We start from the raw sequence: 72,089 nt of genomic DNA, 5'->3' as shown, positions 1-72,089 counted from the left end.
GCTAATACCAAGTTTTTCCAAGCCTATGTGAAAGCCAGATAGGCTACCAACACAATTGATCAAATCGTGGACAAGGATGGAAAGGAATATAATGATAAAGATCGTATCAGTGCTATTGTAGCAAACTATTTTCAAAATAATATGGGGAGTGGTGAGCAGACAGACATGGATTCTAATGAACTTCTCCACCATGTTCCTAAGATTATCATAGAGGAATACAACCACCTAATGTTAGAACCCTTGATGGACTAAGAAGTTAAAGTAGTCATGTTCCAACTGTATCCAAAGAAAACTCCCAGGCCTGATGGAAATCTAGCCAAGTTCTATCGGGACTACTGGAATTTTATGGGGCAAGATATCCACAATATTGTTGAAGATGTTAAAATACATAAAACATTTGTTAGAGAAATAAAAAATTCAACATTGGTATTGATCCCAAAGAATAATTTATGTAAGGAAATGAATGATTACAAGTCAATTTCATTATGCAAAAATATTTACAACATTATCTCCAAAGTCATGTAAAACCACTTGAAGAAAATATTGGGAAATTTAATTTCCTGTGGGAAAAAGGGTTTTAGTCTAGGTAGGTAAATTGCAAACAGTATCATCCTTATATCAAAAACCTTACATTCCATCAAATTAAAGAAGATTAAAGGTATGACAATAAAAATAGACCTCAACAATGCATATGAAAAGGTACGATGGACATTTTGTTCTCTATTTTAGGAAGATTCGGTATTAAAAAAAATGGATTAAGATGATTCAAGTCTTCATATATTCAATTATTTTTTCAATTCTTGTAAATGGCTCTCTATTTAGATTCTTTAAATATTCCAATGGGCTTAGACAAGGAGATCCAATATCTCCATTCTTGTTTATTTTCATGGTCGAGGCCTTGGGGCACCTACTCCAAAAACAAAGATCTCTAATGGTTTGGAAAGGAATTACATAGATGCAAAATTGGACCACTTACACATTTACAATTTGTGAATGATACAATGTTGTTTGGTGGAGTGAAGGTCAGTGAAGCAAAATTGATTGTCAAAACTTTGAATACATATGCAAGTGCTTCGAGTCAAGAAGTTAATAAAGAGAAATGACTAGTTAATTTCTCCAATACTAAAAAAGCTCAGCAAAAGAGAATTGCGAGGATCTTAGGATTCACAATTGCTTCCCTTCCAGTAAAATATTTGGATGTACCTCTTTTTGTTAGTCAATCTATATTTGCATATTGGGAGGTGATCATTACTAAATGCAACAATAAATTAGGAGCTTGGTGGCTCTAGAAAGCTTTATAAAGAAGTTTCTTTGGGAAGGTGTGAAGGAGGTCAAGCACATTTCACTTATCAGTTAATTGTAGATCGCTTTCCCTTCATACCAACTACAAATATAGTATTGTCAATAAAGTCTTGAATCTTATTACTCAATTGGTAACATTTCTCAATGTCATGGTGTGGTTGACAATGATATTAACAAAAAGATTTACAATCATGGGATGATAGCAATGGTTTAGAATGGTCAATTGGTTTGATGGGAGGAAGTTGCAACACATTAACATTCATAAAACTCAATATTACACTATGTAAAGATTCAGAAAGAGGAGTTAATTATTTTCTAATATATTTGGATAATAGGATAACATCTAGTGCCATGGCTACCACTTGAGTGTTGATGTTGTCATTTATCTTGATGAAACTATTGTTGTGTTTTAACATTATAAATGATTGTTGAGAACTCATTCTTATCAACTGGAGCCATTGAAGAAGATGATTCTAATTGACTCACTTGAAGCTGACAATTATGAAACATTGCACACTTTTTTGTGAAAGAAATAAACTATGAAAAGAGAAGCTTAACTCTAATATACTTTTCTAAATTAGAATTAAAAAATCTTTAAAGATAATGATCAAGCACATGATAAGAAATTTGTGAATGCAAATTTCTATGTCTACCAATAAAATTAGTCACATTTTCTTTAACTCTTTGCTTACAATAAATTAAATCATTCAAAGTAATCTTAGGAACAATGTTATTTTGAAATTGTTGAATGAAACCATTAGCCAATTTTTGAAAAGAAGTAATAGAATAAGGATATAGAGTACAATAGCATTGCAAGGATTTCTCTCCAAGGGTTTGAGTAAATAATTTTGCCATGAGTCTTGATCAAAAGAGAAATCACTACACAAAGTTTGAAATGTCTTCAAATTAGTCAAGGGATCATATTTTCCATTGTATAACTCTAATTGAGGAGTTTACACATGCTTAGGAGGAACCACACTTACAATATCATCAGATGGTGGGCTTGCTACATCAAATGCGGTAACATAGAATTTGGATTTTGTTAAAGAAGCCAATTGGTGTTGTAAGGATGAAATAGTTTGAGCTAGGTTATTGATAGTTACTTTAGTGGATGAATTAGAATTGGACATATTGGATTGTGATGGAGGAGTAATATTTTTGTAAGTGGAAAATGAGAATAAGGAGGGGAAACATTATGGTATGTTAGTATGGGAGATGGTTGTGAAACAAATCGAAGACTCACAAAAGGAGACATGTAAGAATATTGATTAATAGGATTGCACCCATGATCAAAATCTGTAGGATTAACATTTTGTGTGGAAGTAGTCACATAGAAGATGCAAATATAGGCACACTAGGCAAGGATGTAGGCATAAGCATGTCATGGTTAACTTGGCTAGTGGGTTCAAAGTAACCACGAACTTTGGCACAACTTTTGATTAACATAAAAATTTTATCAATGATATGAGAAAGGCCACACAAGACATTCACATCTATCTTATCACTTTGGACCATTTTTTCAATCCTTCAATCCAGGGGATTGCCTCACTATCCGCATATTATTGATGCATCCATTGTTGAATATTTTCAAATTCATTATCAATCTTTTCCAATTTGTCAATAGTAACCCTAGTTAATGAGTCATCCTACTCATGAGAAGTATGAGGGAAATGAGTCTTCATGATTAGAGGTATGTCATGTGTGAAATTGGAGGAAGCACCAACATTCACAAGGAATAGGTTAGTCAACTAGGGCTCCATATCCTTAATATGTTAACCTTGGGAAGACTAAGTCTATAACTTCTTCTCACTAGAATACTGGATGTAGGATTAAGAGTAAAAAAAGTCATACACAAAGAGGGAAATATTATATGCAAATAGTTGGAATGTAAACTATGTTTAAACAATGTAATTTCTTTGTAAAATGATTGATTAACTAGTGAATTAAAAAATGTGAATTATGATATTTAATAGAAGATGCATTTAAATCTAAACATAACATGTCATAAGATAGATATGAGAATACAACTAAAAAATTATGCAACCCATAAGTCAATTTTAGAAGAATAAATTAGGGTTTTTTTATGAATTTAACCTCGAAATTCATGTTATTCAATTGCATATATGATATATGAGTGCAAATATGAATTTTTAAGTTCATACAAATCAAATTTGAGAATGAAAGTAAGAAATAAGGATAAGGCATTTCAGGCTCACCAAAATATTTGGTAGGGGAAATTAGAGATTCGGGAATCAGGATAATAAAACTACTTATCTCACCAAATAAACCAAACATCAAAAATAGGGGGTAAATCCAATGGATCTACCCACATTTCAATAAGAAAAAGGATTGAGATACTAATTACATTTACCTATTTGTTTTCTTCCCCTTTTTAAAGTCAAAATTAGATTATAATTGTAAAGTTCTAAGGTAAAATGATAGAGAATTGGAGAAAAATAGTAATAAGAGTGTTCTAGATTTCAGACAGAGCCACAAACAAAGATTTGAGAATGGAAAGTGAAAGAGAACATGTAGTTGAAAATTTGGGTCAAATTATTGAGAGCAGGGTGGTAGGTCCTCTTAGTCTTGCAACTTCTAGATAGGAAATTGAGATTTTTTTGGATCAAGGAGACGCACAGGATCCACTGTCAAAAGATCAAGCAAAATTCTCGAGACTAGGGTGGTAGGTTGCTCTCGTCCTCCACTTTTCACTCTTGTAAAAGTTGAACCTATTCATTGTCATTTGATCTATCAAAATCTTCAATCACAACACCTAAATCAATTTCCAACATACATAGAGAAAGAAAACAGGTTGTGGATAGGGGTTTGCCTTGGGTCAAACATTGGTTTTCTAAAACTTCCTATTTTTTATAATAAATTTCATGTTGTCGTCCTTGTTTTCTATTATCATCTACTAAAATTGTTATTTCAATATTTTGGCCTCTTGGGAAATTTATAGTCAATGTGTTCAAGTCAACTATAACACATTTGTGACAACTTTAAATATACTCAATATAATTGTCATAATCATATTTTGTGATAAGGTCTCTCCTCATTTAGTGATTTTGGGTGGTGCTATCATGATTTTTGGTATTAAAATTCCACCATTTTGTTGGAATCCAAGAAGACTGAGAGGGGGGGGGGGTGAATCAGTGTTCTACCAAAATGGATAAATTTAACCTTATTAATACAACAACTCTAAAACTGGTAAACATAAAAGCATATAACAATAAGAAACCACAAAGATAAACACCATAACACCATAAATTTATAAGTTACATTACAACATTCATTTGTAAACATATGTGTGTGATAGGGTTTTTTCATGTTACATGCCATTTCATGCAGCACTTGTGATCTCATTCAAGAAGCAAAGCAATCATCATCAACAAATTGTAGATCTACAAGGTATACACTTCCATTGTTACATTAAAGCATTTGCAATTATGTTCTTTCAAGGTTGATTCCTCAACCAGGTTTTGACTGAGGCAAACCCCTAATGACAACCCTTATTCCCTTCTTTTCTATGTGTAGGTTCTAGTTGCGAAACTTTATTTTTAGATTTGGACTCCATTTACAAAAGTGGAAAAACCCTATGTGTGTGTTTAGGAATTAACCTTGAAATTGAAATGATAATTGAATTGAAGCAATATCCTTGTATTTTGTGGGAAAGGCTTGATATGATATTGAATGCTTGTAATTGAAGTTGATACCTTGATGAATCTTTCTTGAATCCACACAGGAGGGCTTAAGATGTCATGTAGAATGTCTTCGTGGATGTTTGATCATGGATGTCATCTTGAATGTTTGAACTTGACTTGACCTCTCCTTTAATGCTTGACAAATCCTTGATTGCTTGCTCACTTCAATTGAATTTGTTGGAGTGTAATTGAGAGAAAGATCCAAATTAGGCTTCAAAGACTTCAAATGATAGGGTTAGGCCTCCTTTTATACTTAATAGTCCAATAATTATTTGATTTTTTGGAGTAGGCCGACATGAGACGTAAATTCCCACCCACTTGAAGTGACTGTTCATGTTGGCAATTGACACTCATCCGGGCTCATGGTGTTGTCATTTATGGCAATGCACACCATTTTGTGTTGGATACTTATCTAATATCCACTGGTATTCAAGGATTGACATTCGACATTGAAGGAAACCAACAGGAAAGGGTAACCGACAAACTAGGTACCAGTATTTGGAGACTGACATAAGAGATAGATCTAGCAAAGGTTAAAGAAGAAACCGGCATGAAGATTAATGTTTATATTTTGTTTTGGGCTGACATGTATTTATCTTTTGTAATATGATTGTAAGCTGGTTCATAAGGCATTCATGTATGTAAGGGTATATAAGTCAGTATATTAGGTCATTTTTGGGACATAGGACATATGCAATTGTGTAAGCGAGATTTTGATAGACAGTATGTGAATGTAATGATCTATAGTCGATCTAGGTTGTTTATCAAGAGGATTGGAAAGCAAATTAGGTTACTGGTTTCAATGTTAACCAATATAGTTTGTGCTTAAACCGAAACTCATCCAACATATCAGATGCACAGTCAGAGTTCATAATTTTTATTGTAGTTCAGTATTTTATATTTGTAGTCACTGAGGCTCCTTTGTGGTGAGAAGTGTGCCTTCTTTCATGTGTTGGCCCCTTATATATAATATTTATTCATTTGGCCAATGGATAGATATTGTGGGTCACTAATCTCACTGTGGGTTTTCCTCTTTGAGGTTTTCCACGTATAAATATGTGGTGTTATGGTGTTATCTCTTGTGGTTTCTTTGCTTTTCATAATATATTATTTATATGCTTACTAATTGTTAATTGGAAAAGTATCTAAAGGACTTAAATTCTTACTCAATGGTAGAAGGTTGATTCACCCCCCAACCCCCCCCCCCCCCCCCTCAGTGTTCTTGGATTCCAATAGTTGATGGTACCAAATTTGGGTCCTAATTAGGAGGAGTAAGGAAGTGGGGTGTCCTACTCCTATTAATCAAGACTCAAATTTGAATAGGGGACAAAAAGGTATTTGAAAATGTAGGTTTCAAGAAGGTGTGAGAAAAATCAAAGTAGACATCAAGCACTGAGAGACATAATGCCAAGGTGAGGTTTAGGTGAGGATGAAATTGTATGTGGATACAATTTACGAAGCTACATTTGTGTTGGAGAGAAATGGATTGGTATAATATATCTAAGTACCTATTTGGAGATGCTACCAAAGGATTCACATAATCATTGACATAGATTATGTTGCTATCTATGAGATCTTATACTTTTGTCTATACAAGTCACAAAATTGTTTCTCCATATAACATGTTGGGTGGTTTATATGTATCCAATGGATGCATATAAGGAAAAGTAATCAAATTTCCATTTAAGAGAATCAAAGGAAAAGTAGAGTAGTAGCAATTCAATTAGCATTTCCTTTTAATCTTCATCCTTGAAAAAAAATTACTACAAGTATTTAGATAGATAATATTAGTTGTTGACATGTCGATAGTGAAAGGAGTTACAATCAATTAAAAGTCTCAAACCTAATTGTATAATTGTCAATCTAGAATAATGCGGAAAATATTATAGTTAACAATAACCAATGATAAATATGATCTCTCTAGAAAGTGTTTAAGACTCTCCAAGCCACTAGTATGCTGTGAAAAATACTAATAAGAGAAATTAGGTCCATATGAGGGCTTGAGACATATATGCTCTCAAGCTAAGAGATTTAAACCAATGAGGACCCGATACTTTTGCAAAAAAATTCATTGGTGATTATGATTGAGTTGCATCAACGAAATTAGAAACTAGATAGTATTCTGTCATGAAATTAGAAATAAGTGGAGATAGAACATAAGCTAAAGAAGGTGGCATAACATCGATCGATGAATTTATTGTAGTGAATCACTACAAACCCTCAAAGAAGTGAATCTTTTCAATTCTATAAAAGAAATAGATGATGGTGGTGGAATCTCAATGCATTGCATTAAATTAGATGACTTATTCACCAATGTTGTATATTTACAATAGATGCATGAATATCAACAACTATATGGAACATCAAAAGGAGGAATATTAATGCTAGTCTTAATATCATCCACATGGATAGGGTTTTCTAAGGAAACATCACTTTCAAACAGCAATTAAAGATCTTTGTACATTTGTTGGATTATGATACAAGTAATGGAAGAGCACTCTATGTGCTTTATTCGATGTGTAATCCTAAAAAATAGCGAGACATTTTATTTGTAGATTGGGCCATTGTTTATTAACCATATAATATTATTTATAGTCATTTATCTTAAAAATGATTCTATGGATGTAGGTAAAGTTCTCTTTTTCAAGCAAATGATTTTTAATATCTTTTATCCAAAATAAACATTTCTCTAAATTTTATCCTAGTGACAAAATGTGTTGGCAATTTGGAGGAATTGATTATGTGTTGCATTGATGTTTGTCATGGATGACAACACTAGTTGCTTTGCCTATTTATCAGTATTTGGTTGGTCTCGGTAGGATGATTGGTTTCTGGTTGGTAAGATCATGTTGATCTGGTATGCTCTAGTATGCTTTGGTCTATGGAATTGGTTTGGATTGGTTATTCATGTGTTCCCAATGTGTGTCACATTCAGGTGGTTCATGATTTGATGATCTGGAAGCTATCACTTGTTCTAATGTGCCTTTTGGTTACCGGTGAGGTTTTTAGCGACAAAGCTTTATTGAAGATCTTTTGATACTATGCATAAGTGGTTTTGGTGCAGCTTCTAGAAGGGATTCCAAATGCTGATGGTTATCATGTTCGTGTTCCAATTGTTCGTGGTGTTTCATTTGGCTTATGGAGATCTATTAAAGGTCCGATGGTTATTCTGCTAGTTTATGGACCGGTTTATGTAACATGTGGGTTGACATGTTACCGGTTGGATTCATTGATTGGATTATGTTGTTTCGGTCTTTGGCCGACTTGGTTGATCACTAGATTGCGGGTTTAAGTTATGAATTTATTGTATTATCTTTTAGGTGGACGACCTAACTATTTAGGTCTTAGGTTGGTATAAATATGATGTAAGATCTCTTTGTATATTATATGAGATCATGGTATGCAAGCGAATAATATTTTAATCATTCATGCAAAAGACTTGGTCAATCATAGGTGATCGATTTGAGTTTGTGGAAGAGGTTTAAGGCCTCCGATATTGATCTTAACCGAAACTGTACTCAAGCATGGAAGATGCTATACTTGTAGTTCAATCTTCATTTTGGATTGTTGTCTGATGCTTTATGTAATCAGTGAGACTCCTTTTGTGATGAGCAGTGTGCTCTAGAATGTTGGCCTTCCTGCATGTGCAAGCCCCTTTATTGTAATATTTATTCATTTGATCAGTGGATAGATATTGTGGGTCTCCAATCCCACCTTTGTTTTTCCTCTTTGGGGTTTTCCATGTATAAATTTATGGTGTTATGGTGTTTATCTTTGTGGTTGCATTGTTTCTTATTGTTATATGCTTTTATGTTTACCGGTTGTTGAGTTTTTGTATTAATAAGGTTAAATTTATCTATTCTGGTAGAACACTGATTCACCCCCCCCCCCCCCCCCCCCCCCTTAGTGTTCTTGGATTCCAACAAAATGGAGGAATTTTAATACCAAAAATCATGATGGCACCACCCAAAATCACTAACTGAGGAGAGAGCTTATCACAAAATATGATTATGGCAATTATGTTGAGTACATTTAAAGTTGTCACTTATCAAACGTGTTATAGTTGACTTGAACACATTGACTATAAATTTCTCAAGAGGCCAAAATATTGAATTAACAATTTTAGTAGATGATAATAGAAAACAAGGATGACAACATGAAATTTATTACAAAAATAAGGAAATTTTTAAAATACTATGAAAAAAGCCTAGATGAACCAAAATAGAGGCTTGAAAATTTTCAAAATAAGAATGAACCACCTATAACTTTGAGAGACTATATTTCCTAGAAAAACAATACACCCAAATCATAAACTATCCACACCATTGTGAAGTACTAAAAAAATTACCCCAAATTTTAAACAAGACTAAAAATAGAGTTAGAATGACAAAGAACAAATCATAAATAGTTTTGAGTGTAAAGCTTAAATTACCAATAGCATAGCCTCCTCCAAAAGACAAATTAATAGTGTCATTTAATTTAGAACTTTGTCAGATGTAGAGAATTCTATCAAGTTTAGCATATTTTGCTAAAACTATCATCAAAGTTAGAGGTCAACTAGATAATTTTAGAGAAGGTTAAGCTTTAGGAAAATTACCAAATTTAGTGGCCTATTAGCTTTCTCAGTTATCCATCATTGAGATAAAGGAAGAACTAATGATCCCACCATCAAGTTGAATAAAACATTTTCATCATCCTACTGATAAATCATTGTGTGATTCAAAATGTTGATACAAAACACATACTTGATTCCAAAAATTGGTATCTTTATAAATTGCTAAAAACATGACAATCACAACATAATAACAACAAAATCAAATAATCATCATCAAATAATTTTAAAAAATTGACACGGTGTAGAATAAGCATCCACATGAATTGTGTTGCACTTTCCAGCAAGTCAGGATAATCATCCATAGAAAAATGCCATGACAGTGGACTGGCTAAACAAAACATTTGGGCCCCATCTAGTATAATAACCTGAACGAAAAATATGTATATTTCAATTTTTTGGAAGTTCAAAAATAACTCCACACTCAATGAAAGAAATTCGATGGTCATTATAGTAATCTAGCAATTTACAAGCACACCTTGATTACCAGTGAAATTACAATCCGAAATCATGGACAGTAGTTTGTGCATCGGAGCAACAAGTGAAGTAAGTTGCATTCCACAATTTCTCTGAAATTGGTTCTCTCAAGGAGAACAGATTTAGGATCGCCACCATTTCACATACCCATAGCCGTAGCCCAACACCATGTATGATAAGGGATTTCATGAGTATTGATGTGGTTTTTCAACTCTACCTTGATGGGCTTAACAAATCCAAAAACTGATCAAATACTAAGAAATTGAATACTTCTTTATCTTTGAGATTTTAGAGACATCAACAATGATATTTTTATAAACAGTACACAAGGAAACAGATTCAGGGTGCAACAAAATTGGCCCCAGTCATCATGAACATAGTACAAAGTCTTGTCGAATTAACCTCCCCCACTCCATTCATTGTTGTCATACTTTGCAAAACCAAAAACTTGGGCCTCTTTACCTTGTCCAAGCTCATTATAAACATGTGTGGATGCTTTCTCCCAAAGTCTACAAATATTCCCATGCCATTGAGCATAAATCCCTATTTTTCTTAACTCTTTCCTTCAATTTGTTGAGGACTAAAGGGACAACCCTAATTAATTCCCAGGCTTCTTCAGGTGAGAGGCCACAAAGATGAAGATTGTCTATCTTAGCCTCTAACACTTCTATACGTCTCCTGGCCACGATTCTCACAATGCATTTGTACATAATTCTTTCCTTATCAATGTTAATCTTGCGAATGAGATCAAGTTTCTCGGGCGTCAGAGAACTGTGCATCAAAATCCAAGGATCTATCAACAAAAACTTGATGAACTCTATTCCATGAAAACCAAAACCCTCCCAAAAGGAAACCGAGGGTTTCAAGACCTTTTGCAAGTCTAGTCCAGTAATATAAGGGCTTCTCATAATTGTTTTGACTAGAAAATCATTGGTCGGGAATACAGTCTTGAGAACCTCGAGCTTGGACCGGAGATTTTCCAGCTTATAGCCCAAAATCCTCGGGCACCTGGTTACAATATTGGGTATATTTTCCCTCTCCACACCCAAATATTTTAGCAATTGAATCTTGGGCTGCAACACTCTTTCCACTCTTATCATCATTATCTTGGGTTGCACTCTAATTATGTTTTGATGCAGGTCATCCTCCACGTAGGGAAAGAATCTCTGCACAAATTTTAAATTTCTTTTCCTCCAAAGAATATTAATTTTTGGCTGGGTTGTGGATTCCTCCCATGAGGACCTAATATTAGCAAAGTTCTTAAAAATGGTCAGTAATGTAGGAGTTACTATTTGGGCAGGTTTTGAATTAATGGTTATTTTTTCAGTTTTGGGGAAAACTTCTAGAGAGGTTGTGATAGCTTATTCATCAATAAATTTTGGTGTTAAAAAGGATAGGGGGTTGGTTTTGGAGTTTTTATTTAGTTGTGGGGGAGGGTCTTTGGTAGTAGTGTTCTTTGAGATAGAGTTTCTAGATTTTGTTTAGAATAGAATAGAGAGGTGAGAGTTTGTTTGTTATTAAGAATCCAAGAGTGGAATATGGTATTGTTTGTTACAGGTTTAGACTTAAGTTTTTGTAGGTGTGAAGGTGAAGTTTGGAGATTATGAAGGAGGCTTTTGGAAGGCATTATTATTGTTAATAATACTTCATTGTTATAGGCCTATGATCAGGTCAAATCAGATTGAGATGTTGTAACGTGAAGCCAATAGGCTCACCATTGTGTGTTGTAAATCTACTTGAAGTTTCAATAATAATCTTTAAAGTTTGTAGATCAATTTGTTGTTCAGTTTCATCTATTTTGTTAACACACACACACACACACACACACACATACCAGATTTGTATGTGTTTGGAGTGTTGGTTGTGGCAGGTAAGTGCAGGTTTTCAATTTCACTATGCAGCAGTGGCATCAGAGCCATAAGATCTTAAGTATGCAGGAAGATTCATCGGAGGGAGGCAGGTTGCACCTTGATCGACTTTGTGGGTGTTGAGAAAATGCATGGAAGAGGATTCCCATGTGGTTGGGGTAGATTTGGAGTTAGAAATAGGGTAAGAGGTGATAATTTTGTTTGTGATGATGATTTTAGAGCCTTGAGAAGGCAAGTTGAAACCTTACAAGATGCGATAAGAAGAGGGTTTGCATGGATAAGAGACCCAGGTAGTGATGAAGATGAAAGCACTGAAAATGCAAGTCAAACTAGGAGTCAAGGAAGTGATGGAGCAGCAACAATAGCCTATGATCCTTTGGTAATTGCATTATCAAAGATTGGGAAAAGGCCAAAAATTTATGTACCTACCTTCAATGTGTAAAGTGGAAAATAAACCCTAGTGACTCCCCACCTAGGAGAGAGAAAGGAAGTCACTAGGATGATTTTCGCTTGGAGGAACTTTACATTCAAAAGAGGGACTTGAATCCACTAGATCGAAATTCAAGGGAAACAAGGATGTGAATTCCAAGTGGATTGCAAGGGTTGAAGTATGATTTTCCCTCTTTTGTAAATGGGAAAGTTGACTTGTTGATTATGTAGGAAAGAGAGATAAAATTATTGAAACGAGGAGCTATCGATTCTGGATATTCAAACTAATACAGATGTTCCCTGCAAATTTAGAAAAAAGTCATCGGGACCGTGTTGAAAGTGCACATAGTCCTTCGAAAAATATGCGAAATGAAAAAGGGTTTTTTCGCCTCTATAAATGGAGTCCAAATATGAAAATACAACTGCGCACATGCAACCTACACAAAAACAAAGAAGGGAAGAAGTATTGTGGATAGGAGTTTGCCTCAGTCAAACCCCAGTTGAGGAATCAACCTTGAAAGAAATTAATTGCAAATGCTTGAATGTAAACAATGGAAGTGTATACCTTATAGATCTACAATTTGTTGATGATGATTGCTTTGCTTCTTGAATTAAATCACAAGTGCTACATGAAATGCCATGTAACATGACAAAACCCTAACACACACATATTCTTGCAAATGAATGTTGTAATGTTTCTCCAAGGGATGAATGAAGAAGACTTGAATGCTTGATGATAATAATGAAGACCTTCTACTTGAATTCCAGTATTGTGATCCAATATCCCCCTATTGTTGTCAAATGAGGGAGTTGAATCTCCCTTTATACATGCTTAGAGGATTACTTTTTATCCACTAAAGGTCGACAAAGAAGAATGTAAACCTGAAAGAACAAATTATGCAAAAGGGACTGGGCAGACCCACCTTAGGGCCACCCTAAGAGGTGGGGATAGGGGCACCATGCCCCTGTCCTAGCCTATCTTGGGGCCTGGAAAGGGTCCTGAGACTATCTCAGAGCTCAAACAAGAAGGGTTCATAGGGCAAGATGCAGAGAGGGATCTCAGTTTGGGAAAGAAGATGTTGTCGCCAAGGTGAGGGCCTCAAATGTGGTTAAAATTACTAGGGTTGCAATTTTATGACACTATATTTAGCCCCCACTTTAGTGGGAGTATGGCTTACGCCAATACTATCGGTAAAGTAGAAGAGAGAGATGAAGATGAGAGATATGGAGAAATACCACAAGGAGTATAAGATGTCACTAATCTTGAGGAACAAAAAGCCCCCAATCTTAGGATCTTAACTCACTCAAACATATGCAAGAGCACACAAAACAAAAAGGAACAAGACACACAAAAAAAACAAAGCGCAAAAGGCACACGAAAAAAACAAGACACAAGATGACAAACCAACTAGTCAAAGAGACCTCAACACCCAAATGTCTCAACAACTAATTGAAACACAAGGACCAAAGCCACTACATAAACACAAGTGATCACATAAAAGAGAAAAGATAACATCATCCACGAGCCACCAATAGTAAAACTATGGGTTCATGAGAAGAAGAAGAGAGAGGACATGAATACACACCTTAGTGATCCATGAGAAGAAAGGCAAACAAGAGAGAAACCATGGACATATCACCCCTAAAACTAGGCAATCCATGGAGAGAAGGACATGGAAATCTAGCCCCTAGAGTTTGTCTAGGTGATCCATGTAAGGAAGGAGAGTGAGAACACTGTTAGTTCCACCCAACCTCATGTGTGTGTGTGCAAGTGAGGTTCGAAGTGCCTCATAGGATTATATGTTTGAGTATGCTACAACATGTATAGAATGTATAGTACAAGTGTCAAGAAAGGCATGATATCTCACTCTAAGAGTTTGTGCTCTAGTTCCGAGAATAATCACCCTGCATAAGAGAAAAGTGACGCCATCTCACTCTAAGAGTTTGTCCTCTAGTTTCAAGAATACCCCAATGTACAAGGAAAAAGAAGCGTCATCTTACTCTAAGAGTTTGTGCTTTGGTTCTGAGAATGACCCATTGTACGAGAGAGAAGTGATGACATCTTTCTCTAAGAGGCTGCCCTCTGGTTCCAAGAATGTCCCACTGTACAAGAAAAAAGTGATGACATCTTGCTCTATAAGGCTGCCCTATGGTTCCAAGAATGTCCCACTGTACAATGTAGAAGAGAAGTATAGTACAAAGGAGCGATGTGGGTGCCCCCCACCTTAAGATGTCAACATAGGTTGATATTGATATCTTAAGGAAAGTAGAACAAGAATGCCTACCTTCATCACAAAGAAGATATCCATAATGCAACAATGTCATAAATCCAAGCAAGAGAGGGAATACTCTTCAAGCAAGGATAGGATAGTTGAAAATAGATATCTTGTTGTAAGTGTAAAGGGGATCCCTGGAGGAGAAGAGATCTTTTTTCAGAAGACATCTCCCTCCAAGGGGAGTTGTCTTAGACAAATATAACATCTTCTAGAAAAAATCAAAGGAGAGAACAAGAATGCAATCCTTCCTCCTATTCCTATGTAAAAAGGATTCTTGATGAGTGATGACTCACTTTTATCCCTAAGAATGATGGGTGAATTCATCATAAATGTACATTACTAAGTGTGAAAGAGGTTGTAGTCAAGGACTTACACCTCTTATATGAGAGAGAACCCTTGAGAAAACCACCATCAATTTCACACAAGGAATGACATCAAGTAATATAACTCACACCATTCACAAAATAGAGAAAAGTGGATCTCTAGAAAAAGAGTTTGTTGGTGTAAATAAATGTTCATCATGGATATTATTACACTTTACTTAAGTTAAATTAGGATAATTCATCTCTTCTTAGTTTGGATTTGAGACACTTAGGGATATAGCTTGTAGGAGAAATTCCACTTTTTGTGGTCACTCCACATTTGGTGGGTCATCCACCTCTTGTGGAATATTATATTATTTCTCCTACCTACCCCTAGTATTTCTTACCTACCCTTGTTTCTCATTGAGCCACATGTCATGATTGTGTGCTCATATATCCATATGGTCTTGCCTATATAAGCAGGCCCATATTCATTGTATTGGTTAATCCAGTTGATCATTTGCATATTGATGAGAATATAGTTTGTTCTTGTCATTATTTTATCTCTCTTTTATACTTTTCATTGTACCCTTGATCTTGGCAAAATCTCACAGAGTTAATTTCCTCAAAATGAAAAATTAGGGTTTTTATGCAATTAACCTCTAAATTTTGTAAAAAGATCAAACTTGGAAATGAAAATTTTGAAATTCAAATTGTACTTAATTAGATCTAATAATGCGAATTCAAAATTAAAGTGTAAGACGTCGGGTTCACCAAAATGTAAAGTGGAAAACTGAACCCTAGTGACTCCCCACCTAGGAGAGAGAAAGGAAGTCACTAGGATTCTTTTCACTTGGAGGAAGTCACTAGGATGATTTGAATGTAAAGTGTGATTTGCCCTCTTTTGTAAATGGGAAAGTTGACTTGTTGACTATGTAGGAAAGAGAGATAAAATGAATGAAATGAAGAGCTACCGGTTCTGGATTGCGCTCTAAATTCAGATCTGAGATATTCAAACTGATACAGATGTGCCCTACACACGGTCCTCCAAAAAATCTGCAAAATGAAAAGAGTTTTTCCGCCTTTGTAAATGGAGTCCAGATCTGAAAATATAGCTGCGCACTTGGAACCTACACATAGAAAAGAAGGGAAGAAGGGTTGTCGATAGGGGTTTTCCTCAGTAAAACCCTAGTTGAGGAATCAACCTTGAAAGAAAGTAATTGCAAATGCTTGAATGTAAATAATGGAAGTGTATACCTAGTAGATATATAATTTGTTGATGATGATTGCTTTGCTTCTTGAATGAAATCACAAGTGCTACATGAAATGACATGTAACATGACAAAACCCTAACACACACATATGCTTGCAAATGAATATTGTAATGTTATTCCAAGGGATGAATGAAGAATACTTGAATGCTTGAATGCTTGATGATAATAATGAAGACCTTCTACTTGAATTCTTGTATTGTGTTTCAATATCCCCCTATTGTTGTCAAATGAGGGAATTTAATCTCCTTTTATACATGCCTAGAGGATTAATTTTCATCCACTGAAGGCCGACAAAGAAGAATGCAAACCCCGAAGAACAAATTATGAAAAAGGGACTGGGCATACCCAAATTAGGGCCACCCTAAGAAGTGGGGACAAGGGTGCCATGCCCCTTTCATGCCCTATATTGGGGCTCGACAGGATCCTAAGACTATCTCAAGGCTCAAATAGGAAGGGTTCATGGGGAAAGATACAGAGAGGGATCTCAGTTTGGGAAAGAAGATGTTGTCGCCAAGGTGAGGGCCTCAAATGTGGTTAAAATCACTAGGGTCGCAATTTTTTTGACACTACACAATGGAAGCTTAAACCCAGAAGAAATGATTGATTAGTTGAATGAAATGGATGAGTATTTTGAATTTGAGGAGATAGAAGACCCATATAAACTGTAGTTTTCTAAGACAAGATTGAAAGGTCATGCTTCAATATGGTGGAAGGAGGTGCAATTGGAAAGAGGATGAAGAGGAAAAGATAAAATCATTAAATGGGATAAAATGGTGGAGAAATTAATAAGAAAAATTATTCGTGTAGATTATGAACTAGACTTTCTAAAAAATATGCAAGGATTGAAACAAGGGAGTAGGAGTGTGAAAGAGTACACTAAGGAATTCCAAAAAAATCTTATAAGGATTGGACATTCATAAGTGACAAAAGAGAAGATTGCAAGGTACATTAATGGACTAATGTCAAGTATTCAATAGGAAATGACAATGGTTAGAGTTGTGACAATGGAGGATGCCTATCAAACAACATTAAAGGTTGAAGAATGATTAAACAAGAGGTTTGAAAATAAGCAAAAAGGAAGAGGACATGGAAGTAAGGTAGGAGGAAGAACCTAAAAGAATGAAGAGAATCAGAAAAAATGATTAAAAAGTGAAGAGGGAAACAATAAGACAACAAGGAATGATGAGGGACAAAGTTCAAGAGATCAAAATTTCATAGGTAGAGGTAGAGGTCATGGTTATGGATGAGGTCCATTCAAAGGAACTTTTTTTCAAATGTGGAGAAGAAGGGCACCGATGCTATGATTGTCCTCAAGTAGAAGAGAAACCAAGGAGGAAACAAGAGTATCAAGGAAGGGAAGCAAATGTTAATAAAGAGGAAGAGGCACCTTCCTCACAATTTGAAGATGCGGAAGAAGGGGAAACCTTGATGACAAGAAGAACACTTCTTAATGATAAGAGTGATCCTATGCAAAGGAAAAAGTTGTTCAAAACCAGGTGTAAGTGTGAAGGGAAGGTATGTAACATCATTATGGACAATGGAAGCACAAACAATCTTGTGTTTGAGAAGATGGTAAATGAGTTAAAACTTGAAAGGATAAAACATCCTAACCCATACTGGATAGCTTGGGTTCAAGACACTCAGAAGTTGCTTGTGAATGAGCAGTGTAATGTGAAGTTCAATATTGGAAACTATAGTGATTAAATACTACGTGATATTGTCCCCATGGATGCTTGTCACATTTTTCTTGGAAGACCATGTCAATATGATAGAAAAGCCATACATGATGGGTGTGCCAACACCTATACAATTGTGAAAGATGGAATGAAGCATAAACTAAAACCTTTGAAGGAGGAAAATGTTCAAGTTTGCAGTAATGCTAGAGTTTGTTTAGTTTATGCTAGAAAATTTATTGATGGTATGAATCGTGACAAGTTTTGTTTTTCTATTATTCCTAAAACTAACAAAGATGTGGGTGAAAAAATTCCTACAAAAGTTGCAAAATTGTTGCATGAGTTCCAGGACATAGTGTCTGATACTGCACCAGAGGGACTCCCACCACTGAGAAAAATTAGCCATCAAATAGATTTGGTTTCAAGAGCTAGTTTGCCAAACAAGGCAGTTCACAGAATGACTCCTACCAAGACAGAGGAGCTCAATAGGCAAGTGACAGAGTTATTGGAGAAGGGCTTGATTCGAGAGAGATTGAGTTCAGTCATGTTCAATTATGTTGATTATCTTAATAGGATTATTTGGAAGTTGAGTAAATTAGAGTTTATAATATAACTTACCACATATATATATATATAGAATGATTGATTTTTAATTAATCGTTTTGTTATATTGATGCAAGTTAAATATATTTGGTAGTAAATAACTGTGAAATCGATCGTGTATATATATATATATATATATATATATATATATATATATATATATATATATATATATATATATATATATATATATATATATATATATATATATATATACACGATCGATTCATATATATATATATATATATATATGAATCGACCATATACTTTTATGAATCGATCATATACAAATATATAAATATGTCATTATGATATATAAAAACATTTTTTTTTTTAAATTATAAATTTTACTTTAATGAAAAAAAAATTGAAATATATATTTGCATATATATTAATTTATTAAATAATGATTAATGTTTAAAAATATATATTAGTGAATGGGTTATTAATTGTTTATATATTAAAAATATATAATAAAAATAAAAAATAAAAAAAAATTGGAAATTAAAATAAATTAAAAAAAAAAACATAATATAATAATAATAGTGATTAATGAGGGTGGCGGTTTAGTTTTAATAATTTTTTTAAAAACTAATAGGGTGGCCGATAGTAATATCGACCACCCCCTTAATAAAAGGGAGGGGTCGGTATTACTACCGACCACCCTCCTCCCTTTGTATTATGCATAGCTCACGTTAAAAATGCAAATTCGGTGGAGGCACCGATTAAAATGCAACCTTGCTCATTAAGGTATGTGGTGGAAGGAGTTAATGAAGGGTTAGGAGGTAATGTAGGGAGTAACTTGGAGAATAATGTGGTTTACCAACCCACGTAAACCCACCCATATCCACCATTATCAACGTGTATTAGATAGTTATTTAATTTGCTTATTTTTAGGAAGTTATTTTTAGTAAAGTCAATTTAGTATTGAAGTCAAAAGCCACATGTATTATCTATAAATAAGGATTTAACCACTTTAGTGGTGTAGTGTCGTGGAATTGTTAATGAAGAACTTTACATGATGAACACATAGGTGTTCAATTACGATTAGGACTGTTATGTTGTAATTAGATCTTGAGTGGTGTCACTTGGAATCAATCCACCTCTAGTAGAGATAGCCCGAAAGTAGGAAAGTGGGTAGACGGTTACACTATATATAACCATTGAGTGGGAAGAGAATGGGGATGGAGATGGAACAAAGGAATAGAGAATGAAATAGGAGAATAGCAAGTTTGAGATTGACAAGCAAGGCATAGAGCTAATTGGTGGAAGATCGTCAGAAGTTTCACAAATCAGATTCAAGCTTGCAAAGAGGTCAGGGTTTCATTTGATTTTGTTTATTATTTAAGGAAGGGTGGAATTTGTATTTTTAGACATAGGTTATGATTATTTATATGATTATGCTTATATCATTGTTAATTGAAAATATAATTATTAGTCGTTTAAAATAGAGGATTGGAAATCATAGTGAAATAGATATTAACTAATTTAATTGCTCTAGTAGTGAATAGGGATATTTAGTCTCTTAGTTAAATTATAAGGTTAGTTGATAGAGAGCATGATAAAAGTTATGAGAGATATTATGTCTTTTCGCTAAGAAATATCGACACCTCTTAAGTTTTTAAATTCTAAGTTTATATCGCCTAAGCTCTCTATATTTCCACGTGTCCTGATTTATTTACCTCTTTTCTCAACAAATGTCAACGTTGATTTATTTGTATTAAAATAGTTGTAATTCTTATTTTCTGAAAATCTTAAATTTGCAAGCTATTATGCATTTGGCTATTTTATGAAAAGATTGTCTATATTAGGTCTTGTGTAAAAGGTGTAAACAGTCAAGTTTAAAATCTGTTGTAATTTTGGTTGAGTTGTCATTGTGCCCTATGATATTATGTTTCTTGGTCAGGTGTAGATGTCTAACCTTATTGATGTGAGCCATTGTGTGTTTTGTCCAAATGGTCAATCTTTGGTTAGTGAATTGTGTTTCCTTCACTTGTGGTATGTCAGGATTAGGTATGGTTGTCTGTTTTGCCATAGAGTTCTCATAGAGAGACCTGTTCTTGTAGTGTCCTATGAGAGAGAGTGGCTTTCGAGCGGGGGTCGTACCCAAAGTGGATGATAGGATAACCCGTCGGAAGTTAGTTAAAAAGTGATAACCTAAAAATTGATATGGGTGAAATAAACATTAATTAAGATAATGTGCCTCGTGCATGGGTGTAGTGCTTGTACAGGGCTCATAATGCTACGAGAAGGACTAGAATGGCAAACTAACCACCTTGTCTTCATGAAAGGATTGGTAGGGTCTGCATGAGACTTAGTTGGAGTCGAAAGTCGAGAGAGGTTACCAAGATAGAGAGCCGAGACCTAGGAGGTTGTACCATGGTACCCATCGTAAGCTATGCGATGACACTCTCTCCTTAGAGTCACTAGTGTTTGTGAGTTGAGTCACATAAATGTTTGTGGAGTTTTGTAGTCCTTTCATACTTGTATTAGTTTGCTTGCTTGAGGGTTATCTACTATCTCCAGCACGGTGGGGTGGTTCCTTTTCGGAATCACATGGTTGGGTGGTAGTGTCACTTCCCATCGGATGTACTGGAATGTATCTTCAGGCGAGGAAAGGCTTCGCTGGTGTTCTTGGTTCGTGGTTCATGTACCAGCTCTTGTCCATGATCATTGTTCAGTTGAAATCTTGAGGTCATTGTATCAAACCTTTATGTAACCTTGATTTCTTTGTAACGTTGTAATTGATGGTATTTTTGTAAACATGTCTTTATGGATATTGTAAAAAAAAAAGAAATTATTGGAATGCATGTTATTTTAGTTACTTAATTCTTTTGTATATATTAAATGATTGCTTTGGAGTACTTTTAATTTCTTTCATTGTGGAATTTTTATCTTAAACATTTAATTTTCCTATAAAGCTGAACAATAGGTTTTTCCGTGGTGTTAATATAATTTATGAAGTAATCTCCATTGGTGACCCTTAGGGAATCTTGATTTAGACTTCCATTGTGTTATTAGGCGTGCAATGGTTATAATTACGCACTTGTTTTTTAAAAGAAAAAAAAATTATTTCATCCTTAGTTGCATAGATTGTGATGTTCTTCCTTTAGGGTTTCTGGCGGGGCATTACAGGGACTCCCACCATTGAGAAAAATTAGCCATCAAATAGATTTGGTTTCAGGAGATACTTTGCCAAACAAGGAAGCTCATAGAATGATTCCTACCAAGACAGAGGAGCTCAATAGGCAAGTGACAGAGTTATTGGAGAAGGGCTTGATTCGAGAGAGATTGAGTTCATGTGCATTGTCTGTGGTGTTATCACTGAAAGAGAATGGATAATAGAGGATGTACATTGACTCCAAAGATATCAACAAGATCACAATAATGTATAGATTTCTATTACCCTGGATAGATGACATCATGGATTGCTTGAGTGGGGCTGAATGCTTTACCAAAATTGATTTGAAGAGCGAGTATCACTAGATAAGAATATAGGAAGGGGATGAGTGGAAGACTGCATTCAAGTCAAAAGAAGGTTTGTATGAGTGGTTGGTCATGCCATTTGGGCTAACCAATGCACCCAACACGTTTTTGAGGCTTATGAATGAATTTTTGAGAGAGTTTCTTGGAAGGTTTGTGATTGTCTACTTAGATGATATTCTTATTTTCAGTAAGACACTAGAGGAGTATTTGATGCATATTAGGTGTGTGTTTGAAAAGATTAGTAAAGAGGAATTGCTGATCAACTTCAAGAAATGTAGCTTTGTGAAGAAGGAGTTGGTATACTTGGGTTTTGTGGTATCAAGTGAAGGCATGAAGATGGACCCAAAGAAGGTGAGAGCAATCTTGGAGTGGCCAACACCAAAAATAGTGACCAAGGTGAGATCATTTCATGGTTTAGCTAGTTGCTATAGAAAGTTCATAAGAGGATTTAGTAAAATATGTGCCTCACTAACAAAGACTATAAGAGGTGATAAACAATATTTCAGGTGGACTTTTAGGGGCAGCAAAGAGTTTCAATGTGTTGAAGGCAAAAATCACAGAGTAACCTGTCTTAGCACTTCTGGATTTCAACAAGGTTTTTCAAGTGGATTGTGATGCAAGTGGCAGTGCCATTGGAGTTGTTTTGAGCCAAGAAGGTAAACCCATTGCTTAATTTAGTGAGAATTTAAATGATGATAAGAAGAAGTATTCTTTGTATGATCATGAATTATATGTTATGGTGCAAGCATTGAAAAAGTGGAGACACTACCTTTAATTTGTCATGTACCCTGATCATCAAGCATTACAGTATTTGGGTATCCAAGGTAAGCTAAGTCAAAGCATATGAAGTGGGTTGAATTCTTACAGAGTTATACCTTTTTTTTGAGACATAGAAGTGGGAAGTCTAATAGGGTTGCAGATGCTTTAAGTAGGAGGCAATTTTTTTCTATTGAAATGCAGGTTGACGTTGTTGGTTTTGATGAGCTCAAGGAGTTGTATGAAGAAGATCCTAATTTTCGAGAGGCATGGAAGGCTTGTAACGAGCCTATTGAAACATATAGAACAAGGTGGTTGGATTATTTGATCCAAGATGGTATGTTGTTCCGAGGTAATCAATTATGCATTCCTAGGAGTTCTATGAGATTTAATTTGATTGAGGAAAAACATAGTGGAGGTCTTGCAAGACATTTTGGTTTTGATAAGACAATAGCACTTGTTGGAGAAAATTATTATTGGCCTCAAATGTAGAAAGATGTAAAGAAATATGTTCAAAGTTGTAGGATTTGTTAAGTAGAAAAGGGTGTTAGTCAAAACACTGGATTGTATCACCCACTACCTGTACATGATAGGCCATGTGAGGAACTTAGCATGGATTTTGTTCTTGGATTACCAAGAAGACAGAGGGTTTATGATTCCATCTTTGTGGTTGTTGGTAGTTTTTCCAAAATGGCACATTTTATCCCATGTAAAAAGACTAATGATGCTGTGCATATTGCAAATTATTTTTTTAGAGAAATAGTGAAACTACATGGACTTCCTAAGAGCATTGTTTCCGATAGAGATACCAAGTTTGTGGGGTACTTTTGGAGAACCTTGTGGAAGAAGCTAAAGAATGATTTGAAGTTCTCTTTAGCTTACCATCCCTAAACAGATGGCCAAATAGAGATGGTGAATATAAGCTTGGGAAATTTGTTGAGATGTCTAGTTGGAGACAAGCCAAAGGTGTGGGACTTGATTCTACCTCAAGAAAAAATTTCCTACAACAACTCGATGAATAGAAGTACAGGTAAATCTCCATTTCAAATATTTTATGGCAAAAATCCAAGAGTTGTTTCAGATTTAGACAAGATTCCTAGTGTTGAAAAGAAAAGTACAAAGGTAGAGGATTTTGCGGATCATCTGAAGAGGCTACATGAAGAGGTAAGAAATCACATCAACAAAATAAATTTTTAGTATAAATATAAGGCTGATTTGAAAAGGAAACACAAGGAGTTTCAGGTTGGAGATGAAGCAATGGTGCACTTAAGAAAAGAATGATTTCCAATAGGTACTTACAATAAGCTCAAGATGAAGAAATTTGGTCCATGTAAGATTGTAAGTAAACATGATTCAGGTAATGCATATGAAGTAGAGTTTCCTAAAGAGTTAAACATATATCCTATTTTTAATGTTTAAGATCTTACAAAGTATTATGAAGCTGAATTTTTAGGTGGCATCATAGAGGCGCAATTGAGCATTCCAAAATCTAGTTCAAATAGGTGTGATATAGAGACAATTTTGGACATCAGAATGAGTAAGAGCACAAGGAACCAACAATACTATAAATATTTGGTAAAATGGCTTGGAAGACCTATTTAAGACTCATCTTGGCTATCAAAAGTAAAATTAAAAGGGCTTGGTTTTCCTCTTGACAGGTGATGAGGTCACTTTTCTTTCTACCATGGGTGTTTGATGTAAGGCATCCTCCATGCAGGGAAAGAATCTCTGCATAAATTTTAAATTTCTTTCCCTGCAGAGAATATTAATTGTTGGTTGGGTTGTGGAGTCCTCCCGTGAGGACCTAATATTAGAAAAGTTCTTAAAAATGGTCAGTAACATAGGAGTTACTATTTGGGCAGGTTTTGAATTAATTGTCTTTTTTCAATTTTGGGGCAAACTTCTAGAGAGGCTACAATAACTTATTCAGCCACAGATTTTGGTGTTAAAAAGGATAGGAGGTTGCTTTTGGAGCTTTTTTTAGTTCTGGGGGAAGGGTATTTGGTAGTAGTGTTATCTGAGATAGAGTTTCCAGATTTTGTTTAGATTAGAATAGAGAGGTGAGAGTTTGTCTATTATTAAGAATCCAAGAGTGGAATATGGTACTGTTTGTTGCAGGTTTAGAGTTAAGTTTTTGTAGATGTGAAGGTGAAGTTTGGAGATTATGAAGGGGGCTTTTGGAAGCCATTATTGTTGTTAATAATACTTCATTTTTACAGACCTATGATCATGTCAAATCAGATTGAGATGTTGTAAAGTGAAGCCAATAGGCTCACCATTCTGTGTTGAAAATCTACTTGAAGTTTCAATAATAATCTTTAAAGTTTGTGATCAGTTTGTTGTTTAGGTCATCTATTTTGTTAACATATATATGTACCAAATTTGTATGTGTTTGGAGTGCTGGTTGTGGCAAGTCACTACGGGTTTTCAATTTCATTGTGCATCATGTTTGCAATTTGATCTTGGGTGCAACCATGTCTGTTGATCATGTCCGCGAGTTGTTCAACATTTTTTTTGTGTTGACTGACTATATGTTAAATATCATGGTAACGAATTGCGGGAAGATATTCTTTGAAGGGGCATTTTTGTTGCTAACATCATTCTCTGCAACATTAGAGAAATTAAAGTGAAAATGGGATGGCATATTGAGAAATAGATTGTGGCACAAGGAGATGGAGCAAAATAGTTTGGTGGTCATGTTTAAACTAGTGAAGCATGTCCAACGAAGGAAGGACAACACAAACATAGAGTTGTCTAGGGTTTCCATGCTACACAGAGCTAGGGTTTCCATTCTACATAGGTAAACAAAGGGTGATCTAGGGTTTCCACACCACACATATATAATTGTAAATCAAAACCATTTAAAAATATATATATATTTTTAAATAACTAGCATATTAATATTTATAAAAATCTATGGAACACAAGCAGAGAGATATCTAGAGATGGTGTATAGGTAGTTAATTGATACCACATATATGAAATCAAAAATAAAATTATAGTTTTACAACGAGTCTCCTCCTTCAATGATGAAATTATCAATAGAGAGAAAAAATCATGTACAATAACATATTTGAAGACAAAAAATACCACACGATTCTATTCTATCTAAGAAATAATGTACAACAAAGTGAAGTTTAAAATTGAGGATTCCACTTCTATAAGAAAGTAGAGATGCTCTACTACCTTTTTTTTAAAGTTTTTATTCAAAAGATGTGATTCAATGGAGAAGTGGTCAGTATTGTTATACAAATATTTTTAGTCAACTATGAATTTTTTAATTTTAGTGAATGAAATTGTATATTAGATTATAGTAACAATATTTATGTGCACTTATTTATCAACAACAATATGATAAACAGTTCACATGAATTTGTGCTTTGACACATAATTGCAATAATAGACATGACACTTGTTAATGGGCTCGATCGAGTTAATCCGGTAGACCAAGGGAAGAGAGAGGTAGAGTGGGTCCCCCCCCTGATTGTGGATGGACAAAGATTAACTTCGATAGTGCATTCAGGGTTAACCCAGGGCCATCAAGTGCAAGGTGTGTGGCAAAGGATTCCCTAGGGGTTAGAATGGGAGCATGTTGGCAAAGATTGCTAGATGGACCGAACAATGAAGCTGAGGCCAAAGTGGTTGTACTTGCCATTCATCTTGCATGAAGGTTAGGGGTGACTAAGCTCCACTTGCAAGGGGATTCCCAAGTGATAGTCAATGCTATCATCTAGGGCATCTCGCTTAGTTGGAGAATCAATCGTGACATTGAAACAATCACGTCGATTATGGTGTAGTTTGAAGATTTCATGATATCTCATGTTTTTCGAAGTGGCAATGCAAAGGCTAATAGATGTGTGAATGAGGCATTGGAATTGGGGGTAGGTTCTATGAGAATAGCAGTGTATGAATAATAGTGGTATCCTTGAGATTTTTGTTGGTATTTTGGATGTGTTGCATTGGTTTTGTCATTGATGTCAACACTTGTTAACACTTATCAGCACTTGGAGATTCTTGATTATGTTCACCGGCATGTTCAGTGATTTATGCACAGTCACCGGTATCTGGTTTACCGATAGGTTATATTGTTCACTGGTACTTGGAATGACTTGGAGACTACTTGGTTATGTTGAAGTCATCATTTGATCACTTGGTTTTGGCGATTTGGTTATTGATTTATTCGGGTTTGCATATTTGTTGTTACCGACAAATAGGTCCAGGTTATGCATCGACAAGCATATCTATTCCAGATCAGCATGACACATTATGAAGATGATTTATTATTATTGTAAATGCATTGAACCGACATGATGCATCACATAATGATTTATTTATAAATGATTTTATTGTAATATCTATAGTGATCCGACCTATTCAATTGGTCTTAGGTTATGGTATAAATGTAAGATCTCATTTGTGAGATTGATATGCGATTGGAAAAGGGATTGTAATAAGGTATATGCGAAAGTAAGCAGAGCTATACACACAAACATCATTTGAAGATTGAAGGAACGTATTTGAAGAAGGCATATCAAAGCTAAACTGGTACTAAATCCAACATATGAATATGCTATTTTGTGCAGTACATTATCATTGGATTTAACCATCCAATTGTAGTCAGTGTGACTCCCATTTTTGTGATTGAGCAATGAGATCTAGGCAGATGGCCTTTCTGCATGTGCAGAATCCATATTGTACACACATACTATCTGCAGTAGTATCATTTGATTGTGGGTAAGGCTTCCCACCGTGGTTTTTCCCCTTACAGGGTTTCCATGTACAAACATCTATGTTATGTGTTGCGGATGTTATTGGCTTTCTGTTTCATGCATTAATCTTTACTGGTACTGTAATTAACTGTTAAAACTGTGAACTGACATAAAGTTTGGTTTACCAACATTAAGCATTAGGTTTTGGTTAAGTTAATTTTGGTTTGAATTTATTAGACAACTGATTCACCCCCCCCTCCTCTCAGTTGTCTCTAGGACCTAACACTTTTTTTTGCCGAAGATATCTGTTATCCTTGAGGTGACGAGCATATAATAAAGGTGGTCGTATGAACCTAGCAGTGGTACGGAGTGACAGTCAGTGCATCTCTTCATTCCTCTACGCAGCTATTAGCTTTCTTGGACAAGGTGGTCGAGTTTGATCTTAGGATAAATGTGGAGATGGTAAGAAAGGTGGTACATGAATTTTAGCCGTGTTGCAGGTGCATGCTTTAAAGATTATCAGTTGAAGATATGCATTTATAGTAATTGATATTGTGTCTAGGAAGTTAAGATTGCTCTTGGTTATCAAACAGTGCTTAGTGAGTTTTTTGAAAGGCACTCCATGGAGTGTAAGGTGGTTGTTTTTGTGCAGTCATGGAGCCAAAATTTTCCCTCAAGGCGTCGCATCCTATGGTGGCATTTTGGGGTGCCATTTCTGATGAGCACCTCTCTAACGTCTTCAAGTCTGAAGACCAAGACTTTCTTAATAGAGTCAAAATTATTCTTGGAGATGAGTATATGCGGGGAGAGTTCAAATATCATACAAATGTGAATATTTCTTCTATGTTTGCTGCATGGGCTTTTGAGCTAGTTGGGGTAGATAGAGTTCACTGGGTGGTTTCCAATAATGTGAAGGAGGACTAGATGGGTGGTTTGGAGGGTTTTATCTGAATGGTGCCAGATGGAGAAGGCTTTGTGTGCTCGAGTGGAGTGTGGTTTCATTCCAGTGAGTTTCTTCCCCCTTTGTGCCCTTTTTTTTCTTGGAAAATGAATTGCAACAAGGAATTATGCAGAGCTTCGACTCAAATTGGAATGCATGGAGTGCAGGAGTATATCCGAATGTGGGAAAGGTCATAAATTTGGAAGGAATTGGAGAAATGGAATCCCTCTACAGTAAGGAGAGTGGGAGAGGATTCTAGCTTTGGCTCTTCATTGAAAAATAAGAGAGGGTGGCTTCAAGGATCCAAGAAAAATCTGGGTGGAAAGCCATTGTGGATTGGCTTCCCCCCGGAAGCTCATGATGACCATGTTGATGAAGAGGACCAATGAGCGCATGACTTGGATGGCAGCGTTAAGGGCAAGGAGCTCGTGGTGGTCAATGCACCACAATAGTTTCCTTTTAGTGCAATTTTTTCTTTCTTCATCAAACTCTGTATTTTTTTAATAGACTTATGATGTTCTGAGTTTGTATGGTGGTCGGTGGGATGTCTAGTTTCTTTTGATCTGAACCATAAGTGAATTTTGAAGTTTGTAACTTTTTAATAAATCTATATAAAGTATCATTTACCGATCAAAAAATAAATAAATAGATATGATATTTCCGTAAACCACAACCCATTATCCATAATCATCAATAAAAAACAAGTACAAAAGTTATACACATGGCATATAGGAAGGAGGAACATAAAACAAGGCATTGCTTAAATTTCCAATAATATTTTAGAATTTTATTTTTGTTTGGGTTTCATGTCAAAAGTAAAAGCTAAACATAGTTTTTGATATTTAAATTGTATAAGTTTAAATGTTTAATATTTGAAGTAAAAGTTAAGCCCCTCACCATCAAACAAGACAAATAACAAAATCCATGCTGGGAGGCCCTAAATTTGTTGTGTTATGCAAACAACAACAATAAATTGGAAGACAATATTATTCTCTTGTTTTATTCAAGAATTGAAAAACAATATACAAATAAAAAAAGGTTAAAACCAAATCTCGACTACTTATAAGGAACTATAATTAGCAAATTATTTGTTTAGCAACCAATTCTAAAAATAGAATAGTGATCAACATTAATAAACATGAAAATTGTTGGTAATATAACAAGGATATTGAGAAGGTTGTTGATGATTATGGACATAACTGATTAAAGATGTTTTACTGTCTTGATATTATTATTTTGTCATTGATGTCAAGAAATTGATTTTCTAATTTAGTATGATGTTGCCATATCTTAAGAAATATGATATGAAGATTATAAAGAAGTTGGTAAAGACACAGGAAAGAATATGATGAATAAAGGGATAAGTTATTCAATGGGCAACTCTACCAAGTCAGACAATGATGAGATCTTGATGTTTTAGATTGTTTTAACATCATACATATGCTGTAAAATGTAAAGGTTAATACTACACTATGTTATCAGGCAAAGAACCTAGTTGGTAAGCCCTAAGGAACCTAGTCGATAAATCCTAAGGTTATCGCAATCGATTAATGAAGACAAAATGTCTACCGAGTAAAGTTTAGTATTCACCGAGTTGTAACTGAGCTATAACAGAATGCATTAAATGTTTACATGTGATATTTAATGAAAGAAGCTGATGAGCTGGAGCGGATCAATGATTGGCAAGCTATGGAAGAAGTTTGTTAACAAATCTAAGGCAATAGAAAGTCGGCAAGAAGATCTATAGCTCAGATTGAACCGCATTACCCTAACACAAGTTCCAAGATGATTGTGCAAGTTCCAAGGCAGGGTAAAACATTTTTCAAATCATAAGATGCAATGAACCTGGACAAGATTGAAGATCTAATGGCTATGATTGACCATGGGAAATGTGATCAAGGAGATTAAACGGTTAGATGATTGTTTATAAATAAGGAACTGTTGATAAACAGTGTATGTGGGCAAGTGTATGCATAGGGATGCTACATAGTGATCACCGAGCACAAAAGCTTGAAGACCTATTGGAATAACAGAGTATTGATGCCCAACAGATAGACAAGAATAGTTCTATGCCTAGATTGTGTTGAACAAATAAGAATCTGCTTTAGCATTTTAGATGTAAAGTTGCAGATAGATTGTATTACTGTTAGCTTGTGAAAGTAACAGGAAATCTCTTAACCGAGTGGACTTAACAGTCTTATAAGTAAATCCTCTAACAAGGTGACATTCTAAATGAGTGTTTGAAATCCTTTGACAAGGTCACTTCTAACAAAGTGAAGATCCTAACAGATCTGAGGGAAATCCCTTAACTGGGTCACATCTAGCAATGTGTTTTGTAATCTTTAACAGGATTGGCTTTTAACCGAGCATACTCTAGAAGAGTATATTTCTTAGTGGGTCCAAAATTCCATAGTGGTTTTTCCCTATTTGGGTTTCCACGTTAAATTTGGTGTTATGAGGTCTATATGGTTCATATGCTTTTGAGTTTGCATGTTTGACAGTTTTTATTCTATGACTGATATATGTTACCGAGGTTGAATCTGATGTTTTCTTTAATGATTAAGTTTGTATGATTCACCCCCCCCTCTCATCTTGTTGGCTATTGGATCTATACTTATATTAAGTATCAGAACTATTAATTGGTATCAGAGCTTTGGACTTCGAAAGGAAAGTTTAAAGGCACTTGAGTTAAAGATCCAAAGATGTATAAGAGGGATGCACCTAAGCTGAATAAGTCAAGTTTCTCTACATGGTAGAAAAGGATGAAGCTACATCTATCAGGAGTTGGAGAATATGCTATATACTATCTAGAGAATGATTTTGTTACACTGAGCACCTATCCATTGACTATGGAAGAGATAAAGGCAAAGCAAGAACACATTCAAGCAATGATTGAAATAACATCTGCATTGACCGATTCTGAGTTTAATGATCTAGAAGGCTGCAATGATGCGAAGGCTATGTGGACTAAGCTCATATCTGTATATGGAGGAGATGAACATGTTCAAAGAGAAAAAGTTGATAGTCTAAGAGGACAACTTGAATCTATGAGGATGAATGAAGGTGAGAACATAACCCAGTAGAGTAGAAGACTAAAGGAGATTGTAAATCAAATCAAGGGAGCGGGAAGAACTATTGAAGAAAAGGATGTGACAAGTAAGTTGTTAAGAACCCTTCTACCTGCCTTTGAAATCTGAGTCTCTGCAATCAATGAATTGAGGTCTATACCTAATATGCCAATTTCCTTGGATGCTACTATTGGTAAGCTACATGCATTTGAGTTAAGTAATTTTGATAACAATGGGTCATTGGTAAATAAAGTTGAATCTGCATTTAGTTCTTTTCATCTGAATGAATCTAATGATTATAATGAAAGAAAGTATAAGTACTCTAGAGGAGATCATAGTGGAGCAAGTGAAAGATTTCAGAAGAACATGGAGGAGGTACACAAACTATATGAAGAAATCAGAAAGCAAGAAGAGTTTGAAGCACTATTGGCCAAAAGGTTACCAAGAGGCAAAGGTAAGTCTAAGGGAAAACTACCCTTAAAATGTTTCAATTGTGATAAGATTGGACATATGGCTTCTAACTATCCTGACAAAGATTTCACTGAAAAGAGAGATTACCGAGATGACAGACAAAAAGATAATCATTACAGAGGTCACCGAGACATCAGAAGAAGAGATAGAAAGACCTACTTAATTGCTGATGAGGAATCTGAAGATGATAAATCAGATGAATCTAATACAGAGGAAGTTGTTTATGTGGCTATCAAGGATGGACAGATGAAGAAAGGTATGAAGAAAAATCCCTAATATCTCACATAAACACTAATGATTCTTGGATTATAGATAGTGGATGCTCACATCATATGACAGGAGATAAACACAAGTTTGTTATGTTAGAAGATTATGATGGAGGCTATGTTAGATTTGGTAATGATGCACCATGTCTGGTAAGAGGTAAAGGATCCATAACACTTCTTGATAAAGCAAGATACAATGATGTTTATTGGGTTGAAGCTTTGAAATATAATTTGTTGAGTGTAGCACAGCTAAACAACACAGGTTACCAAATAGAATTTCAGAAAGGAATTGTCAAAGTTCATGACAAAAATGGAAAGTTAGTTGCTACCATGACACAAACAAAAGGTAATACATTTCACCTTGACTCTACTCACAATAAGTGCTTGCATGCAAAGATTGATAACTCTTGGTTATGGCATAAAAGGTTTTGTCATGTTAATTTTGATAATCTGATCAAGATAAGTAAGAAGCACAAAGTAAGAGGTCTACCGAGTCTTGAAAAACTTGAGAATGCTATGTGCCGAGGATGCCAAATGGGCAAGATGACAAGATCCAACTTTACAAGTAAATCCTACACTTCTAAGGGAATTTTAGATCTTGTGCACACTGATCTTTGTGGTCCTATGAAATTTCAAAGTTATTATGGTGATAAGTATTTCATATTATTTGTGGATGATTATTCAAGGATGATGTCAGTAATGTTTTTAAAAGGAAAATTTGAAGCTTTTCAAATGTTTAAGTGGTACAAGGCTAGAGTTGAAAATGAAACAGGAAGACAATTGAAATGTCTTAGATCAGACAGAGGAGGAGAGTTCACATCTGATGAGTTCAACCTATTTTGCAATGATCATGGTATTAAAAGACAAGTCTCTGCACCGAGGACTCCACAACAGAATGGAATAGCTGAAAGAAGAAACAGATCTATTGTGGATTGTGCTAGAACACTGATGATTGAGAAGAAGGTTCCACAAAATTTTTGGAGAGAAGCAATAAGCACAGCTGTTTACACCTTGAACTGAGTTCAATTGAAGAAAGGTACTTTGAAGACACCTTATGAAATCTGGTATGGCAAGAAACCTAATGTAAGTTATTTTAAGATCTTTGGAAGCAAATGCTATGTTCATAAAGATGATAGAAATGGCAAGTTTGATTAGAAAAGTGAAGAAGGAACATTTCTAGGATATTCTTCTAGAAGCAAAGCATTTAAATGTCTGATCAAATCATCTAACAAAATAGTAGAAAGTGCAAATGTGAAAATTGATGAATTTGCAGAAAGAACTGATGATAGGAATTCCAAAGAACCAGAAGACTATGATGAATTTGTCTATGTGCAACCGAAAAGTCCTACCAAGATAATTGTTGAAGGAAATGACGAAGATATCCAATTATTGAGTGATGAAGAGGATCATACAGAGCCTACCGAGCCTGTATTAGCCAAATATGTCAGAAGACATCATGCGCCAAGTCAGATTATAGGAGATAAGGATGATCCAGTGATGACAAGAAACAAACTGAGACAGAACACATGTTTGATATTTGAATTTGAACTAAGAATAGTAAAAGAGGCATTCAATAGTGAAGATTGGATAAATGCTATGACTGAAGAGATTGATCAAATCAAGAATAATGACACATGGACACTAGTCCCAAGACCTAAGGATAAAAATGTAATCGGTACAAAGTGGATCTTCAAAAACAAGCTAAATGAGAAAGGAGAGGTCATTCAGAACAAAGCAAGATTGGTTTGCAAAGGTTATGCCCAAGAAGAAGGAATTGATTATGGTGAGACTTTTGCACCTGTTGCCAGACTTGAAGGAGTTAGAATATTGTTGGCATATGCTGATTTCAAAAACTTCAAGGTATATCAAATGGATGTCAAATCTGCATTTCTGAATGGAATATTAGAAGAAGAAGTTTTCATTGAACAAACTGAAGGATTTGTTGAAGACAATAATAAAGATCAGGTATGTAAATTGAACAAAGCTTTATATGGTCTGAAACAAGCACCTAGAGCATGGTATGAAAGATTCCACTCTTATTTGATTAAGATTGGTTTTATAAGGACAAGTGAGAACAACAACATGTACATGAAGAATGGTGAAAATGGAATACTAATCTCAACCATATTTGTTGATGATATTATATTATGTGGAAATGACTCTTTATGCAAGAACTTTGGTAATGAAATGAGCAAAGAATTTGAGATGTCATTAATCGGTGAGATAAAGTATTTTATAGGTTTACAGATACTGCAAATGAAAAATGAAATTTTCATTACTCAATCCAAATACATAAAGGAAATCTTGAAGAAATTTGGAATGGAGGATTCAAAGCCAGTAAGTACTCCTATGACTACAAATTGCAAACTATCAAAGAATGATGAATCTGCATCTGTTGATGAGACACTCTACCGATCCATGATTGGAAAACTACAATATGTTGTTCACAATAGGCTTGATATAGCACATGTAGTAGGTATTGTTGCAAGATTCTCTGCAGATCCTAAGGAAATACACATGACAACAATCAAAAGAATTTTCAGATACTTGAAAGGCACTGAAGATTATGGCTTAGTATATCAGAAAGGAAATGATTTTGATTTGAAAGTCTATACTGATGCTGATTGGGCAAGCAACATTGATGACAAGAAAAGCACAAGTGGAGGAGCTTTCTTCTTAGGAGAAAGACTAGTGAGTTGGCTTAGCAAGAAACAAGGATGTGTTTCTCAATCAATAGCTGAAGCTGAATATGTTGCTGCAGCACTGAATTGTACCAACATTGCATGGATCAAACAATTGTTGGAAGGTATAAATGAGAAAGTTACTGAGCTAGTAACTATATTCTGTGACAATACTAGTACCATTAATATTTCAAAGAACCTTGTTATGCACTCTAAGACAAAGAACATATCTATCAAATATCATTATCTTAGAGAAGAAGCTCATGAAAAGAAAGTGGTGTTGGAATATGTTAACATAAAGGAACAAATAGTTGATATCTTCACCAAGCCACTACCAAAGGACACTTTTGAATATCTTAGAAGTAAGTTAGGGGTCCTACCCCTATCTCTTACTCACTGACCGAGTTCAATGAAAGCATCACTTCGATGAATCTATTGAATATCTTTTAGGGAGCTGATTGTGGAGTGATACACTTTAAGAATGCTTTTCTGAAAGTGTACTAGAACAATATTGGGATAATACAAAAAATGATACAGGGAACAGGAATTGTAAACAAATGCTCTGACCGAGACTTAGTTGATACACATCAGCAGGAAATAACTTCTTACAAAAACAACTTATGTTTTAATTCTTTTCTTTTTGGCATTGTTGTCAAAGGGGAAGAAGACTACCAGGGGGAGAAGATCTACCCAAGGGGGAGAAGACTAAAGGAGGAGAAGAATACTAGGAGGAGAAGACTTGAGAAGATTGAGAGAAAACCAGAAGAGAAGTTTGATGTATGGGGGAGAGCATTTCAGCATTTCAGAATCACAGCAATTCAAATTCTTAACGGTCAAATCAATTGGTTTTGCCATCAATGCCAAAGGGGGATATTATTGGCAATATAACAAGGATATTGAGAAGGTTGTTGATGATTATGGACATAACTGATTAAAGATGTTTTACTGTCTTGATATTATTATTTTGTCATTGATGTCAAGAAATTGATTTTCTAATTCAGTATGATGTTGCCATATCTTAAGAAATATGATATGAAGATTATAAAGAAGTCGATAAAGACACAGGAAAGAATATGATGAATAAAGGGATAAGTTATTCAATGGGCAACTCTACCGAGTCAGACAATGATGAGATCTTGATGTTTTAGATTGTTTTAACATCATACATATGTTGTAAAATGTAAAGGTTAATACTCCACTATGTTATCAGGCAAAGAACCTAGTCAGTAAACCCTAAGGAACCTAGTCAGTAAACCCTAAGGTTATCACAATCAGTTAATGAAGACAGAATGTCTACTGAGTAAAGTTTAGTATTCACCGAGTTGTAACCGAGCTATAATAGAATGCATTAAATGTTTACAAGTGATATTTAATGAAAGAAGCTGATGAGCTGGAGCGGGTCAATGATTGGCAAGCCGTGGAAGAAGTTTGTTAACAAATCTAAGGCAATGGAAAGTTGACAAGAAGATCTATAACTTAGATTGAACTGCATTACCCTAACACAAGTTCCAAGATGATTGTGCAAGTTCCGAGGCAGGGTAAAACATTTTTCAGATCGTAAGATGCAATGAACCTGGACAAGATTGAAGATTTGATGGCTATGATTGATCATGGGAAATGTGATCAAGGAGATTAAGCGGTTAGATGATTGTTTATAAATAAGGAACTATTGATAAACAGTGTATGCGGGCAAGTGTATGCACATGGATGCTACATAGTGATCACCGAGCATAGAAGCTTGAAGACCTATTAGAATAACAGAGTATTGATGCCCAACAGATAGATGAGAATAGTTCTATGTCTAGATTGTGTTGAACAAATAAGAATCTGCTTTAGCATTTTAGATGTAAAGTTACAGATAGATTGTATTACTGTTAGCTTGTGAAAGTAATAGGAAATCTCTTAACCGAGTGGACTTAATAGTCTTATAAGTAAATCCTCTAACAAGGTGACATTCTAAATGAGTGTTTGAAATCCTTTGACAAGGTCACTTCTAACAAAGTGAAGATCCTAACAGATCTGAGGGAAATCCCTTAACTGGGTCACATCTAGCAATGTGTTTTGTAATCTTTAACGGGATTGGCTTTTAACCGAGCATACTCTAGAAGAGTATATTTCTTAGTGGGTCCGAAATCCCACAGTGGTTTTTCCCTATTTGGGTTTCCACGTTAAATCTGGTGTTATGAGGTCTATATGGTTCATATGCTTTTGAGTTTGCATGTTTGACAGTTTTTATTCTATGACTGATATATGTTACCGAGGTTGAATCCAATGTTTTCATTAATGATTAAGTTTGTATGATTCACCCCCCCCCCCTCTCATCTTGTTGGCTATCGGATCTGTACTTATATTAAGCATCAGAACTATCAGAAAATAATATTTAAGTTTAAGAGAAAAAACAAATAGGCAAATTGTTGATGATAAAAGAGAATGCAGTGAAGAAACTCACCTAGAATTTAAAAATCAAATTAAAAGTGCCATCAATCATGAGAGAAATTAATGCAGGCAAAAACCTAATGCAATTGCAATTTATTATGCAAAAAAAAGAAAACTAGATTGGATTGCATGAAGATGATGTCTTTAGAGGAATATAGGTAAAGTACACTGAAAGATATCATATTTGTTCATTATTCCACTTAAAAAATTATTATATTGTTATGATGTTGTAATTAATATTAATAAATTAAAATTAAAATTTAAAATTTAGAAAAAGTCAAACTATCATAATAGCATAATAACAAAAAAACTAACCGATAAAAAATATTAAACTTGAAGGCAGATGAGTGTCTCTTTCATCAAGGAAATCATAATTTCCATTTGGGTGGGTCCTTTGCATTATCAATAAGCTCCTACTTGCAACTAACTAATAGTTTCAATTGTAACAATTGATTAAATAAGAAAATATTATGACATATATATAAACAAATAAATCATTAAATATTCATCCACATGAATGGTGTCGCAATATTCACCAAGTCAGGCAATCATCCATATAAAATGGCCAATTACATATGATAACCCAAAGAGAAAACATGTGTGTACTTCTTGTTAACACAGACTTACTGCACCACCAAACAAAATGTTTGAACTATTAGAGAGAGCACCACTGGAGAGGTTAGGGTGTCGAGAAGGGTTGAGGGTCCTAGATAACAATAGTTTATCCTTTCGAGTTGAGAGGTTTGTACTAGACATAATCGACTATGAGGCGAGTAAGCTGTCCCAAGTGGGTGTCAAACCCTCCCCAATAGAGTCTCCAATTTTGTTAAGACATATGAGAAACCACTACACCAAAAGTTTGAACTATGAGTGAGACAACCAGCAAAGAGGTAAGGGTGTCAAAAAGGGTTGAGGGTCCCACATGACAATATTTTAGTCCCTTGAGTTGAGAGGTCCATACTAAACACAATCAACTACAAGTTGAGTAAGTTGTCATAGGTTAGGGTTGAACCCTCCCCAATAGAGGTGTTATTTTTGTAATATAGACTTGTTACCAATACTTTTATTTGTTGTAAGTTCATAAATAACTTCGCACTCAATAAAAATAATTAGATAGTCATTAAATATGGAAGTCTAAAAATTTAAAGCATAACTTAATTAAATTAATGCAATTATAATCCTAAATCATGGGTACTATTTCAAGCACATCAAAGAAACAAAAGTTGCATTCCACTTCCTCTTAAATTGGTGCTCTTAGAGAGAACAAGGTCAAGATCACCACCATTTCAAATGTTGATAGCCAACATCAAGTATTGGAAGGGATTTCCTAAGTATCCACGTGGTTCCTCAACTCAAAATCTCATGAGCCTAATAAATTAAAAAATATCAAATGCTTTGATCTTTTTGAGATGTTAGCAATGGCATTTTTATAAATAGTCCACAAAATAGTAGATTCAGAATACCCTTGTACGATCTAGCCAACAAACTTGGCCTCGATCATAATCAAAATATGATCTAGTTGCATCATATTGACCTTCCCCTTGAAATGATGAACAAAAAAAAATGCCACAATATAGAAAAAGTTGTTGAATGGTTGAATGGTCTAGAATATGGAGAGGGGGGATGAATCAGTATTCCCACAACAATAAAAAAAATTCCATAGATTTAACCTTAGTAATTAATCTCATCAACATGAAACATCAAATGCAAAATAAATGGAAAACGTAATCACAAGACACACACTAGATTTTTATATGTGGAAAACCCAAATGAGAAAAACCATTGACATGGTTAACTCTCAAGATGATATAACTAGTTATATGGTGTTTACAAAAAGGGTGTCTCATTGATGGATGACTCATTGCTTGATAACAACATGAATCACTATCATAATACAACACGACTTACTTCCAGAATACTCACTGCAATAGAAATAAGTGAACTAAGGAAAATTGCATCTCCAAATGCATGAGGTCACTTCCAAGGTAAGCTAAGATATCAAAACAATAACTTACAATAGATCCGGTAAGGGATCTTTGCAACACTTTCTCCAACCTGTCAACACAATTGCTTACAACAAGTTTGGTAAGGGAATACTACAACATTGTCTTCAACCTGTCAACCCAATTGCTTGCAACAGATCAAGTAAGGGATTACTACAACACTATCTTCAATCTGTCAATCTGGTTTCTTATAGCAGATCTGGTAAGTGATTACTACAACACTACAACTGCACTCGTGCTTTCCACACTTCACTCTTACACATACATCCCACATTACACTCTACTACTCACATACACTTTCGCTCTCTTCTCTTGCACACCTCACATACACATACTACTACTCTCACACACATTATTTTTCTTTTTTTTAATCAACCATAATATACATGTGTGTATATATACATGTGTGTGTGTGTGTGTGTGTGTGTGTGTGTGTGTGTGTGTGTGTCAATAAGCACATACACCTAGATATTATGTCAACCAAGCATAAAAGGTTTATACAATAATTCATTTCTCATATCAACACGCTACTCAAAATGCCTTGACCAAAGAAAGGTAACCAAGTCAGCCTTCACTGATCTTCTACATGCTTCCTTTTTAGTTTCTAGAACACACAATTTAAATACCAAAACATGCTTCAATTACCGAAACAAAACAAAGGTATGTTGAATCCATAGACACAAATTCCAAGAATAATGACTTCCATCTTCAAGATACAAATGCCACAAATTCCAGAGCATGGAATTCATAGAACATATTGCAATACAAAAATTCAGATAGCAATTCAACTGTCACAATTGATACCAACACTTGATACAAACCATGACTAGAAAAATACTAGATTTTGGAGCAAAGGATCTTCCAAAAATTACTCCCATAAACCATACATGCCTCACCACTCAATATCATGTATACATACATATCTTCTACTTTTAATCAACATTACATACATACCTGACTTCTACTGTTGGTCAACATGCTACATTTGGTCCTAACCGAATCATAGGGTTTGACATCAATGACAATATTCACACAAATCTAACCAAAGCATCCACATGAATGGTGTTGTAATATCCATAGAAAAAATGTGAAACAACAAAGTAGCTAGAAACAAAACATTCGTTTATGTCTAGTATGGTAGCATAGCCATAATAAATTTGTATACTTCCATTTGTTGGGAGTTCACAAAATTTGCACTTAATGAAAGTACTTAGATGGTAAATATATAAATCTAACAATTTACAAGCATACCTTGGCTACCAATGCAATTACAATCCCAAATCATGGGTAGTAGTTTGTGCTCAGAGAAAAAATGGAAGCAAGTTGCATTCCACCTATTCTCTAAATTTGTATGAACAAGGTCAGGATTGTTACCATTTCGAATGCCCAGAGCCAACATGGGGTAATGATCTGATAGGGTATAGGGATAAACTATAACTCTGCACCCATCTTTAAATTTATCAAAACTAAAATGGTCTTTATTGGCATAAAACTTGTCAAGTCTACAATAGATCATTTTCCTATTATCTCACACCATGGCCAAATTATCCTTCACTCATTTTTTTCTTGTGTTTTATTTTATTATATTGTTATCTGTTGTTGAATACCCATTTCATTTGGGGAAGGGGAACTTTTAAGACAATATCTTTTTCTCGCCAATCTAAGTAGAACTGAGTGTCACAAGATTTATTCACATTATTTTCCATTCAAAATGCAAGGTGCACAATTTTTAATGGTCATTATTGTGATAGTCATGTCTACTACCTTGGATTTTCCAGCCCAAACAAACAACATTTAGATGAGCTCTTTCTCCTTGGCAATGGTGAGTTTGTAACTCCGAATTTTCTATGGAGGTCTATATGGTTTTAATATTAGTTTTGTGGGTAGATGATTTTATGTTAGATATGTGTATTGCAGGGGAAAGTAGATGATTTGGAGAGACATCTTTGTGGAAGAAATAGAATACAAACCATGTAATGGAGATAAGTTTATGCATAGGTTTGATGGGCTTTACTTTATTGAAACTTTCCTAAGTGTTGATAGATAGGGTTTTTAGGGTTTCAATGGGATCATCTTTTGTTTTTGGTTTCATGGGAACTTTACATATATGCTATCGATTCAGTTTTGGCAGAGTGTGAGAAAGAAAATAATTATGTATCCATGATGCAAAGTTTACATCCTTCAATTAAAATATAGAAATTCTATGTTACAAGGTTACTACAATATGAGGCCTCATTTGGTATTAAGAAAACATCCAAACCCCCAAAAAATTTCATATGTTGGGAATTAAATAGAACCTTAAACACAATACAAACAACGCTTCTCTTGTCCCTTTGTTCTTCCAAATATCTACTGGCCCCATTCTAAGGAGCATTGTTGGGTTTTGTACAAAACCAATATTTCATGTCTTTCAATGCCTTATCAATTTGTCTACACACTGTAGTATTTTGTAGTATTTAAATTTCTACTTTTAAAAATGTTTTTCTTACCATATGTGATGAACAATAGGATTATCTATGAACATTGTGCGAAGGAAATTTTGTGGCAAAGCATTCTATAGATTTATTTCACTTTGAATATATGGAACATGGGGTTCCCTTAAATAGTCACTTTTGTCCTCTGTGTATCTTTTAGTTTTCAATAAGGAGCTAACAACAGGGATTTTGCCAATTTGGATATGAAAAGGTAGGACCATTTAAAACTTACTCTCATTCTCTATTTGTATGGTATTTGTATACTCCTAAAAATGGTCTGAAGATAATTAATTGAATAAGCAATTATTTAATTAATACTCCTCCCCAATTTAATTGAATTCATCAATAATTTGATCTCCCAATCATCTACTTATTAATAAATCTAAGGATTTATTTAATAGGTTCATTTCACCCCTTTAATTAATTAATTCAAATTAATTAATTTCCTCCAAAATCATTTCTTCTAAATCCTAATTAATTAAAACAAATCAAATTCATGAGTTGTTGAGATTAATTATCCTTTTCTTATTATTTGAATTTTTAAATTCAAATTCTCCTAACTTCTACCACTCCTAAACCTAACCCATTCCACCTACCACCATGTCCCCTTTCATCCAAATTCTTCTAGAACCTTTGTGACACTTGTCACTAAGTGTTCCCTTTCATCTAACCTCTTCTAGAAGCCTCTTGATACTTGTCACCATAGAGATGACAGATGTTCCCTTTAATCCAACCCCCTTTGCCAACCTCCTCCAATTTAACCATTGATATCTTCAAATCAATCTTGACCGTTGATTCTTGCCACCTCACCCCTAGCCTTGGAAAATCCTATAAATAGACCTCATTTTGGAGCAATATGGATCCCATCTCATTCTCATCTTATGCATTGTTACTATAGGCATCTAGCTTCTAGTTTATCATTCTTTAGCAATGTTATCATGCTCAATTTTAGCTTAATTGCATCTTCATCTTAGTTCATTTTCTAGATCAATTATGAAATCATATAGCTTAATCATGCTATTCTTCCTAGATCATGCATTTTCATCATTCAAATCCTCCATCTAAGTGTAGTCAAGTCACTGGAATATGCATAATCAGATCTGAGAGCATTTTTCATACTCGCATTTACTAGGAGGCAATAAGTCGATTAGCTATGGTTTTACATTTCATTATTTTAATTCACTAACCATTGCTTGTAATGATTTATTGAGTGCATTGTGGTTGCAAGTACAAGTACACTTCACAGATTATGATAGTATTTTGTTGAGATAGGGTGAATACTAGTAGATATATGGTTTCAAATTCATCTATTCTTTAACGTTGCTTAAATTGGGAGTCATAAACCAAGAACACAACATGTTTGAGCTTCTTGTTAAATGTTCAATCCATTCAAAGGTTTGAAGATTAAGACATAAATAAAGCTATTAATCATTTTGTCATATTAAAACATTAGATAATCAAAATATTAAAATATGATATAAAATTATTACATGTTTCATATGACAAATATAACATAAGATAAATAGTAATTATTATATTTTAAATATACATAATATTTTGTTCTCCTTTATTTCAATAAAATTATTTTATGTTCTTTAGAATATTAAAATGTCTTATTATTTTTTTAAGAAATAGATATTAATTTAGATTATAAATCTTTATTAATATAAATTTGAAGAAATTTACTTTAAAAAAATATATTGCTTGTTTTTGAATTTCTAATGTAACAAAATTTGGTTTTAATTTTTAATTTTTAATTATTTTGTTCTCCTTGATAAATTGAATAGATATTAATTGTAGTTCAAAAAAAGACCAAAAAAGTATTCGTTTCCCATGATTTTCTTAACCCTCATGTTGTCATTGGGTGTTTTATAGTTGTTTAAGTTTCCTTAAAAGTTACATAATTTACAAGGCAATTTAGTTATGCTAAAGCTAATGTAAAACTACGTTATACTAAGACACTCCACCAAAATGGGCCTCAAACTAATTAGGAATAGGCATAGGTATGCAAGTTTCGCTATTACAATTTGACTATTGATTATTAATTTGATTAATCAATGGAAAGTATTTTATGTTGGAAGAGCTTTTGTGAATACATTGATGCCATTACAATCCACCTATTGTTGCCATTGTAGTTATGTCTCTTAACCTAATAGGGTTGACTAAATCATTGAACAAGGATGCTACATAAATGTTCAGAATGACCATAACCATCCATATAAAAATGGCATATGTTTCTTGTTGAAAATATAAGTGTTTTTATATTTGATTGTGTAATTTTTTTGCATGATGAAAGAAACTTGCACAATTGAATTCACATGCATGAATATACTCAACATGAATGTTCTTTCCTCATGCTAATAAAGGATCACTAAGTGTGATCCTAGCTACCACAATTTGATTATAAAATAGCTATCAATTTTTCGTTGAAAAATTCGTATAAACACATTCACACCATTCATTACAATTCATCCCTTGTTGTCATTGTGAATATAGATCTTGAAACCATAAGATCCATTTATATGTTAATAACTTGTGTCAATAACATATCACATAATCTAATGTAAAAATGTCATAATATTCATGATGAGTATAGTAGCTAAACAAACATCTGTTACATATGATAACCCAACCCCAACCCCAACCCCAACCCCAAAAAAACATCTGTATCTTCTATTTGTTGAAAGTTCACAAATACCTTCACACTCAATCTGCAATCGTTGCTCTCAGCGAAAACAAATAAAATAGGTCAAAATGCTAAGAAACTGAAATCCTCTTTATCTTTGAGCCTTTTGAGACATCAGCAATGGCATTTTTATAAACAGTCCACAGGGCAGTGGATTGAGGGTGCCTTTCTATGATCTGGGCAACAAACTTGGCCTCGGTCACCGTCAGCATAGTACAAAATCGAGTAGGATTAACCTCCTCCTCCGCTCCATTCATTGCTTTCATATTTTGCAAAACCAAAAACCTGGGCCTCATTACCTTGTCCAAACTCATTGTAAGCATGCGTGGATGATTTGTCACAAAGTCTACAGAGAGTCCCATGTTATTGAGCATAAACTCCATCTTTTTCTTAACGGTTTCCTCCGACTTGTTGAGGATTGAAGGGTCAACCCTAACTAATTCCCAGGCTTCTTCAGGCGAAAAACCACAAAGCTGAAGATTGACTATCTTGGCCTCTAACGCTTCGATACGGCTCCTGGCCACGAGGCTCACAACGTATTTGTACATTTTGCTTTCCTTGTGAATGTCAATCTTGCGAATGAGATCAAGTTGCTCGGGCGACAGAGAACTACGCTGCAAAACCCGAGGATTAATCGACAAAAACTTGATGAACTCTATTCCATGAAAACCGAAACCCTCCCAAAAGGCAACCGAGGGTTTCAAGACCTTCTGCAAGCTCAGTTGAAGAATATCAGGTCTTCTCATAATTGCTCTGACCAGAAAATTGTTGGTCGGGAATACAGTCTTGAGAAATTCAAGGTTGGAGCGGAGGGTCTCTAGCTTAGAGGTCAAGATCCTCGGGGACATGGCTACAATTTTGGGTATATTTTCCCCCTCCACGCCCAAATCTTTTAGTAATTGAATCTTGGGCTCCAGCACTCTTTCCACACTTATCGTCATCAGCGATGGCTGCAATCTGATAATGTTTGCAATTTGATCTTGGGTGCAGCCGTGTCTGTTGAGCATGTCCGCGAGCTGTTCCACCTTATCCAGGGTTTTGAGCCGCCCCAATGAGGGCTCCTTTTTCATCATTTTTGCGGCGTCGGGTGAAGATATTTTAAATCTGGTGGTAACGAAGTGCGCGAAGAGATTTTCTGAAGGCGCGTTGCTGTTGCTAACATCATTCTCTGCAAGATTAGAGAAATTAAAGCGAAAATGGGATGGCGTTTTGAGAAACAGATTGCGGCACAGGGAGATGGAGCAGAATAGTTTGGTGGCCATGATTAAAGTAGTGAAGCAGGTCCAACGGAGGAAGGGCGACACAGACACAGAGCTGTCTAGGGTTTCCACGCCACGCACAAATGAATTAACGATAACAGTACAGCTCCTCTTTTCAAGTATGGAGAGAGCATATATCATTGTAAATGAAAAAAAATGAACTACATAACCATATTTTTAATAATCTATATAATATATGTTGAGAGGTATTTCTTTTGAGATGGTGTCTTTTCATATATGTATCAATGAAATAGAAAACTAGCATAGTGTGCATGCCGAAGATGTATAGAAGGTAAATTTGTTAAAAAAGGGGATTATTTTTTGTATTCATTTGTGCAATACATGAAGTCAATTAAAAAATGATGTTGTTTGTGTAACAAAGGTTACGATGGATAAGCGATAGCTTCATGTGAATTATGCATCCATTTACAAAGATTGAAATAATTGAAAGAAAACCTTTGAAAGAATAACATAATCAAGATCTATTACCAATACACTCATGTTATGTTTTCAATATAGAAAGTGGGAGGGAGATACATAGGGACAAAACGAGGGAGAGATAGAGCGGGGAAGAGAAAGAGAGAAATGGGGTAAGGAGATATAGATAGAGATAGACATGGACATGGAGAAGAAGAGGGTTATGGAGAGAGAGGGAGGGGGGCGGGGGGGAGGGGCGAGTGGGGGGCAAATAGAAAAACAAAGAGATATAGATGTAAAGGTCTAGGAAGACGGAGATCTGGATGGATGGAGAGAAATATGTCTAGAGATAAAGCTGGGTAGAGGAAGATATAGGTAGATATATCTATGAAGAGAAAGAGAAATGGAGATATATGGGAAGATAAAGGAAAGAAGACATGAAGATAGAGAAATAGATAGGGGGATAGGGAGGGAGTGAGGGAAAGAGATATGGGTTGAGGAGGGTGGCTAGCCTCCAAGGTGGACTAAAGGATGGAATGGATCTAAATATATTCCGATAATCTCACAATACAAGGATGACCACCCTTGAGATTGCAGTTTGCAAGCATTTCCAGTGAATTCCTAATGTTGTTCACTATAAGGAATATGCCTTGAACCAAATATTAATGAAATTATGGTGTATTGATATGGATTTAAATGATGTTTATATAAAGTTAGATGCTATCATGGATTATTAATACTCTATGATTTTTAATGTCAACTTCTAGTGATTAATATTGTTTGCAGGACCTAAAGCAAGATTATCCTATTAAGGGCATTACAATTGATAATTTTATTATAATGTTATATCTATAAATATAATGTATTTCTCATCTTAATTTAGAATAAATGTTTCAAAACTAAATTCACTTAAATCCCAAAAATGGGCATTAGAGAGTTCATATTTGCATAGATTGTTGGTGTGATATCAATTTGGTATTTCACTAGCACAAGTTAAATAGATAATAGACATCTCAAGAATGGTATCACTCAACATATTTTATATATATTATTAGTACTTGCCATTAGGCAATACTATTGTAATGAGTTTTTTGTTTTTCCAGTTAACTAGTTATTAAAAAAAAGAGCGTATTTATGTGTATATCTGGCAAGTTAATTTACTGAACTCTAACAATAATTTTATTTTTTTATTTTTTAACTTGAGTTAATTGATTTTATAAGATTTCTATAACTCAGGCATGTTGTTTTTAATTAATTAATAATTAGATTATATATTAGTATAAATAATTTAAATATATTTATTTAAAAATGTTAAGAGATATATCTTGGAGTTTAATATTTTTAAAATTATATATATTTAATATATCTTTTATCTATAATACTTAATTTTATATTTAACTATCTGTTGATGTAAAGGCACACACAATCAATAATCTCAATAAATTATTTATTTTATTTTATTTTTTATTAAGTGTATAGACATATTAATTTACCAAAATTTTATTAAAATAAGATTTTTAACAATGTTATATTATTTTAATTCTTGAAATACACCAACTTTAAAAAATATATATTTTGTAATTATTTTAGTAAAAATTATATTTGTCATACTTGAGTAGTTTTTTGTAATTATTTTAGTTAAAATTATATTTGTCAAGTTGGATTACAGTGAATGATTTATTTATTTTTAAATTAGTCTAAAAATCAACTTCATCACAATTATAGCTTTTTACAAAATGAATTAGAAAAACAATTAAATTTAGATCAAAATTATAGTAATCATACATGTCCATTTTTTGACCCTAAACATATCATTGTTTAAAAATCACTTTTATATTTCTTATATAAAACAAACTATTATCAGCTATAAATTAAAATAAATTAAAATAAATTATATATTTTAAAATTAGATATAAAATATTAAAATAATTATTTTCACAAAATGCTAATATTTTATATGTAAGTGATTTAAATTTTTATTTCATGTATGACAAACTTCAAATTTGATGCTCTCATTTAATATATTTGTGAATATTAAAATTGTATAATCTATTTCAAGGTGGGAGAGTAACATAAGGTGAAGAACCTGTAGAAAGAAAATTTGAGTAGACATATTTTTAAAGTCATTAAAGAGAAATAAATTTTTCATAGGAGAGGAAAAAGGGGACGAGGATACAAACATGAAACACCTAAAATGATGAGTATAGAATGACATTGAAAGAATATGGATCATATATTTAGGTTTCAGATTTTGTACATTATGAAATTTCATATTCTAATTAGATAGATTCTAGAATTTACTTATATTTTAGTTCTATGTAGTTATTTTTTGTGTGACTACTACATTTTCTATCAATAATCAAATGGAAGCTTGTGTTCTGATCATTTCTTTGCAAAAACTTGTGAATTGGGTTGGAAGCATACTATTTGTGAGATTGATTCTATCATATTAGTTTCTTTTATGAATAACACAAATTAGTTTCTTTTTTGAATAACAATTTTTTTTTAGAGTTCTTCTTGACATTTTCTTTCTCTCACCACTCAAATTAATGATTTAATTTAATACTTCCACTCCATGTCTTTTGTTCATATTCCTAAAGAATAAAATGTGATTGTTGATTTCATATTCCTAAAGAATGAAATGTGATTGTTGATTTTGTAGCTTAATGGACTTTAGATGCTTCTAGAAGATAGAATGTTTGTGATTGGGATTCTCTTTCTCATGATTAGATTACCTACTTCTTACTTATGCTTCAAAATGATGTGGGTTAATCATTTTACTTCTTTCTTGGTTTTTTCTAAGGTCATATGTTCTTGGAGTGTAGATTAGTGGGAGACCCTTTTGACTTCATTTTTTTCTTTTTTGATAATTATGACCACAACTCTTAACCTCTCCTCGTTCCATGTGTTTCTCCATCCAAATCCTCTATAGATGAATATTTTATTCATCTGAGCTAGGGGCCAATATATGGGAATCCTAATATCCATTCGGCTATGGACTCAATAGCTGATCAAACTAGATATTAGATTTCGGCTGAAGAAAGAGAGTAAGGACTTCCTTCACATATGGGTATAGTGGCTATAGATAGACGGATATTGGGACTTTATTTCCAGCTATAGTAAACAATGTAAGGTAGAAAATCCTATTCTAGGGAAACTTTTGGGGGATATAAGTAATTCTATATTAATTGAAATAAATATAAAATGAAATAATCTTTTGTTATTAATTATTTTGATACACATGATTGCATGCCAAAGCTTTTACTTCCTCACCTTTTTGAATTGAGTCGAGGCAAATTGCACAATCAATTTGTGCATCTTCTAATCCCTCAATCCATGATGCGGGTGATCCCAAAATCGCTACAGCCTCTTCATCGCTCATTTTCATCGCTCATTTTCATTAATAGATAAGTTAATTGTTTTTAAAATATTTTCCTTCAGTCATGCATATTGTGCTAATTGATTACAAATTTATTAAAGAGTAGATTAATTATTAATATAATTTTTGTAAATATCTTTTTGGAGAGGAGAGCTATTGTTTACAGTTTGATAATTTGAAAAATAAATATTTTAAATATTTGTTATCTATAATTTTAATAAGTTAATTATTTTTTATTTTATTTTATCTACAAAATCACTTCCATGAAAGATTGAAAAACTTTCATTTGCAAAATAAATATTTTAAATATTTGTTATCTATAATTTTAATAAGTTAATTATTTTTTATTTTATTTTATCTACAAAACCACTTCCATGAAAGATTGAAAAACTTTCATTTGCAGAACCCATGTTAAGGAAAATTGTGTATTCAAACAAATAGATTGAATCACTTGGAATCTTATATAACTAAAAGAATATTAATCCAACATATCTTAATCTTATTAGAAAGTTTTTAGCTCTAATACCATGTAAAAAACCAAACCTAAATAATAATTAAAAAATAACATAAGAATAAAACAAAACATAAAACATAATTAAATGACTAAAAAATAATTAATTTTATCCTATAATTAATTATATCTATATTTCATTAAATTTATTGGATACAATATACAATAATAATATTGTTTGCAATCAACATCTTAAATTTATATTTAAAAAATCTAAAATCTCAAAACTTTTAAAAATAATTTTACTTTTCTAGTAGAGTTTTCATTATTATGAAATAATTATGTTTATTTTTTTTTATCTTAATTATTATAATTTTTAAAATATAATCATTATTAAAATTAAATCATAATTATTATTAAAACTATACTAAAAACAAGGAAAGTACTAGTCACTATGTGGCACTTGTTATTATTTAATATATGCATGCTAGTTGTGTTTTGTTTTTAGGTATTTTATCACATAATATATATGCTTTGCTTTGTTGTTGCTTTTCAAAAATTAAATATATCATTCAATATTGTAAACATAATCATTTCCTTTTTAACTGTTTTTTAATGATGGATTATAGAATATCAAAAGATCAAATATGGTTAAATTTAAATAATATAATAATTATTAAAAATGTATTTGAAATATGGATAGTGTTAGCCAATGCCATGGAATCTACAAAGAAAAATATTACTGATTAAAAAGATAAATTTACAATATTCTTGAAACAATCGATTTTGGTTGAGTGGTATTCTCAATTTCTAGAAACAAAGACACAAAAGAGTATATACCCGCTTATGTAAATATAATGTTTATATTTCTATCCTTTGTTATTAAAAAATTCCCTTTTACTAAATCATTGCCCTGGTTCAACATCACTTCTAGATTTAAAACTAAAACGAAGAATTGATATTCTCATGTATATACAAACATAGAAATGGTTAAAAGGAGGTTTTTGAGAGCTTAATGTCAATAGGTGCATATTCATACATGGATTTTAAAACACATCACAATTAAAACACAAACCAGAAGAAAAAACACACTCAACTTCACCTCTTTGTTTCCCCTTCTCTGGAATCCATTAATACAGTCTTTACCAGCACAACCTGCTCGCTATTGTGTATATACTCTTACAGACACCTAATTTTTGCTGCTGGATATGAACCCTGACCGACTCTATGGATTTGAACAGAAATTCATTGAACAAACGAAGCAGATATTCAAAGATCTAATGATGGTACTCCTAAATTTGTCAACAACTTTAGTCTATAGGACCAAAAAAATAGGATACTTGTAGGAAAAAAAAAAAGTTGTTGGAAAAATTTATTTTTTATACATAATAGATGTGGGAATACATAATTATGGGATTGGAAAACCAAAACTACTTTATTTGGGTTGTGTAACACACCAATCGTGTTTTACGAGTATATGGTTTGGATTGGAAACAAGTCATAAATGAAGTAGAAAAAAATATAAAGGTTACAAAAGCATTGAATCACAAGAGATTTCAATGTAATAAATTTGGCTTCATACAAGATCACTATTAGCTAAGGTAGGCTTTCCCATTAGGGGTATCAACTTTACTTGGGTTGCTATGTTATCTAAAAATAATAGAGTATTGAGTCAAAGTGTTGGTCCAAAATAACAATAGAAGAATGTTAAGGAGAAGAAAGAGCACATGGATGAGAGAAAATATCGTGTAGATGGTTAAGTGAACATTAGCATGTAAAAATATCCAAACACCAATAGAGGAATCAAAAGACGTGAGAAAAAACCAAGACAACCATGTGGATAATGAAGCTTAGGCAAAATAGAGACCACTATGTTATGCAATATAATACTAGACACGCAACAACAAACAATATGCATATCTAAGAGCAAAATTAAAATGGAAATCAAGAATGTTGACAACTTAGCCAAGGAATATATTTTATTGCCTTGGGGTAAGCATACTAGTAGCCATTATAGCTAACTTCATGCACCCACAAATCCTAAACGGTACACCAAAATTTTAGATTTTTTTTTTAAACCATGGTAAGTTATTCACCACAAGATTAATGCAAATTATGTCATGTTGTGAATGATGCCAAGAAAAAATGGGTAGATTTTGTAGGTGAAAATTCCAAACCCCTACCATAGCAATTTGTTTTTTAATAGGTGACAAACCAAAATCAATCAATGCAAATTATGTCATGTTGTGAATGATGCCAAAAAAAGGGGGTAGATTTTGTAGGTGAAAATTACAAACTCCTACTATAGCAATTTGTTTTTTAATAGGTGACAAACCAAAATCAATCTCCCTATAGTTGTTGTTTAGATCTATGCACACTAAATAAAAATTGGATATGAAAATATTAGATTTTTAAGGCTATCAAAACCTTACTTGATCCAAAGGTTTGAATTTTTTCACCTAATTAACATTATTAGTGAGAGCATGTTGAGGAAGATTACTAAGAGCATCCCTTGTAAGTGCATAAAGAGAGGATGCAAGAGGAAACCCATGACAAATGAAAAGAGAACTATTAACAACCACATTTGTTGGTGTATTGACAAAAAGAAGTTTCAAATTAGTAATAAGTCAAGCCCAAAACCCATGAACAAAGCATCTTACACCTAAAAGACCAACAAATGTGATTGTAATTCTTATCAAAGTTAAACTTCACTAAAATTACATCCTAAGATATTTGGTGAGCTTATTGTACTAATTCCCATAAAAGCACTAAATTATCGAGAATAAATCAACTGCTAAATAAGCCTATTTGCTTAGGGTGAACAATCTAATCAACGATGATGAATTGATAAAGTAGTGACATTGACTATAATTTTATAAGCAATATTAAGAAGAATAATGAGCTTCCAAGCCACAATATAATCCTCATTCATTACATTTACAAATAAGTTTAATCAAGCCTTGATTTTCATATGAGCCAAAATAACCCATTTGTAAAGCCTCAAGGTAGAAGGAAATATAACATTAGGAGCTACTTTTCAAAGCACATACAACTTGAAAACATCTCCAAGTTTAGACACAAGAGAGTTAAAAGTGGAATCATTAGAAAACATTTAGCCATATTGAGAGTAGAAAATCTCCAAATCCAATTGTGAGAAGACACCTCACGAGTCATTGAAAATATTGAAGTATTATTTTCATTCTTATGCTTATGATGCAATTATTGAAAATAAATTATAGCATCGATATCCATTCTTAATCCAATAATGTCTTGCATGACCTTACAAATAGAATAAGCCTCAATCTACTACAATGATGTTTTATATATGCCACTTCTTGGTGCAATACACAACCAAGAAGTGAATGTGGTGAATTGGAAGTTGACCCTGAACAAAATAATAGACATAAGGTTTCCACAATCCATAAGATCTCAATTAGATGTTTCCAACTTCGATTGTGTGTCAATTTTTTGCATCAACGTTTCAGATCACACTCTGTGATTCATCATCAGGATGAATAGGGCTAGAGTACATGCAAGGATGAAAAAAATGTTTAATATGCTATTGTTTCAAAGCATATTGATGACCAAAATCCCATAGAAAACAAACTTTATGGATGAAATCCCTATTTGAAAGCAATCCAACCAAGAGTGGTGTCTTGAAATATGGATCCCCTATTTTTGCCTTGTGTTTCTTTTGTTCTTTTGGTTTTTGTTTCTTTCACCTCGGAACTCCGGAGTCTTAGAGTCCTGAGGTCTCTTTTTCCTTGTTTCTTTGCTTTGGCCACCTTGGAACCCCAGACCTCCAGAGTCTCGAGGTCGGTTTCTTTGTCTTTTGTGTTCTTTACCTCAGAACTCCAGAGTCTCAAGATGTGTTTTTGTGTTCTTTACCTCAGAACTCTGGTGTCTCGAAGTCCTGAGGTGTGTTTTTGAGTTCTTTACCTCAGAACTCCGAATTTCCAGAGTCTTGAGGTGCATTGTGTTTGATCCACCCCAAAACCTTGGGACCCCGAAGTCCTGGAGTCTCAAGGTACATTGTGTCTAATCCACCTCGAAACCTCGGACCTCGGAGTCCCGAGGTGGATCCTTGCTTGCTTTCTTTTCTACCTCAAAACCTTGAAATCTCGAAGTCCCGAGGTGGGATGTTTCATTTTGTGTTTTTGTCATCGAGCTCGGATCCTCAGGAATCTGGAGTCCCAAGGTCCTGTTTAAAGCGCTCGTACGGACAGGTTTGGGAGGGGGTATAAATATGAATAATGAACTTTTAAAGTTAATTTGTGCATTTAGAGCTCTTTCTTCCTTACCTCCTAACTCCGAGCCTCCGAACTGCCTAGCTTCCTTTTGCGTTCTTGGGCATTTTGATTCACCAGGTAGGTGATTTTTCTTTCTCTTTTGGTCATTTGCAGGTTAGATATTTTTTTTTCTCTTTGTCACAGGTTTTGCTTTTGTTTTCTTCTTTTCTTGTTTTTTGTGTTTTCTTGCGTGTCCTCGCGTGCCCTAGTTCCTACCCTGGAACACCGAACACCTCGAGTTCTGAGTTATTTTCTCTTCCCTACCCCCGAACCACAGAACCCTAGAGTTCTGGGATTTTGTTGAGCTTGCCTTTGATGACCTTGGAACCCTAGAGTTTCAGATTATTTATTTTTGCGAGAAAGTACTATCACCTACCCCAGAACCCTGGAGTTCCAGATTATTTATTTTTGTGAGAAAGTGCTATCACCTACCGCAGAACCCTGGAGTTCTGAGGTCTACCTTTTATAAGTCCTCTTGCTAAAAGTCCTAATGGCTATCTTTTATTTGCCTTGAGACCATGGGATCTCGAGATGAGCCTAAATTACCTCCCCAGAACCCCAGAGTTTCAGACTTCACCCATGAGTACCTAGCTCGGAGCCTCGGAGTTTCAGACCCTATTTTAAAAAGAAAAACCCCCTGCCCCGCGACTCTGGAACCTCGAAGTCCCAAAGTGAGCGAACTTTTTATGTTCTTTTATAAGGAACTGATCCTCGTTTTCTTCTTACAGGTTCAAGTAGTTAGATCGACTCATCTTCTAGCAAAAAAAGAAAATATATTGACAAACTTCCAGCTACCATAAAATACCACTATCAAGGACAAGCTACTCCTCAAAGTTGGATGATCAAGTCAAATGGGTCATTGACATGAAAAATTGGCCATATCAAAATTGAAGATATCATAACCCAGCTAGATAAGCCAAGATTGGAGGCCCTACATAGGAGAATTAAAAGATTAGGCTTGATGGAGACAACTATTGTTCCGCAATCAGTGCAAGCACCGAAATTTATAATGACAATTGCTTAGTTCTATGACTCGGATACTAGAAAGTGCACTGATGCAGAGGGAAAGATAGTTATAAACTTGCCTCCTGACATGTTGGGATTCGTGTTTGGTATCCCAACTAGAGTGAGATATTCCTCTCATCTGAAGAGGAGGCCTTAAAGGTATGGAATGAAAAAGCTGCAGCAAACAAAAGGCACATGAATGAAAACTGGTTGGAGGAAGAGAGCAAAACACGTCTCAAGGCAACATAGATCTTGAGGGCAGACTTCAAGGAGCCCCAAAGAGAATTGATTATTATGCTAAGCAGGGCCTTTGGCAAGCCTGATTGTAAACATTTCCATCCATGGATGATCTAGTTTATGACCACTATCCTAATAGGAAAACAATATTTTGATTGGTCGCAGATCCTCTCTGACAACATCTACAAACAAATGAAAGAAGACCACCAAACCCAAAAAATATTTCTCACATCTTATGTCATCTAGGTGGTTACCAGAGCTGGAAACTTTTTGGGACTACAAGTAGAGGGTTAGTTAGGGGATGAGGAAGGACAAAAGAAGGTATGGTAATATTATTCCCAACTCCCCCTAGTCAATGCAAAGGCTCATTTCAAAAGAATTAATGATGCCTTCATTTTTTCAATAATAATTAAATTAACAAAAGACACAAGATACTAGATTAGCCCAGAAGCCATGACTATTAAGCGAGAGTGGGAATGTTGGTTTACCCAAAACCCATGCTCTACTTAGATTAGGGTCAGCGGATTCACAGGGAACCCAATGTTGTTTCCCAGATACTGAAATGATAGAGTAATTCTGTTGGAATATGTAAGGCAACTATTGGGCCTCCAATCTCTCTTATCATCAAAGCATAAAATAGGCATTGATTTTTCAGTATCTATTAGATACTTCTCATACTCGAAGATATAGGTTGCAAAACTAGCAGAGCCAGAGCTTGAAGATTTGAACTTGAAAGAATATGATTATGCTAGGGAATTTTATGATCCCTATGAGAAGCTCAAACAAGCTATGCCTAAGGCATATGAGGGACACAAGCCGAGACTGGAGGATTTTTGGGCCAACCTCCAGGACAGTTCTGAGGTCAGAGAGAAAAACTATAATATGTTATCTATGCCACATATAAGAGATTTTGAAATTGAGACCAATCTTCCTAAAGACCTCAAGGACGATGGAGACCTACTTGATGTTGCTTATACAAGATTAGAAATTGATAAGAAGCCCCTCTCCCCAATAAGGTGGTTTGCAAATGAGGACGTAAATATAGAAAAGATTTCTCAAGTGGTCATCAATAGGACCAAACAATGGCTAAGTCAAAGGGTTAGGCCGAGTGCCTCAAAGGGAAAACAAAGGGAGTCTACCTCAGGGGTACCTCAGTCAAGGGGTTATAAGGAGTATGCTCGGAAGACAAGATCAAACTCAAGAAAGAATACATCTATTTACCCTAATGAAGAAGTGGGACCCCAAGATAGCAATGGGGATCTAGTGAGAAAGATTATTGAGAAGGTGAGGGAGCTTGAGCTACTCAAGAAGGCAACAGACCTTGGAGTGAATGATGGATTAGGAGTAGTACCATTGGCTAAAGTCCTCCCACCAAGGACAACTATAGGGCAGATTGCAGGAGAGGGTATCTAGGAGCAGGAGGAAGAAATAGAAATTATTGAAGATATACCTACTCAACTACCTTCAACAGATGCCATACAGGATCCAGGTACCAATGCCCCTACACCACCACCAGTTAACATACTCATAGGGCAACCTGGAGTGCAAGGTTTCAGGTCTAGCACCGAAGGACTAAGAGTTAGGAACATTGAATCTAATTCAGATCAGGAAGAAGAGGATCTTGAGAAATGTCAGCCTCTAGGAGGAAAGAAAGAAGAGGATGAGGTGGAGGACCTATTGAGTGAAAGATTAGTTCTAACCCCTCAAGATCAAGAGGACCTCCTCAAGGACATAGTAGCCGAGCAAGATGAGGCAGGGATGGACAATGAAGAAAAGATGTTTGGAGAAGACGTTAGTGGCAAATTGAGAGAATTACATAAGCATCAGGCTCTCCAAACCATTTTAGCCTACCAAGTTGTCCCAACTCAAGACCCCAAGAAAATAGAGGCATAAGAAAGAGATGAAGCAAAGGGGCAGGTGTAGGTCCATGTTATAACTGTAGATATAGTGCCGCATCAAGGTGACAAGGATGAAGATATACCGCAATGGCTCGAGTTCACTTTTGAAAAGAAAAGCTTCCTAAGGTCACTTTGCAAAAAGTAATCACCAAGGAGCCACCAAAGGTTAAGAAGCCAAAAAACGTACATCATCTATAAAAAATGGGCTCCGGTGAAGTGATTGCAGATGTGGTAGTTCCACTCCAAGCTGAGGGACAAGCTTCCCCTAAGTATTGAATATCCCAGGTAAATTTGGGTAAACAAACCAAGTGGGGTGAGATAGATACTTTGGAGCTAGCGACAAGTGTTGTTAGGGGGCACGTAGAGAAGGAACACACTTCAAATTTAGAGCTCAAAACACAATTGGGACAATACAAGCAACTACTAATTGATATGAGAAAACCTCTAGACTCTTGTAGGGCTGATGACCTACCTTCGACCTCATCACTAATAGAGGGAGAAGTAAAGGCACTAGTGAAGGTGAGACAAGTGGCCGCTGCAGCTAAATCATGGGCCCAAGTAAATGATGCTAAGATTAGATTTTTTCTGCAGGATACTATGAGGATATATTGAGAGGCAGTCCAAGGAGGTGGAACTTTAGCTTCTTGTTCTTCGTAGTGGGAACGTAAGCTAAAATTTTTAATAAACAATTCCAAAATTTGAATAAAGTATTGCGGTTAGGAAAAGAGACAATAATGGAGGAGGACCTCTTAGGAGGAGATAGTTGTGAAAACTTGCAGTCCTATGTGTACATTTTGGAGTTGAAGATTGAAATGTTTCAGCAGTATATGAAGGATATGGTGGAGATTCGAGTTCCTCTCCTTAGAGAAATTTTAAAATATGAGAATTTTGTAAAACATATGCTTGGAGCCTTCAGTTTAGGATTATCTAATACCGAAATAATGGAGCAACAACAATTTTTGAATCAGTGGGATGCATACGACACGCAACATTTAGGACCTTCGGCCCAGTTCGATGTCTCTCTCATGGACTAGTACACATACTTGATCACTTAGTGTCAAGAGGTAGGCAATACAACAAAAGAATTAGAGGAAGGAAAGAACCATGCAAATGGAGTTTTCAAGAAGTACAAATTTAGAATTAAACACGTAGCTGATCCTCTTGTCCAAGAAGTCACATGCATAATTGATAATTATAGAGCTTTCATTAAAAAGTGAAGAATGAACATACAATTGCTAAAGATAGTAGAGTTTTTGCATGAACCCCAATTTTGTATTTTTAGTTGTAGCTCCAACTCAGGTTCCAATTTTGAGCAAAATTTTACATGACTACGAAAATGTGTCTCACCCAGCATGGTCTTCATAGTGCTCATGCAACCCCCATTTCGTAGTATTTAATTGGAGTGTTAAGGAAAAAGCTTGCAAGTTAACTATGACTCCTAGTTTGAGTTCTTAAATTAGGTTAAATTTATTTCCTAGATAATAGGAAAGAAAACTTCTATAAATTGAGAATTTGGATTTATTTGTAAGGGTCACCAAATTGATGATTTGTGGCCCACTTAGAGTTTTTAAGAGTATTCTGCAGATTGCTAAGAAGTTTAGTTATTTATGTTACACATTCATTGAGATTAATATAAGAAGCAGCTTGTAGATTGCCTGATCTACGTCTATATTCTACGAAATTGTTCTATGTAATCTAGTAATGTCTATTATTTAAAATCAGCAACGCGGTTCGATCATCTATTTATTACTTTATGAATCATATTGCGCATGTGAGTGGTGCATGAGAATTATTGTGGTAGGCAATATTGTTGATGATTTTATTTCCATAAGTCTGTGAAATTGATGATTTTGCAGGTTTACTGGAGGTCCTTTGTTGAATGCTAATTTGAATGATATTTGATAATTTCTTAGATTGCAGGGAGATAACTGAGTAGTTTATTAAGTTGTTATCTAATTAATTTCATTATTGTTTTCTTGTTCCCTTTACTCTTTGCAGTTTATTTTCCAAAGAATCTTAAATCATAAAATACAAAAAAAGAAGTTCAACCATTCACGATTAGCGTGACTTAGTTTCAACCAGTAGGCCCCTTAACAGGTACAAACACATCAACCATTGGGCTGCCCATCACCATCGTGACCTGGCTATAGAGACCTTGGGGTAGTGAGTTTTCCCAAAATCATTGCTTTTCAAGAGAGGTGGTGAGTGTTCACATTGGCTACCTGACTGTTCGTGGGTGTGTCAAAAACAGTCTTCAACAATTGGTAGGATAGACCTCTCTACAAGTGGTGGATGAATATATGTACATTGGTCAAGATTTTGACACTAAACTTAGTCAGGACCAAAAAAATAGGATACTTGTAGGACAAAAAAAAACAAGTGGTTGGAAAATTTTATATTTTCTACAAAATAGATGTGGGAATACATAATTATGGGATTGGAAAACCAAAACTACCTTATTTGGGTTGTCTAACACACCAATTGTGTTTTACAAGTATATGGTTTGGATTGGAAACAAGTCATAAACGAAGTAGAAAAAAATAGAAAGGCTACAAAAACATTGAATCACAAGAGATTTTAATATAATAACTTTGGTTTCATACAAGATCAATATTAGTTAAGTTAGTCTTTCCCATTAGGGATATCAACTTTACTTGGGTTGCTATGTTATTTAAAAAAAATAGAGTATGGAGTCAAAGTGTTGGTCCAAAATAACAATGGAAGAATGTTAAGCAGAAGAAAGAGTACATGGATAAGAGAAAAAATTGACTAGATGGTTAAGTGAACATTAGCATGCAAAAATGTCAAAACACCAATGTAGGAATCAAAAGACGTGAGAAAAAACCAAGACAACCATGTGGATAATGAGCTTAGGCAAAAGAGAGACCACTATGTTATACAATATAATACTGGGCATGTGACAACAAACAATATGCATATCTAAGAGAAAAAATAAAATGGAAAGCAAAAATGTTGACAACTTAGCCAAGGAATATCATTTATTGTTTTGGGGGAAAAGTACTAGTAGCCATTATAGCTAACTTCATGCACCTACAAATCCTAAATGATACACTAAAATTCAACAATTTTTTTTTTGGTTGTCTTTGTAGGTGAGTTAACTATTTATATCTATTGAACTGGCTTTTGGGTATCATTTTCTTGGTTTCTTTAAAGTTACTAATTTTGGGGTTAGTGCACAAGGAGCAAACATTTATTGGAACTATAACAACTATTGTACTCGCACTCTAGATGTAATATTGGGAGGTGTATAATACAAAAGAAAAATGGACAAATAAAATATATCAATTTTGTAACTTTTAATTTGTAGAAAAGTAACCATAATATATTATAGTGTGTCAAACTTATTAAATACACTAATATCTAAAAAATTGACACCTTAACTACTTCATTTTAAAAAGAAAAACAATATAAACAACAATTTATTTAAGAAGATGCATATAAAAAAATGTAAAATTAAAAATAAATAAATAGTATGAATTAAATGTGATTGAAATGAAACCTATAAAAAATACATATTCAAAGCAAAGTAAAATTAATTTTACGAACCTCTCCATTGGAGACAGATTTAACAACCCTTGTGTTTAATGAAAATGCTTTTGTTAGTAAGTAGAATAGTAGATTTCTTGGTCATGTGAACTACAGTAGAAGCCTTCATTTGATTTGAGTAAAAAAGCAATGACATTTGCATTTGAAATTGGTGTAGGTTGCACAATATAGCTACACATTGTGAGGTTTATTGTACTTAGTTTGAGAATATCATAAGAATTGCTCAAGTTGATTCTCAACCAAAAGATTGCTCTAATGATGAACCCGATAAGGTTAATACTGCAATGCTGGTTGACACCTTCCTATGCAAATAATTTCTGGCTGAAGCTAAAGGTGAACCATGTGTCTATAATGCTCAGGCCTTTCAGACTAGAAACAACTACAATCTTAGGAGTCAAGAAAAAAATCCATTAACAGAGCCACCTCCCCCGAAGGGTGGATTTGTACCTCCTGATGCAAATACAAGCAACAATCCTCACCCTCCTCAGGCTTTTCAAGGAGCACGCCCTAGACAAGCTCAAGGGAAAGAATATGTTTTGAAAGGATTATTTGATGTTACCAAGGAGATGGAGAGGACTACCACTACTATGTCCCTGATGGAAGTATTGAGATATTGCCCTGAACAAAACAGGGCTCTCCTTAGGAAGTTGGAACTGTTAGAGTCACAGAGAAATGAGGTTAAGATGGTTGACCTTAATGATGTCAACACTAACATCAACAGTGATGCAATAGAGAATCCACCATTTTTACTGAGTTTGAGGATATGTGGAAAGAATTTACACCTGTTTGGTAGATTCAGGTGCTTCAGGAAATATAATACCCTACTCTATATGTCATAAGCTCGGACTCAAACCAATACGTACAAATAGTAAGGTGGTACAACTAGACAAAACTAAGGTTAACATAATCGAAGAATTGAAAGATGTATATATCCAATTAGGTGTTGATCCCCAAATATCCCGTTGCATTGACATTCAGGTAGTGGATATTCTAGAGGTATATTGGATGCTCCTTAGTAGGGATTGGTCAAAGACTTTGGGAGGATATTTCTCAACTTGTTTTATATGCTTGTGGCTTCCATGGAAGGGGGTAAGCAACCAAATCCGAATCGATAATGAGCCTAAGTTGAAGAAGTTAGTGACAAATTATGGTGCTCCCAATGAGGCGGCGTTTGCTGAAGTAAGTCCAAGAGTCTACAAATTCAATGAAATCCTCACATTCTCTGCACCGGCTCCTCTCTAGTTATTTCAAGCAGAAATGACTACATATAGAGGGCGGTTCAAAGGCTTCACTACAACGGTAAAACAAGGAATGTGTTTGTTGGGGGATACTATGAAGATACAAGATTTGTTGCTTCCAAAATAGTGTCAGATACATCATGAGGAGCACTCAGAGATGTCATGTATCCCATGTTAGAATGAGATTACAAAGTTGATGAGTCTAGTTCCATATGAAGATGTTGATCATATCATCAACATGGAAGAAATTCAAATTCCAAGTTGTGAGGGAGTAGTGCCCTAGATGATGGATCTTATGAGTAAAACTTCCCAACCAAGAGAATGCAACAAGGAGATCTTCACGGTTGAGATTGTCAAACAAGAGAAGGAGGATATCCCACCTAAGCATAGGAATGAAGAAACACAATCTCAAGCGTGGTCTCAGGTGGGACCAATCACTCCTAACACCTGTGAAGTATTTTTGCAACTAGTAATCGAACAACCTCAGGTATTGAAAGACCTAGAAACTAAGAGACCACAATCCCCTCTGGAAGCTAACCTGATCATTGACCCTAAGGTGAAAAATGTAAAGAGACCAAAAGATGAAATATGGTTTCTAAAGTTTGATGGGTCAAGATCCAAGCAAGGCAGTGGAGTAGGCATAGAGTTAACAAACCCAAAAGGGAAAACCCTTTTAGCCTCTTACCGACTCCAATTCCCTTGTACTAATAACATGACGAAGTACGAGGCCCTAGTTAGAGGATTACTCTTCGCTCATAAGAAAGGAGCTAAATGCTTGAAAGTGCAGGGGGATTCTGAGCTGGTGGCCAAACAAGTGCAGCACCAATATGCATGTCACGATAAAAGGTTAGCAGTGTATATGAATAGAGTATGGGATTTTATTAAGGATTTTGATGCTTTCAACATTCAGTTGGTACCCAAGAAAGTAAATGGAATACCTAATGCATTGGCCGTAGCTGCCAGTACATTAGAACCAGTGAGCCAATCCCCTTTGAAGAAGTTTTCCGTAGAATTAATCTCCAAACCTGCTATACCTGATAACATCAAATACTTTCAAGTTTTCCAGGATGATTCCCACATTCTATCCTTTCTTGCAAATTCAGGGGATTTTGAAGAGCAAATCATTGATGAGAAAGATAAATCGGATGATCTTAATGTCGGAAGTGATGTTGATATTATGCATTTCCCAACTAACGTCATTCCTAAAGGTATGGTCACCTTAGAGAGACTTTTTGATTCTAAACCTAGAGTAAAGGAGAGATTAACAATGGATTCAGATGCCAGGAAGTACGAACCACATAATATTGGTCCAGAAGGACAAGAGAAGATTGTATATATTGGGAAGATTTGCACTCAAAATGAATAATTTTTTTTTACAAATCCTGAAAGAGTTCATTGATGTAATAGCATGGGGGTATGAAGATTTAAAGACGTTCGATACATTGATCATCACCCATGTTATCCCCCTAAAACCTAATATAAAGTTGTTCCGACAGAAGCAATGATTGGTTAATTCAATAATAGAACCCTTGATTTTCAAGGAAGTACAAACATTGCTCTCTACCAAGATTATTTTTCTGGTACGACATTCTACTTGGGTCGCCAATTTGGTACCAATAAGAAAAAAGAATGGAGAAATATGACTTTGTGTAGACTTTTGCAATCTCAACAAGGCGTCTGAGAAAGATAATTACCCACTTCCTTCTTTGGATGAAGTACTACAAATAGTAAATGGTTCACAAATGATGTCTTTTTTAGTTGGTTATTTTGGATATAACCAAGTTTTGGTTAACTATGAGGATCGTATGAAGACAACGTTTACGACGAAGTGGGGAACATATGCATACAAAAGAATGCCATTTGGGTTAATTAATGTTGGAGCAACCTTCCAAAGAGCAATGGATATGGCCTTCAAAGATCTGATTGGCATGTGTATTATTATATACATGGACAACCTAACTATATTTTCCAAGGTCAGAGAAGATCACCTAGACCACCTCCAAAAAGTACTGGAAAGATGTCGAAGATATGGGATTTCCCTTAACCCCAAGAAATATGTATTTGGAGTGGTTGAAGGAAAGCTACTTGGCCACGTAATATCTGAGAGGGGGATATCTATAGACCTAGATCGGGTAGAAGCATTGTTGAAGTTACAAATGCCCGACAGTAAAAAGGAGATGAGATCTTTCCTTGGGAAGATCAATTTTGTTAGAAAGTTTATCACTGGGTTTGTAGAGATAGTGAAGCCATTGAATGAAATGATGAAGAAGGATGCTAAGGTCGAATGGACAACTGAAACAAAAGAGGTTTTCACCCAGATCAAGAAATTCATTGCTGAAGGTCCCGTGTTAACCAACCTTGACTACACTCTATCATTTTACATATATTCTTTTGCTTCGTTACAATCTAGGACAACCGTTTTGATGCAGAGGCAAGCGGGGGATGAGAAACCAATTGCATTTATGAGCTCTCCCTTCAAAAGTGCCGAGGTTAGATACTCTTCTCTTGAAAAATAGGCTTTTGCATTGGTGAGAGCAGTCAAGAAATTCAGGCATTATATCCTGAAGAGTAAAATTTATGCGATTATCCCTGATCAAGAAGTGAAGTCATTACTCATGCAGTTCGAGCTAGGAGAACATCGAGGGAAATGGATGGAAATATTACAAGAATTTGATCTAGAGATGCATCCAATGAAGTTGGTCCGAGGCCAAGGATTTTCTTAGGCCATGGTGACTGATGTCCCTCAAATCCAATGCTAACAATATACTTTGAAGTCATTCACTTAGGACCCATGGTACACAGATTTAGTATTTATATTGTTGAATAATAAGTGTCTTGAGGGGTTGATAACCACACAAAGATGAGCATTAAGGCTCAAAAGTTCCAATTATATGATCAAGTATTCAACACTTTATAGAAAGAATTATGAAGGTATTTACCTTTGGTGTCTTGATCATCAAGAAGCCCATAACATGATTGAGGAATTTCATGGGAAATATGGTACAATTCATGGATCGGCGGATGCCACTGTACATCAAATCTTGAAGGCTGGATATTATTGGCCGAGCATATTTAAGGATACTCATGAGCATGTTCGTCACTATCATACTTGCCAAACCGCAACTTCCAGAGAGAGAAATCTTGCCTTGACTCTCCAACAAGTGTTTGAGGTGAGACCTTTCGCCCAATGGGCATTGGATTTCATAGGCGTTATTAATCCTAAGTCACCTGCAGGACATAAGTTTATTCTTACTACAATAGATTACTGCACCTGGTGGATGGAAGCCATTGCATGTTAGAATGCTACTACTGAGGTAGTCTTGAAATTTATCAAAGAGCACATTGTCACCAAGTTTGGTATGTCGTTCGCCCTGGTATGTGACAATGGCCTTGCTTTTACTTCTGCATAGTTGATGCAATGGTCATATGAATATAAAGTGATATTGAAATCTTCATCCAACTACTACCCGCAAGGTAACAGAGTAGTTGAATCTATGAACAAGAACATCCTATATGTCATTAAAAAGCTACTTGATAAAAATCCCAAGGATTGGCATAATCAATTGAGATACGCCTTGTGGGCTGATCGAACCAGAGTAAAAGCCACCCTGGGAACTTCTCCGTATTACCTTGTTTATGGCTAGACCCTTGTCTTCCCAATCAACTTCCAAATACCCATCCTCCAATTAATGAAAGAACTTGACATTGAGGATCAGGTAGAGGTTCACCTCTTAAATTTATTAAGACTTGACAAAAAAAGGATTAATACTCTACAACACTTTGTGAAGCACCAAGCCGTTGTTAAGCGATGGTTTGACAAGAGGGCTAAAGTGAAAGATTTTTGGATCTCTGACCTAGTCCTGTTATGGGACAAGGCCAAGGAGAAGAAAGGTGATCACCACAAGTTTGAAAGGTTGTGGTTAGGTCCTTACCAAATAGCCAAAATTTTAGGGGAAAACACCTTTAGGTTAAGCTCTTTGAGTGGAGAACTTGTACCATTTCCTGTCAATGGTCAGTTCCTCAAACATTACTTTGACTAATCCCCAGTGAAGCTTGACCTGTTGTATATAGTAGATTAGTTATTTTTATTAGTTTATTGATTTTTTGGTTCTTGCATGTTTTGTTTTGTTTTTTGCTTTGCTGCATGTTTGTTTCCCTTTTATGTTTGTTTTGTTTCATTCATTTCCTTTTCGTTGTGTCGAGATATACATATTTATTCTTAAAGATTCTAAAAGGAAGGTGTCCTTTGCATAACATGTTGCCAAATTCTGAGAGACTTAGACTCTTTTCTATTTGCGACTTCATTATTATTTGGTTAATTTTGAAACCTTTGTCTATACTTTTTCAAGGTGGTATATAATGGTTTAAATATGATTTGAGTTTTTGACCTTCAATTGGAAAAGGATAGCTTGATAAACTCAGCACTACCATCACATTAAGATACATTAGAAAGTTTTGTAAGATAGTGGATAAATTGGTTTTGAAGTGAAAATCCAAAGTCACGATGTTTCATGTTATCCACCGTGGTTCCCAACCCAGTAATCGGGCTTCAATGTCTAAAAAGTAGCTTAAAAGGTTATTAAGGAAAGAAGTCATTCTATGTTCTATAATGTTTTCAAAAAAAAAGAAGAGAGAAAATAAATGATCCTCTTAAAGCAACTAAAATGGGTGTTTCAAGTAACCTCCACCGAGGCTATGGATGCCTAGTTGGTAGTGGAGCACTGCTTGATGGGAAGTAGAGGTATCTCTATTGGGGCTATAGATGCCTGACTAGCAACAGAGCTATGCCTAGGATGACCTTGCATGAAACACATTAGTTGACTTCACCTATGTAGCTTGCACCTAGTTTTCTTTGATTATCTGGATTATTGAAAATGATGGAGTAATAAATCATACACACACACTTAAGATTTAATCATGTTTAGTTCTAGACTTGGTTGTTTGTTCATTAGTTCACTCATCTTTTTTTCTTATACATCCTTTTGAATGATAATATCCTTAGGCGTTGGGTTAACCAGAGATTCTGAAGCTCTAAATTGCCTAGAGTCATTTTTCCTAGATAGTCGCCATTTGTTATGCCCTGCATATCTATTCCCTATTAGTTTTCTTGTCTTGAAATATAGGTCCCCTATTTTTGCTTGTGTTTCTTTTGTTCTTTTGGTTTTTGTTTCTTTCACCTCAGAACTCCGGAGTCCCGGAGTCCCGAGGTCTCTTTTCCTTGTTTCTTTTCTTTGGCCACCTTGGAACTCCAGAGCTCTAGAGTCCCGAGGTCGATTTCTTTGTCTTTTGTGTTCCTTACCTTGGAACTACGGAGCCCTAGAGTCCTGAGGTGTGTTTTTGTGTTCTTTACCTTGGAACTTCAGAGTCCCAGAGTCCCAAGGTGTGTTTTTGAGTTCTTTAACTCAGAACTCCAGAGTCCTGGAGTCTCGAGGTGCGTTGTGTCTGATCCACCCTAGAACCTCAGGACCCTGGAGCCCCAAGGTGGATCCTTGCTTGCTTTCTTTTCTACCTTAGAACCCCGAAACCCCTGAGTCCTGAGGTGGGATGTTTTGTTTTGTGTTTTTGTAATTGAGCTCAGAACCTTGGGACCTTGGAGTCCCGAGGTCCTGTTTAAAGTGCTCGTATAGATAGGTTCGAGAGGGGGTATAAATATGAATAATGACCTTTTAAAGTTCATTTGTGCATTCAGAGCTCTTGCTTCCTTACCTCCTAACCATGAGCCTTCGAACTGTCGAGCTTCCTTTTGTGTTCTTGGGCATTTTGATTCACCGAGTAGGTGATTTTTCTTGCTCTTTTGGTTGTTTGTAGGTTAGATCTTTTTTTTCTCTTTGTCACGGGTTTTGTTTTGTTTTCTTCTTTTCTCATTTTTTGTGTTTTCTTGCATTTCCCTGCGTGCCCTAGTTCCTACCTTGAAACGTTGGACCCCCGGAGTTCCGAGTTATTTTCTCACCCGGGAACCCCGGAGTTCCAGGATTTTGTTGAGCTTGCCTTTGATGACCCCCGAACCCCAGAGTTCTAGATTATTTCTTTTTGTGAGAAAAAGGTATCACCTAGCTTAGAACCCTAGAGTTTCAAGGTCTACCTTTTATAAGTCCTCTTGCTAAAAGTCCTATTGGCTATCTTTTTTTTGGCTCGGGACCACAAGATCCCGAGATGAGCCTAAATTACCTACCCTGGAACCTTGAAACCCTAGATTTCCGGAATCATTTGTTATCTACCTAGCCCAGAACCCCAAAACCCCAGAGTTCCAGACTTCACCCATGATTACCTACCCCGAAACCCCGAAGTTTCAGACCCTATTTTAAAAAAGAAAAAGCCCCTACCCCGGGACTCTGGAAACCCGAAGTCCCGAAGTGAATGAACTTTTTATGTTTTTTTATAAGGAACTGATCCTTGTTTTCTTCTTACAGGTTCCGGTAGTTAGATGGACTCATCTTCTAGCAAAAGAAGCAAATATATTGACAAACTTCTAACTACCATGAAATACCACTATCAAGGACAAGTCTACTCCTCAAAGTTGGATGATCAACTCAAATGGGTCACTGACATGGAAATTGGCGAATCGAAATTGAAGATATCAGAACCCAGCTAGATAAGCCAAGATTAGAGGCCCTACATAGAAGAATTAAAAGATCAAGCCTAGTAGAGACAACTATCTTTCTACAATCAGTACCAAAATTTATAATGACAATTACTCAGTTCTACGACCTGGATACTAGAAAGTGCACCGATGCACATGGAAAGATAGTTATAGACTTGGCTTATGACATGTTGGGATTCGTGTTCGGTATCCCAACCGGAGATGAGATATTCCTCTCAACTGAAGAGGAGGCCTTAAAGGTATGGAACAACAAATTTGCAATAAACAAAAGGCACATGAATGAAAATAGGTTGAGGGAAGAGAGAAAAACAAGTCTCAAGGCAACAAAGATCTTGAGGGTAGACTTCAAGGATCCCCAAATAGACTTGATTATTATGCTGAGCAAGGCCTTTGACAAGCCTGATTGTAAACATTTTCATCCATGGATGTTTTAGTTTATGACCACTATCCTAATAGGAAAACAATATTTTGATTGGCCGCCAATCCTCTCTGATAACATCTGCAAATAAGTGAAAGAAGTCCACCAGACCCAAAAATTCTTTGTCACATCTTATGTCATCTTGGTGGCTGCCAAAGCTGGAAACTTTCTGGGACTACAAGTAGAGGGTCAGTTAGGGGATGAGGACAAAAAAAGAAGGTATGGGAATATTATTCGCAACTCCCCCAAGTCAATGTGAAGGCTCATTTGAAAGGATTTAATGATGCCTTCATTTTTTCGGTAATAATTAAATTAACAGGAGACACAAGATACCGGATTAGCCCGGAGGCCATGGCTATTATTCAAGAGTGGGCATGTTGATTTATCCAAAACCCACACTCTACTTACATTAGGTTCAATGGATTCATGGGGAACCCAATGTTTCTTCCTAGATACTGGAATGATAGATTAGTTCTATTGGAATATGTAAGGCAACTATTGGGCCTCCAATCTCTCTTATCATCAAAGCATAAAACAAGCATTAATTTTTTAGTATCTATTGGATACTTCTTATGCTCGAAGATATAGGTTGCAAAGCTAGCAAAGCCAGAGCTTGAAGATTTGAACTTGAAAGAACTAGATTATGCTAGGGAATTTTATGATCCCTATGGGAAGCTCAAACAAGCTCTGCCCAAGGCATATGAGGGACACAAGCCAAGACTGGAGGATTTTTGGGCCAACCTCCAAGACAATTTTGAGGTTAGAGAGAAAAACTATAATAGGTTATCTGTGCCATAGATAAGAGATTTTTAAATTGAGACCATTCTTCCTAAAGACCTCAGGGATGATGAAGACCTACTTGATGCTGCTTATAAAGGATTAGAAATTGATAAGAAGCCCCTCTCCCCAACAAGGTGGTCCATGAATGAGGATGTAAATATAGAAAAGATTTCTCAAGTGGTCATCAATAGGACCAAACAATGGCTAAGTCAAAGGGTCAGGCCGAGTGCCTCAAAGGGAAAACAAAAGGAGTCTACCTCAGGGGTACCTCAGTGAAGGGGTTATAAGGAGTATTCTCAGAAGATGAGATGAAACTTAAGAAATAATACATCTACTGAACCTGATGAAAAAGTGGGACCCAAAGATAACAATGAGGATCTAATGAGAAATATTAGTGAGAAGATGAGGGAGTTTGAGCTATTGAAGAAGGCAATAGATCTTGGAGTGACCCATGGATTAGGAGCAGTACCATTGGCTAAAGAACTCCCACCAAGGACAGCTATAGGGAAGACTGCTAGGGAAGGTACCCAAGAGTAGGAGGAAGAAATATAAATTATTGAAGATATACCTACTCAAGCACCTTCAACAGCTGCCATATAGGATCCAGGTACCAATGCCCCTGCAACACCACTCGTTACCATACCCGTAGGGTAGCTTAGAGTGCAAGGTTTTAGGTCTAGCACCAAAGGAATAAGAGTTAGGAATATTGAATCTGATTTAGATCAGGAGGAAGATGATCTCGAGCAACATCAGCTGCTAGGAGGCAAGAAAGAAGGGGATGAGGCGGAGGACCTATTGAGTGAAAGATTAGTTCTAACCCCTCAAGATCAAGAAGACCTCCTCAAGGATATAGAAGCCAGGCAAGATGAGGCAGGGATGGATGATGAAAAAAAGATGTTTAGAGAAGAGGTTAGTGGTTAATTGGGAGAATTACGTAAGCAACAAGCTCTCGAAACCAATTTAGCCCACCAAGTTGTCCCACCTCAAGACCCTAGGCAAACAGAGGTAGAAGAACTGATGAAGCTAAGGAGCAAGCGTAGGTCCATGTTATAATTGCAGATATAGTGTCACATCAAGGTGACAAGGATGAAGATATACCACAATGGCTCGAGTTCACTTTTGAAAAGAAAAAGAGAAAAGAAGAGCTTCCTAAGGTCACTTTGTAACAAGTAATCACTGAGGAGCCATCAAATTTTAAGAAGCCAAAAACCATACATCATCTATAAAAAATGGGCTCTGGTGAAGTGATTGCAGATGTGGCAATTCCACTCCAAGCTGAGGGACAAGATTCCCCTAAGTATCAAATATCCCAGGTAAATTTGGGTAAACAAACCAATTGGAAGAGCTAGATACTTTGGAGCTAGCCACAAGTGTTGTAAGGGGGCACGTAGAGAAGGAACACACTTCGAATTTAGAGCTCAAAGAGCAATTGGGACAATACAAGTAGCTACTGATTGAGATGAGAAAACTTCTAGACTCTTGTAGGGCTGATGACCTACCTTTGACCTCATCACTACTCGAGGGAGAAGTAAAGGTAGTAGTAGAGGTGAGGTGGGTGGCTGTTGCAGCTAAATCATGGGCCCAAGTAAATGCCGCTAAGATTAGATTATTTTTGTAGGATACTATGAGGATATACCAAGAAGCAATCCAAGCAGGCAGAACTTTAGCTTCTTGTTCTTCACAATGGGAACATAAGCTAAACATTTTTAATAAACAGTTCTGAATTTTTAATAAAGTATTGTGGTTAGGGGAAGAGACAATAATGTAGGAGGACCTCTTAGGATGAGATAGTTGTGAAAACTTGTAGTCCTATGTGTACATTTTGGAACTGAAGATTGAAATGTTTCAGCAGTATATGAAAGATATGGTGGAGATTCGAGTTCCTCTCCTCAGAGAAATTTTGAAATATGAGAATTTTGTAAAACATATTCTTGGAGCCTTTGGTTTAGGATTAAGTAATACTAGAATAATGGAGAAACAAAAAGTTTTGAATCAGTGGGATGCATACAAATCCCAACATTTAGGACCTTTGGCCCAGTTCGATGTCGCCCACATAG

At 35.0% G+C, this 72,089-nt stretch overlaps 1 protein-coding gene across 1 annotated transcript; it reads right to left on the bottom strand.

The window, feature by feature from the left end:
- Positions 1–44,564: 44,564 nt before the first annotated feature.
- LOC131876719 (uncharacterized) lies at positions 44,565–45,893 on the bottom strand. The gene has a single exon (XM_059222184.1). It carries the CDS (start codon positions 45,891–45,893, stop codon positions 44,565–44,567), a length of 1,329 nt encoding a protein of 442 aa, XP_059078167.1.
- Positions 45,894–72,089: the final 26,196 nt, after the last annotated feature.

The sequence above is a fragment of the Cryptomeria japonica genome, chromosome 6, assembly GCF_030272615.1.
Source record: "Cryptomeria japonica chromosome 6, Sugi_1.0, whole genome shotgun sequence".
Taxonomy (NCBI): domain Eukaryota; kingdom Viridiplantae; phylum Streptophyta; class Pinopsida; order Cupressales; family Cupressaceae; genus Cryptomeria; species Cryptomeria japonica.
The sequence above is the reverse complement of the archived record's forward strand: the minus strand, read 5'-3'. Positions and strand labels throughout refer to the sequence as shown.

What these genes read in the sequence shown, in the direction of transcription:
- LOC131876719 (XM_059222184.1), bottom strand. Translation starts at nt 45,893, where the DNA reads ATGATATATGCTCTCTCCATACTTGAAAAGAGGAGCTGTACTGTTATC.